This window comes from Pituophis catenifer, unplaced genomic scaffold, assembly GCF_029215685.1.
Source record: "Pituophis catenifer annectens isolate HBS135680 unplaced genomic scaffold, rPitCat1.0.hap2 SCAF_4, whole genome shotgun sequence".
Taxonomy (NCBI): Eukaryota; Metazoa; Chordata; class Lepidosauria; order Squamata; family Colubridae; genus Pituophis; species Pituophis catenifer.
Window position 1 is genome coordinate 78130522 of NW_027256884.1, and position 72089 is coordinate 78202610.

At 38.7% G+C, this 72089-nt stretch overlaps 1 protein-coding gene across 2 annotated transcripts; it reads left to right on the forward strand.

Annotated features, from left to right (window-relative positions):
- Positions 1–7370: 7370 nt before the first annotated feature.
- On the forward strand, positions 7371–39290 carry RCAN1 (regulator of calcineurin 1). 2 transcript variants are annotated; one of them, XM_070943534.1, is made up of 4 exons: positions 7371–7697; positions 29291–29464; positions 31987–32146; positions 38412–39290. In XM_070943534.1, exons 1-4 carry the CDS (start codon positions 7401–7403, stop codon positions 38582–38584), a joined length of 804 nt encoding a protein of 267 aa, XP_070799635.1. In that variant the 5' UTR covers positions 7371–7400; the 3' UTR covers positions 38585–39290. The 2 variants fall into 2 exon arrangements, with proteins under 2 accessions (XP_070799635.1, XP_070799634.1); XM_070943533.1 differs by lacking the exon at positions 7371–7697 and adding an exon at positions 24882–25170.
- The last annotated feature ends 32799 nt before the right edge of the window (positions 39291–72089 follow it).

Consider the following 72089-nt stretch of genomic DNA (forward strand, 5'->3'; position numbering starts at 1 on the left):
ATGTTTTATAGGTTATGTAATATTTTAAAAAATCAAGTCAGACTTGCTCATTAACTTTATATGCATTGAGATATAAACATTATTTAGATATGGAGAAAGCAACACAGAATTTTCATAAATAGATATGTTAGAACTGGTTAGGTTGGCAGTGTATTGTAGCCTGAAATCATGGAGAGTATAATAATCCAATCAAAAGAAAATGGGAGATACCAAAAAGAGAGATATTGAAAATAGAGCCAAAAATGATACCCATGAGATGGAAAAAAGGAAAAAGCTTTAAATGACCTAATGTAGTAATTCAATTTCAAAGAAGCAAAAAGGAAACAAGGAAGCAAGGATTGATAACTAAACAGCAAATCAAACTCATAGTTTAAGACTATCGGGATAAAATGTGAAAAGCTAAACCTCAAAGTAAAATGAGGTTGATGATATATAAAAAACATAACGAGGGATTTGCAGAAATAAATGAATAAATAAGATGGTTTGTTGTGGAGGAAAGGTGGTGATTGTATAAAGAGTAGGAATTTTGTGTCTTTTATTCCTCATAGAAGAGGATAGACCCCATCCTAATACAGTTGTATGGAAATAAACCTCAGGATTGATCAACGTGTAATAAGAACATACAATGCTATCTTAAACAATCCAACTCTCCAGGGCTAGATGTTGAATGAACTAGCACATTATATTAAATGCAGGAAATTCCAGTATTTATTTGAATAAAAACTCTGAGAACTAATAAAAGTATTGAATGATTATAGAAGAGAAAACATAAATTCACAATTCAAAAATGGAAACTGCAGTCTGATTTGCTTAATGTCTATGATAAACAAGTGAATACAGGTAATCCTCGATTTACGACCACAATGGAGCCCAAAATTTCTATTGTTAAGTGAGACATTTGTTAAGTGAGTTTTGCCCCATTTTACGACCTTTCTTGTCACAGCTGTTAAGTGAATTACTGCAGTTGATAAGTTAGTAACCTGGTTGTTAAGTGAATCTGGTTTCTCCATTGACTTTGCTTGTCAGAAGGTCACAAAAGATGATCACATGACCTTGGGACACAACAAAGGTCATAAATATGAACCAGTTGCCAAGCATCTGAATTTTGATCACATGATTATGGGGATGCTGCAAAGTTCTTCACTGTGAAAAACAGTCATAAGTCACTTTTTTCATCTAAGTATAATTAACTAAAAGATAAGTCAATTTTAGGTTTAAAAATGGAAAACAAATTTGTGGCAGTTTAACCTTTAATATATTAAAGCTGATTTAATCCAGTTTATTCTCTCTCTCTCTCCTTTTCTTTTCATGAGAAATAGAGAATGTAAACAATGGGATAGAAGACTAAGAAATAAGAAGTGCAACCCTGATGTTTCTACGTGAAGCTAAAATATACACAAGATAAGCATGAAACTTTACACAATTTACAATAGCAGTACCTACTGATAGTGCTACCTTTTCATTTTCCTCGGTTACACAAAAATGCTTCTGATTGTTCTCAAATAAATATAGTCAGAACTACTGATAAATTCTAATTGATGTATTATAACGTTGAAATATTGAGGTTTTTACCCTTAAAATGTTTTTCCTAGTTGAACAAGAGAGTATTTTAGAAGATTAGGGTTTTTTCCCCCATGGCCTCTGAACATTGTCTGACATTTATTCCTTTGAATGGAATTCTTTTAATTTATGTAGACAACAGTATTAAATGTTCAACTTAGTCTGGCAAAACTAGCATAAAAATGTAATATGCAAATAATCAGAGTGCTTATCTTATATACAGTTTAATGTTATACTGTATAGTAATTATCAGATACTACAATTCCACCATTTTAAGTCTTGATGATTGACTGATTGATTACATGCCATAAAATTGTTCTTGACTCTTGGTGACCAAAAATATTTTCTCCATGGTGATTTGTCCCTAACCTGATGCTTCAGCTCTTTCAGTGGTGCACTGATGGTTACTACAATTGAATATAGAGTAGGGCTGTCAAACTCCCGGCCCATGGGCTGGATGCATCTGTGCTGGCCACGCCCATGCCCAGTTTAGCAAAGGGGAAAAAAGTCCCAATACATCACATGACGTCGTGATGTGAGTTTGACATCCCTGATCTAGAGCAAGGACCTTTCCAACAGGAGGCAGGATCACAGAGTACCTTATCCACTTTTTCTAGATTCACAGGCTCAAATACAGTATCTCCCTGATAATATTACAGGACACCAGCATGTCAATTGCTTGGATTTTAACCATCAACTTTCCAGCTTTTAGCAAATATGAGCAACTTTATCTATGAAATGTCTGACCAGTGGTTCACATTTCTTCCAACCATTCATCTGCGCTACAAAAAAACCCCAATGCTGATGGCCTTATGCAATGATGTTATAGAAGTATCTTCACTATCTTTAATCACCATTTCATAGGCTCATAATTGTATGTGATTATCATCAGTAATAGTAGAGCAAATGTGGAAAAAAGAAGTGAAAAAGTAAGAGGAAAAAGAATAGTGGTTCAAACAACAGACAAATAAGTTGAAAATTGGAATAGGTAGCTTGATAACATGTGTATATATGATAATTAAATAGATTTTCTCCTTCAGATCGATATTGAACAATTATACCATATTTTTTATATTTCCTCTGCATTTTGGATAACTAGATATTAAGTGGATAAGATTAAACAAAGGTATATTTATCAAACTGTACATTATTATAGTTTGTAAATTTAAATGCATTTTGTAGAACAGCTGTGCCTGGTCATATTTGTATGTAGATTATCAGATTTCTAACACATAGGAAGCAGCAGGTGAAATTAGGTAAAATCATATCAAATACCTGTTCAATTAGCACAGGTGTGTCCCATGTGCTCTCTCCATTACTCTTTTCTCTCTTTCTACCAATGACTGCATATTAGTACATTAAAGTACTGAAGTTTGCAGATTATAATCAAGATGGTGATGAATCTGCATATAGATGGGAGCAGTAGTGGGTTCCACTTACCTTCGCTACTGGTTCGGAACTGTGTGTGCATGCATGCATGCGTGTGTGTGCTTCACTCATGCACAGTGCTGTGCATGCGCAGAACCTTCTGTGCATGCGCAGAGCATCCATGATGATGTCTGGGCGGGTGGGTGGAGCCTCCCACTGCCACCACTACCGGTTCATTCGAACCAGGATGAACCGGTAGAAACCCACCACTGGATGGGAGGTTGAACAACTGGCCCTGTGATGCAGCCAGAACAATCTAGAACTGAACACACTTAAAACTGTAGAGATGACAGTAGATTTTAGGAGGAGCCCTCCCAAACTTGGGCTGCTGCTGGTTCGGATGTGTTCGGTTGCCATCTGCTCCGGCACTATTCCGTCCTATATCACCATGTTTTTGAAGCCGCGTGCATGCACGGAAGACATGCACACGCTCACATTTTCGGTGCTGGGCGAAACGGTTGTTACAACCGGCAGCTCTGAGCTCTCCTATTCTAACATGTCTTACAATATTGGGCAACACAGTATCAACAATAGAGACCTTCAAGTTTCTGGGTTCTATAATCTCCCAGGACTTGAAATGGACACCTAACGTTAGAACCATCATTAAAAGGCACAACAAATAATGTCCTTCCTGTGTCAACTCAGAAAGCACAGACTGCCCAAGGAGCTGCTGAAACAGTTCTACAGAGGAATTATTGATTCTATCCTTTGTACTTCTACAGCTGTCTGGTGTTGTATATAGCAACTAAACAGGACAGGCACAGACTTCAAGGGATAGTTAGGACTGCAGAAAAAACAACTGCAATCAGCCTTCCTTCCTTTGAGGACCTGTATACTGCACAAGATAGAAAGAGAGCTGAGAAAATATCTACAGACCCCTCACATTCTGGACACAAACTGTTTCAACTTCTCCCCTCAGGATGCCACTACAGGGCATTGCATGCCAAAACAATTAGACACAAACACAGTTTTTTCAGTGGTGGGATCCTTCCGGTTTAACAATCGGTTCGGTGATCGTGCGCTATGCATACGCACCAGGTGAGCACCAGACATGCGCTACACGCGCATGCACAGTTCAATGAAAAATCACCTTCTGCGTTAGTGCTAGAGAATTAAAAGTTGAGGTGTGGCAATCTGCTCTGTCACTAATCAGCTGTGAAGATAAAGGTAAGTAAAGCACAGGGGTGGGTAGGCGGGCCCAGCTGATCATCAGAATCACTTCATCCCAGCTGATAGTCGGAGCTACCAGTTTGCCCAAACTGGTCCGAAGTGGTAGAATCCCACTCCTGAGTTTTTTCCCCCATGCCATCACTCTGCTAAATACATAATTCCCACAGCACTATCTATGCCTAAGGATATCTAACCATGAAGCAGGACAGTGTTATTATTATTATCCTTCTCATCCTTCCTATTACCTACTCCTATTGGTATGTTACAATTATCACTTCATTGATTATATCTTATGATTTTAGATTACAGAGTTGGAAGGGACCTTGTAGGTTATCTAGTCCAACCCCCCACTCAAGCAGGAGACCATACACCATTTCTGACAAATGGCAGCCCAATCTGTTCTTGAAAGTCTCCAGTGATGAAGCTCCCACAACTTCTGAAGGCAAGCTGTTCCATTGGTTGATTGTTCTCTCTATCAGAAAATTTCTTATTTCTAGGTTGAATCTCTCCTTGATCAATTTCCATCCATTATTCCTTGTCTGGCCTTCAGATACCTTGAAAAATAGCTTGATTTATGATTGTATCTTATGATTTATGACTTTCTTGTTTGTATTTGTATATACTGAGAGTTTATGTACCAGAGATAAATTCCTCATGTGTCCAATCACACTTGGCCAATGAAAAATATTTTATTCCGTTCCGTTCCATTCCATTCTGTCCCATTCTATACTAGCCCCTCTGGCATAAACAAAATTTCATTTGTTTGTATACTTCACCAACTACCACTAGATGGTAGTATTTGATCATCCATGATATTCTGATAGTCTGAATGTTTATCCAATTTAAGCTTCTCTCACTCCAATTTGTTTTCTCTCTGCACTGAAATCTGCCTGAGTTGCTTCAAAATAAACATATTAAGGTTCATGTTTAAGGTTCGTTACAGGTTTTATTAATAATTTGCAAGATAATTATATTTATATCTACAGCATTCCAGAAGGATCAATATTCCTTTGGCATTAGTATCTAATAATGTAGTACATATTATTCTGAATTAAGAAAAGTCTCAATATTTTCCTCAGATAACATCAGATTTGGTGATCAGACGTCCCACAGATATCTTTGAAGTGCCTCTGTCCAGAATGCTTACTTAAATATTAAGAAATACTAATACAATGATTTATCGGAAGAAAATAGCCAGAATGAGGTATCATATGGAAATAAATGATATTTGATGTCTAGAAAAGAACAAAATATTGAGTTTCTGTTGTTGCTTCATTCTTCAGTTTTCATTCTGTATCATCTAAGCATGCTTATCTTGAACGTTGCATTCCCTTGATTTCTTTTTTTAAAAATTTAGAAGTGTATCTGTATAATTGATGACTGGAGGCTAATCATTCTTTCTTATCCCAATCCAGTTCACTCTGCTGTTGTAGGGTTAAAGGGAAAGGAGCTCTTTTGAGAAAAAGTAGATAGAAATCTCAGTAAAGAAACAAATTTAGTTGCTTCTATTTGTAAGCTTCATATACCCTGCCTTAAAGAAACGAACAAAAAAAAGTATCCCTATTTAACAGAGGCAGACTTTGATAAAACACATTTGCTGCCTCTGGTAGATTTTTATGCAATAAATGCCTGAATGTGGAATCTTGAGTTGGGACACATTTATGTCAGCATATAGACCTCAATATAATTCACAGATGCCTTCTTCCATTATATGTACATAAAAACTGATGGGCATTTGGTTTCCAGAGTAGTCAGGCTCTCATCAGAGCTCCACGCTTGTTCCCTGGCAACTGCTAAGGCTTACTGCCTCAGATACCTAGACTTCATGATTTGTAGCCATGGATTTAACTACATGTACCTTATTTTTATTCCATCCAATTAAAAAAAACACCTATGTCTTAAAACTATTCAAACTGATTGCCATTATTCCCTTCTCCCTACCCTTCCTATAATCATAGAAACTATGTCCCAAAGGTGCTTTTCCAAAAGGCAACTGGACTTTCTTGGTCTTTACGACTTGAGCTGATGAACTGAGGAAACTTCTTGGATGAAAAGCAAAACATTTTCAAGGGAAAAACAACAAAAAGAAAGCCAAGTTGCCTTTTGGAAAAGTACCTTTGGGACAACCATGACCTAGATAATTGAGGATCTCCATAGACACAGGGACTATGATGCAGTCTTTATGGATTATGACCAGGGACACCCAGGATCAACCCTATGCCAAGGAAACTCACTTGCCAAGTGACTTGGCTCTTAGCTCTAACCTACCTCACATAGTTATTGTTGTGGGAATACAAGAAAAGGGGATGCAAAATAAGGTAAGATACAAAAATGTCAGCCACAATTTGGAGGAAATACTACTATTCTCTCTGTGCTATGCCAAAGATTTTCAATCTATGGTCCGCGGACCTCTGGGGGGGGGCGCAATGTCATCACAGGGGGTCCGCAAAGACTTGAAGAAATGTTAGTTAAGTCTTGGGAGTCCATGGGCATGGTCTGTGGCCACAAAAGGAATTTAAAGGGGGTCCCTAGTTGAAGAAAACGTTGAGAACCACTGTGCTATGCAGTTGCTCCCAAATGAGTGAGGGTAAGGACTGCAATCTAATCATTGTAACTGAGCGTCTTTACAAAGAGCTGTTGTAGTGAACACTATATAGCACCCCAAGAAGGATGTTTATCTTTGTAAGTGTATTTTCAGGCAATGACCAACGTTTGAATACAGCCTTACAGTATATGGAAAATGTTTGAACGGTTGTCTCGATCACGTTAGGTTAAGAACTAGACAAATAACTTAAATGCAGCCTTAAGCCTCAATAATATGGCCTACACAGGCTACAAAACGCCTTTCCCATTCATCTAAAAAAAGCCTTCAGGATTCTAATTACTGCGTCTATGCAACGAAAGCGAAGGAGATTCTCGCTGCAGGACGCAGGAGACCAACGCTACGCTCTTCGCAAAGCAGGGGACCGAGAAAGGGGCGGAGAAGCAAAGTGGGCAGTGCCCTCACCTAAAATGGTTGTTGTGGAGCCGAGACGCTTCACGATAGGTAACCTGTTGAAGTAGAGTCCAGGAGTTTGATTGGCTCGGGACAGGCCTTGACGTGACGCCCATTCGACCTCAGGGGCCGAGGGGGTTAATTTTGGGAGGGCGGCGACGACGCTAATCCGTGTTTCTTCCTACCTCAGCAGGGCCCAACCCGAGCGACTGTGTTGCCACCCACTGACTCCTCCCCTCCCCTCGGCATGGAGGATCGGGGGGGCGACTGGGAAGAGCAGCAGGAGCCGTACGAGGAAGAAGGCGGCCAAGGCGAGAAGTCGGCTGCGGCAACCGCAGAAGACGCAAAGGCAGCAGGTCCCGTTGGCGAAACGCAGCCAGAAAGCAACGAAAAGGCGGCGGAGCGGGAGGTGAAAACGACGGTGAAGCTTGATTCAGACTGGATCTTCGTCGACATGGAGACGGTCTCGCTGCACGATCTGCCCCATGCGCTGATCGCCTGTAACCTGCCGCTGGCCGTCTTCTTCGCCGATGGCCCCTGCAGGGTGGGTGAACCGACGGGAAAGGCGAGCGGGTGGGGAAAGGAGGGGTGGAGAAGCTGCCTCGCTTTCCGAGCGCGGCGGTGGGCGAGTGGTCGGTCGTGTGTAGTAGGCGCGTGCTTAGGGTTGTCTGCCCGCGAGAGAACCGACAGCTCAGGCCGAGAGGAGGATCGTGGCCTCGAGAGAGCGGCCGAAGGGCCGGCCTGACCGCTGTCCAGGAAAGCCAGCCGCGGTTGTAGATGGCCCCACAGGAGGTGAACATCTGGAAGGCGGTAGAGCTGCTGCCGTGGACCAGGAACGCAGCACTTGTGAAATAAGGGGTTAGCGGCCGAAAGGGTCTTTTCCGTGGTTGTGTGAATATTCTCTGCGGGAGCGTTTATGCCCTTCGGAAAAAGAAGTGTGCCAAGGACGCCTGAAATCCTCCCTTGAACATTCTTAAGGCAACAGTTTGGTTGGTTTAGATGTCAGCTGCTCATTCTGCGTGGATGGTGTTCACCCAGGAACATCTTAACGATTTGAGTTGGATAAGAATCTTTTGACTCCTCACATAGTTAGGAAGGGAAAAACAGCTGGGCAAAATAGGATGCCCAGAATGCTATGGCTGCATCACCAAGAAATCTTTGAGTTTTCTAATCTTGGCATTCCTTCTTGGATGAAATGAATGTAATATCATCTTTTCTATGCTTATTTTTTAATTTTTCCAGCTAGATTAGATTCTAGTAGGTGCATCGATAATTTGTTACCTTGCATTGGAAAGATATAGATTGGTTCTCACCTCATTAAGAATTGGAAATTAATGTGCTGACCACTTCTGGATATCCTACATTGCTACTTCAGTGGAGGGAGAATACAGTGGAGCAGTTATTTGCCAAATAAATATGTTTATGTTATTCAGTGTAAAAAAAAAAAAAGATTTTTTTTTTAATTTGATTTATATGCCGCCCTTCTCCAGAGACTCGGGGCGGCTTACAATGTGCTCAGCAATAGCCTTCATCCTTTTGTATATTTATACAAAGTCAGCTTATTGCCCCCACAAACTGGGTCCTCAATTTACCTACCTTAGAAAGGATGGAAGGCTGAGTCAACCTTGAGCCTTGGCGAGATTCGAACCTGCAGTAATTGCAGGCAGCTGGTTTTAATAACCAGCTTAATAACAGGGTGCTTAGACCACTGTACTACCAAGGCTCTTAATTGAAGTTAATCTTCAATTAACTTTTTGGATACTGTTGCCATTGTAAATGATATGACCCTTCCACTTGCTAAGTTATTAATTATCAATCCAAAACTATTCATGATCATACGCCCTCATGATATACCATTACAATGTGTAAAAAAAAAGAGAGTCTACTTTAGTGTTGCTTTACCATTTAATCAACTTTTGTCAATTCATGTTCTCTGGATTTTGCTGAAGAAGTACACACTAGCTTCTATACACCTTTTTTTGCCCTGTAACACTGCTGTCTATCCTGCTTCCAGATTAATATCTGAGAAATTTTCCATCTAATTTTGCAAGCCACTTTTATTGTACAGTGGCTCATGAATATTTTAAGAAATTACCTTTCATGCTTGTATCCTTTTGGTAGAATAGAAAATAATACACACTACCTTTTCTCCCCAGGAAAATATGCTCAGGAGTTTAGCTGAACAGAATGGCTCTAGCCCTCAGATACATTATTTAAGGAAATTAGAATAGGACGGTTATCATCTCCCCTCCCATCAGAATTAAAAGACCCATTGCTGTCAATATTTTGGTGGTTGCAAAACCCTAAAAATAACGCCTAGGCAGCAAATTAGAGGTGGCCTTAAATCCATATGAATCAAAGACCTTTTTGTTCACCTTAAAAACCTTGTGACCATACACTTAGATTGCAAAGATCAGTAGGGAGAAAAAAGTGGAGGAGTGAGGCATCAATTTCATACAAATTCCTGGCTTCTAGCATACCACTTCATGCTTCTTACCAGTGAGTGTTCTGAAGAGATTTTTCTAAATCAATATTTTGGTTTCCATATAATTACTTTAAAACAGCTCACTCTACTGCTTAGAAGACTAAGGTTCTAAGAAATTACCTAAAATGTACTCTGAGCCAGTAAACATTTTTATATTCTTTAATTAGAATGTAAAAGACTATTTTAAAAACCTTGGAAACCTTAAATAAGCCACAGTACAGAAATGCTGTATTGTTAACAATACCATGCTGTTCAAGACTTAAAAATGAAATCATGCCTGGGTCGACCACAAGAGGGTGAAATAACACCACTTGGTTGGTAAATTGTCTTCCAAAGAAATTGATTTAAAAACCCAGTTTTTATAAAACCTGGAAGTTTAGTAGAATATTTACTTTCTTTGAAAATTATTCTGCAGAAATTTCTATTATTACATATCCATATCCATCCGTGTGTGTGTGTGTGTGTGTGTGTGTGTGTGTGTGTGTGTGTGTATGTTTATATATATATATATATATATATATATATATATATATATATATATATATATATATATACATACACACACACACACACACACACATATATACAGGCACACATATTTATATATACACACACACAAACAACTACATATATACATATACATACCAGAGGTGGTATTCAGCAGGTTCTGACCAGTTCTGGAGAACCGGTAGTGGAAATTTTGAGTAGTTCAGAGAACCGGTAAATACCACCTCTGACTGGCCCCACCCCCATCTATTCTCTGCGTCCCAAGTCCCAGCTGATCGGGAGGAAATGGGAATTTTGCAGTAACCTTCCCCTGGAGTGGGGAGGGAATGGAGATTTTACAGGCCCACCATGCCATGCCACACCCACCAAGCCGCACCCACAGGACTGGTAGTAAAAAAAATTGAATCCCACCGCTGATAGGTGTATATATATATATATATGTGTGTGTGTGTATCATTTATTTGTTCCAAAGAAGAAAGCTTTCAGAACTGTTTAATTTAATTTTTATGTATTTAAAGTTTAAAACTCTCAATAGCAGAGGCTCTCAGTCAAACTGGAAAAATATTTAGCCATAAAATGGTTGTTTATAGCACTGTAATCCAGAGGTTTTTTTGTTCTAGAAGCAACAATTGAAAAGAATCTAAGAGAAGTGAAAATGAAAGTAGTATGGGTAGTTTTTAAAGCTTTGGTGTGATCAGCAGAGGAACTGTAAAAAACATGAAAAGAAGTAGTGACGGAATACGGCATGTGTGTCAAACTCGCAGCGTCATTTTGCTGTCACGTGACGTTTCATGATGTTTTTCCCTTCCCAGAGCTGGGGTGGGTGTGGCCTGCGCATAACACATCCGGTCCATGGGTTGCCAGTTTGACACCCGTGGAATACAGCATGAGAATGAAGGGAGAGATGGTGGGGCTTCAGGATGCTTGTGAGCAGAGCCTCTGGCAATGTTATGTTATATAAAACAGGTATGTTTTATAGTGATGTTTTCATGGGCATGGGGGATCCAGCATCATGTTTGATAGAGTACCTTGTGTTGTGGCTAATGCCATGTTTAGACAGACTGCCACCACTTGGAACTATGAGCTACCATCAAATCCAAGCCTCAACAATGAAAATGAGCAGCCATTTGATTGTATTATAAATGTTGAGAGGAATCATGTTCCGCTTATTTATCACGGAATGACAGAGATGGATTTGGATCAGCCCAAGTCTGAGAATTTTGTGGGTTATTTGTTGGAAAGCAGGTTAGACTGCCACAGTCAAATCTCAAAAGAGATTTTAAAGAAGGATTGGAAGAGAAATTGGAACAGTCTTTCATTAGGTGAGGGAACAGGAATGACTATATGTTTTCTGCTAGAGTGAGATTACATGTTCCCTTTAAACTCAGGGAAAACAAAGTTAAGAGTTAGGGAGAAGAAATATGAAGGTGGATATATCCGGTGAGACTGATTGGTTACTAATGCAGTGGATGATGACTGACTGTTGGAAGTAGTCACCAAAAGATTGTACTAAGGTCTATGTAAACCTAGAGGGTACAGAACTGCACTGCTTGAAGAGAGTGGGATGGAGAGAAATAGAATTGAGATGGTGGAGTGGGGTGGAGAGAAATAAATAATATGGTGGGAGCTGAGGAAGCAACCTTGATGGTTTGACTCTTCTGAACTGTCACATACAAGATGCCTATTTGGAATCTTGGGCTGTGGCTAGAGCTACTTAATGCAAGATCTACCTAAAATAAATCTATAGTACCTTTATCCATAACAGATGACAGGACACACCTGGCCCATGGTACCCAAACTGGAGTAATAGGGATAATAGTTCTCTTTGCAAAACCAGGTAAGCTCTCACTGTTTGGACATTCAGAGATTGTCTTGATTTAATGAGATGAAGTGATAGAAGGAAGACCTGTTGCTGATCATAAACCCAAAGTATATATCTGGACATAATTAGGAGCTTTACACCTCCAGAGAAATAGTAAGAGTGGCAGAATACCAATATGTTTCTGTAGCAATTTCATCCATACATTGTTTAGAATTAATTGTAATTTTGGCTAATAGTTGGCTGGTCAAAATATGTTGACACTGACGTTTTTGTAGAGTCATCTGATTTTGATTCAAACTTATTGATAGAGAAAATAGGTTTTAGTTCTGCCCCCATGGACTAAATCTCTTCCTATCCACTTTGTCAAAATTGTCAGGGAAATAACACAGGTTGAAGCTGTAGTGAATTTTTCTTTGGTAATGAGGGCGATTCCGCCTTTCTGCAAGAGGCAGTGAAAACCAGCTGTTATCCAGAGAAATTCTGGTGTGTTTCTTTTGGGGTAAAGGTGGTGGGACAGAACTGTATAGGGGTCTTGATGAAGCAAATTATATGAACCTTTGCTAGTTGGGATTCAGTCCAGTGTATGCCTCTGAGACTGCAGTGGTTGCTCTTGTTGTAATGGATCTTGAATGAGGTGAATAACTATGATGACATTGATGGAGATAATGGAAGCTCTGCAAAATTGAATTTATGTCCTTATACATTGCAATCCGAGGCTATCAATGAGTTTGGGCCCAGGTCGGACTGCTCACTTGCGTTCTTGTAATCTGGTGGTTAGCTGTCTCCCCATCTGTCCTACATAGCCATAGGACTAATCTATGCAGGGGCTCTGGTAGATTACATTGGAATATCTCCCACCTTCAAGCAATCTTAAAGATCATTTGGAGGTGGGAGATACTTCTAATGTAATCTATTGGATCCCCTACATGGATTGCCCCTGTGACTATGTAGGAGAGATGGGGAGGAACTAACCATCAGATTGCAACAACACAAGTGAGCGGTCAGACGAGGAGACTCAAACTCGTTGGTAGCCTCACACTGCAATGAACAAGGACATACATTCAATTTTGCAGCTACTAAGATTGTTGGACAAGCAGGCACAAAAACAGCCAGGGAAGTGATTGAAGCCTGGGAAACGGGTCCCTTGTCAGTCAATATGCTGATTTACCACCAGTTTATCAAGTACTTAAGAAGTGAGGGCTTGGCAGCACAAGGAAACAATAGCCAACAACTTAATAGCCAACCATCAACACCCCAGTCAACATCAAAAAAGCCACATACAACAGGCATCATATAAATACCATACACAGAATAGCCCAAAGCACACACTCTGCTAGAGAGAAGTTCCTGAAGATGGGCTCTAGCATGAGTCCAAAAGCTCAGAAAACTAAACCTCTGGTCCCAAAAACCAACCTGATTGGATCCTGCATATGATACCTCTTTTGTGGGAGCACCATTATTTACTGATTGGCTTCTAGGTTCAATTAAAGATGCTAGCCCAATTCAAGTGAATTCTGTTGATTCAATAACACATCTTATAGGTACTGCCCCAGGGAAAGTTGGCCAGAGGGAGCCTTGGAAATAAGCCTTCTTGGTGAAGGCTCAAGCCTTATTCTGGTATCGTTTATCCTCAGAGACAAATATGGTCTCATCCCTATTGACATTTCAGAGGGAAATAGTTAAGATCTAGCTCTTCTGTGGAATAATGGGTGTTTCAGCTGTGGAGGAGAATGAGTCTGCCCATTGTTGGCATTTATTTTATTTATTTTAAATGTTTAAAAATAGTTTTTGACAAGTATTTTGGGGAATATTTTCAAATTATAATGAAAATAATAATATGGGAATATTACAGAGAAATGATGAATGGAAAGTGGAAATATGTTCACTTTTAAGTCGCTTGCTTTATGTTTAAAATCTTTCCTTCCTTTGTAACTTTTTCTTTCAAACTAATCTGTCCTCATCTCTTTTATTTTTGTTTACCTCAATTTTATTGTCTAGAGATTAAAGGGATAATTGAGGAAGTCTGAAGAAATTCTCCCAAGTATCATTAACATACTTTGGATTCTTGCTTTTGCTTAAGAAAACAAGTTATTTATAGCTTTGCATTTTTTATGGTTCTAAGTTTCCATTTGAAGTTATAAGAAGATTGTTCCACTTATTTCTTTGTACCAGCTAGTCTCCATTCTTTGAGGTATCATATAACATAATAAAAGATCAATGCATAGATAGTGGGTACAGTGAAGTTCTGTTCTCTAGGGAGACATTCCTTTAATGGCACTTAATAGAATAAATGCCATAGAATAACACTTTATTATTTTAATGGCAGTGCTATACATAAAATAATGAGATTATAAGTACTTTTTTTCTGAAATGGCAAATAAGAAAAAATTATAAAAAATAAAAGTATCTAAGATCAATACTGAAGGTTTTGAGACTAATGATAAGCAAAAAAGTTAATGCATATCAAACTATTTTAATAACATTTTATACTAAATTGTATCTAGAACTAATTTAACTCTAGCTAGAAGGGGGTGTGTGAGTGTGTGTGTAAATGTTGCCATCACACTTGCTTCAAGTCGCTTTTCAAAGTCTTGACTTGTGTAATAATTTGGACAGTAGCTTTTAGCAAAATCTGGAAATGAAACAGACAACCTGGGTTGTGTCATGGCAGTCAAAGTTCCACATATGCACCTAGTGAGAAATTTCAGAGTTCCTTGCTTTTTATATTATACCAAGGTTCTCTGGATCAATAGTATGCTCCAGAAAAATAATTGCTACCAGGGTTTTAAAATTTACACAGTGTGGCAGCAGAGATCCAGAAGATTTATATATAAAGCAAAGCAGAATTTAACTCTGTATACATGAACAAAAAATGCATTGCAGCATGGAAAGTTCAAACTCTGTTCCGTGTGCAATTGCTCTTCCTGTTTCCGGCGCTCCCCTGCACGTGTGTGCGAGTGCGCTCCCGTTTCGGCACTTGGTGCCGAAAAGGTTCGTCAACACTGCTATAGAGCTAAACAAATAAACCAGAATTAGTTTTCCTTTAGCAGGTTTCAAACTTTGTGTTAAAATATTTTCTTAAAAGACCCAGAAGAAACAATTGGCTGTGAAATATAGGTAAAGGTGAAGGTTCCCCTCATACATATGTGCTAGTCGTTTCCAACTCTAGGGGGAGGTGCTCATCTCCATTTCAAAGCCAAAGAGCCCAGCACTGTCTGAAGACGTCTCCGTGGTCATGCGGCCAGCATGACCAAATGCCAAAGGTGCACAGAACGCTGTTACCTTCCCACCAAAGGTGGTCCCTATTTTTCTACTTGCATTTTTTACGTGCTTTCGAACTGCTAGGTTGGCAGAAGTGAAATATATTTATTTAATAATTGAATTATTCATTTCAAACAATTCTTCATTTGCATATGAGAAATTAGGAATCAGCTAAAGCAAAACAATTCAAATTACATATTTTCCCAGTCCCAGAAGAAGAGGAAAGAGAACATGCAATCTCATCAATCCAGAAACTCATGCAAAGTTCATTCCTACTTATATGCACAATATTACATTACAATGATTAAAAAACAATTAAATGCAGACATTTATCGGTAGAAGACAGAATTCCACAAGAACCAATTGTCTGACAGCAATGCACTGCTTTTTTTTTGTTGTTTGTATTGCAGTTGCACATCTACTTTAGAAGTAAATAGAAATCAACTGGAAACATAAGATTTGTAGGTATGATAGTATGAGAAGAAAGCTTTACAGCCTAGGAGTGGATACAGGATCACTTGAAGCACTTATGACATAACTGGCACTGACTGGTAGCAATGATGCAAGCTTGAAAATTTGATCTGTGTTATAATTAAGAACCTATTTATAGATTGGGTGTTTGTTTTAAATAGCTGCATTTCCATTTCTATGGGAAAATATAGGGCAGAGTTTGAAAAAAATAGTAAACTACATAAAAGTAATTCTTCAAAATTAAAATTAGACAAGGATTTAAGCATTTAAAATTAATTTAGTAAATATACACCTCAGTTCTAGATAATGATTCTGTGCATCATGACGCTATCTTCTGAAAATCTAATTTTAAGGCATTGCAGTATGTTTGGAGTATAAATATTTTGTTATTGGAAGTTCTAGTACATTGGTATTATTGTTAGTTATTTGTGACTATCATTTGGAAATTTAAAAGAATAAACTATAATTTTTGTAGAGAAATTATCTTTGTCTAAATTCATTTCTGCCTAGTTAGAAAAATGGCAGCAAACTCTTTTATTTCTAGCTTCTTAACATTTGTAATTAAAGGGACCTAAAATAAAATGTATGTTAAAAGTGGTCCTAGTGATTATATTTTGTATTTTCTATTAAAGAAGGAAAAATATGAATGGATACTTTAAACAAGATATATACATCTGGATAAAGAACCAAAGCAAAAAAAAAAAAAAGTAAGAATGTAACTTATTTGATGAATAATTGTTCTTCCATTGAAAATGGGAAAGAATTACTAAAACAACTGAGAGTAAGACTCTGAATTCCTTTATGCTACTGAAACCATTTGCTAAACTTGCAGTGAAGACAATAGTTATCCAGCCCACAGTAATAATGCTGCATTGAACCTATAGACATACTAATATGTCACCAATATTACCAATACCAACTATCAGTCACTTTCTCTCAGCCTAACTCATCTTACAAGGTTGTTTTTGTGGGGAAAATAGGAGGAGGAAGGTGTATTAACTATTTTCATCTCCTTGAGTTACTTGTTAAATAAAGGCAGGACAAAAAGAAATTATAATAACAATAATTAACATCATCAAAGAACAACATCTGCCTGTCCCAGATCTTTGGAAAGGAGTTGATAGGTGGACAAAAATGCCAAATCCAGTCTAAACATCTGCTTGTGCAACCAACCTAAATAGAAATAACAGGTTTCTGTACTACAAGCTTATGTTAGTGCTGACATAAAAACCTTTTATGTTAACAATAATTGAACTTGTGGAAGCAATATAAAAATATACACAAAATTGTGTCACAAGTGTTGTTCATGCGGCTTTTGAAAATTTTATTTAAAAGACAATATTTTTGCTAATACTGGTTAAGGCCAATGCAAATATTTGTATAATAACAAGAGGTGCTATCTTCTCAGGGATAGTAGCCCTTGAAATCTATTGCCTATTACATTAACTGTTCATTGTATGCTATAAACTGAATCACTATTTTAATATGTATTTATTATTTTGGGGTATTATAAAAATGTGAGATATAATAAAAATGAATAAATTTAAAAGGTAAAGCTCCTGTAAAACTTACTTCAGGAGCTGGATATATCCATGTATTTTTCTTGGCAACAGTGCAAAGGTGAGCTCCCCTCTTCTTTCTCCTCCAACCCCCCCTCCCTCTTTTATTGAGAATCCATGTGCACACACACATATTCCTCTCCTAATCAGGATTGCCTCATTATCTTTGATTCAAGTGCTACCCTGGTACAATCCTGTTTTTTAAATAATTTGAGTTTGGCTAGGTGTCAAGATGCTACTATCTGTTGAAATAATGAGTGATGTGAATAAATGTTTAGTTATTTTTTCCTGTTGTTATTTATAAGGTTAGTCTATTTAAACAAATATTGGTATACAAAAGGTCTGTTTTATTTTATTTATGCTGGTCCCCTTGTAACGGGCATACAAGTGTAAGCTAGATGCTCTTTTACAGTCTAATGTTTTAAAACTGTTACAAAGGATTATGGAAGCCAAATAAATTAATGCATAGCATTTTTATATCAAGAGTGTAAAAACATGATTATATTCTCTGTAGCTAGCTAAAAACTGCAGGTGGGAAGGAAAAGAAAGCTATAACTAACAGCTTAGTACGTGAAGAAAGTTACAAGAGAAAATTTATTCATATATTTGTTAGATTTATATTACATTTTTGCTCAGACGTTTGGGAATACAACAAACCTTTGAGGTACATTGGGTTAAGAGATAATGACTGGCTCAAAGTTAGTCAGCCAGCTTCCATGTTGCATGTAGCTTGAACCTGGGTCTTCCTGGTGCCAGTCCAGTACCCAAACCACTGTACCATGTTGGCCTTCCTTTTATTTTTCAGGCAAAAAACGACGATAGCTACACACATCTTCTCATTTGGAACCAATTCTTAGAGCTATTATGTGCCACCTGGAGAGCTGTTAGTCTTTCACAGCTAGCCCAGAGTGAAACTAAATACAGAGGCAGGCAACCTGTAATCCAGTAACACCCGATTGCATTGTGTCACAGAAATCTGGCAACTCAATTTATGTGTTTCTTCAGTACAACTTCTAACTTTTTGTTATTGTTTATATTTTTTGTTAGGAGAGGTGAGTTTAAGATTGAGGAAGGAAGTGGTTTTCTCATGAAAGCCTCCCATTCCATTCCATCCTGGAAAAAAATGGGGTGAAGAATGATATCAAAGCATCAGTATATGATCTCCTCTGGCCTTCTGGAAGACTAGGAAGCCAAGTTGGAATTCCCAGCCCTTCATATATTACTCAACCTTTATAAATGAAAACAGAGGAGAAAATGTCCAAGCCAGGCTGATTCTCATTTTCAAGCCAGAAAGGTGCAATTTGTTCTCCAATTATGGTTGGACTTCTGTGCCAATCATTCCTCATCCTCAAACTGATGAATTAACAAGATTAAGAGCCAAGGTGGCGCAGTGATTAAAGTGCAGTACTGCAGCTATTTCAGCTGACTGCAGTACTGCAGCTATTTCAGCAGATCAGCGAATCAAATCTCACCGGCTCAAGGTTGACTCAGCCTTCCATCCTTCCGAGGTGGGTAAAATGAGGACCCAGATTGTTGGGGGCAATATGCTATTTAGTATACTGTCTTTGGTGTAAGCCGCCCAGAGTCCTCGGAGAGTGGGCGGTATAGAAATATGAATAATAAAATAAATAAATAAATAAATAAAGATCTGAAGGAGCTCAGGCTGCCCATCTCTGAATTTAAACAATAGATTTACATTACATTCAAATGCAGCTGTGGTGTTAGTGAACCAATGGAGTCTAAGTGATCCTTTTATCTAAAAACAATATGCCAGAGGTGTGTTTACTGTTTTAAAAAATTGTGTTTATAACTGCTAGCCACATGAACATGAAGTAGACATTTGCTTTTTTGCATAGTCCCAATTGTTTGCATCAATTGGGACTATGGGATTGAGAGGCATTACTGATAGTTACTCATGCCCTAGTCATCTTCTGTTTGGATTACTCTAATGGGCTCTGCGTAGGGTTACCAACGGCCCTTTGCAAATTACAAAGTATTGATCCAGGAAATGAGGATTGTGTTCCAATATCCCCAGCAATGATTGTGCATCTTTAGGAATTGAATTGGCTGCCAGTCAGATGCTAGTTGCAATTCAGGGTGCTAATTGTAAATAACAAATATAAAAGGCAAAAACATACATTACCACAAAAATTCACAATGAATAATGGAAAGAGTAGCTATTATGATGGGAATAATGCAGTCTCTGGTTAATACTTTGGAGAATTTGTAATTAGAACTACAACTCATGTTTAACGGTCTTCAAGGAAATACTTCATGGTTTTTCTATAGAAAGCAGTTTGTATGAGAAGATTTCCAAGATGTGTGGAAACTGGAATATATTGTAAAGCACATACGGAAAGTGATTTCCATTCTATTGGTATCAGGAAACAGACTTTCCATAGTATTATACCATTCAGGTGACTCATTTAAAAAGACTCTTCACAAGTTATTGGCCAACTTTCCAATTTATTATAATTTTCCAGCAATCCATTCTTGGGTACAGCTTGCCATGCTTAAGTTTTTCCTCAAACAGGAAACTTTCATGAGTGTAAAGGAAAGCACAAACAGGGTTTGGTTATTAATTAACCTAGGAAAATTATGTGGAGCTATTTTTGAGAGATTAAAAGCTTCTGGGGCTGTTCTTTAAATATCTGAAGTTATGGTTCTACTACTACACTTCTAGCGCTCAAATTTAGTGTAGTGGTTAAGGCACCAAACTAGTAATTGGGCAGTCATGAGTTCTAGTTCAGTCTTGGGCATGAAGCTAGCTGGATGACTTTGGCTCAATCATATTGTCTCAGTCCTAGGAAGAAAACAATGGCAAACCACTTCCAAAAATCTTGCAAAAAACTCTGCATGGATTTGTTCACTTAGCCACCAGAATCAAGACTGACTCAAAGACACATATACACAATCCTCCTCTAATTGACTTTATTCATTTTCATGAAACATATACATTCAGGTATATCCTGCCAAACAGTTCTGGGTTTACCAAACTCCAGAATACTTCAGTTGTTCCAAATTTCATATGAAGCAAAATGAAAATGGGATAGGTAGACCATGGTTGGTGTATATGAACACTTTCTCTTCTCCTCCCCCAAACAAATCCCTAATTAGGTGTCCTTGAGTCAAGCTCAGCTTCTGGTGACAGCATGCTTGCCATCTTAGTGCCATTACTTCTGCAGTTTAATATCTATATCAAAATTGGCCCCATAGTTGAATCTGAACTTTATTTTGTAAGATCAAATTGACCAATTGTAAGGTATGTTGGGAGAATGGTCAAGCAGCAACTGAAGCATCTACCAACCTATTTTTTTGAAAATATGGATCTTTTATTTAAAAGAATATTTCTATATGGTGAAATCTTGTTTCGATGAATGTAAGTGGACCAAAGCCATAATGAATTCCCAGTGATAATTCTGATGAAAAACATCAGTCCTTGATTTGAACTAAGTATATTATGTTAAAGAAGGTTACTTCAAAACATATTTTGTTTTGAACTGTTGTGGTTCAGAGAATGTTTGCTACTTCAGTTGTCTTCTGATAAGATTAAATTCTGTGAATACTGCTTGTTCTAATGCAAAATTCTGAAAATTCTGGTTGGAGTCAAATCTTTTTTTAATCTTAGATTCATTCATTTTGGACTTTTCTATTATGATTCATGTAACAATAGGTTCCTAGCTTTTTATTTCTCCTTGGAATTGCGTAATTCAGGTGGAAGGGCTGGTATAGAACACAATTCAGGCTGTTCTGTGCTAGTTAAACTAGTTATCTATTTCTTCCAGGCCATGTCCTCAGTGCTGTTTTAATCTTCAAAGCTTCTCTTTATTTTTTATCTCAAGGACCATCTATGACCATCTTATTATTAATTAATTTTGTAGACTGTTTTCCTAATGCCATCTTTTGGCAAGTACAGACAGCAATAGTCTAGATGAAGGATTTTAATAATAACCATTGTGAAATTTTAGAAGCCACCAGTACAACTGGCAGCTCACTTTTTCCAGGAACTAAAAGATTTGTTTATTTAAGTAACCTTTTTGGGGAGAATGGTATTTGGTTATTTAATTTGATATACTGGATTTTTAAAAACTGTATTTGTTACGGTGGCTTCCAAATCAATTTCAAAATGTAGATAGCAATAATAAAAACTTAACTATCAATCTACAACTGAGAATTAAAGAAATGCCAGAGCACAGTGTAATGCCATATAAAGCTAATCAGTTTAGATTTGATAAGTAATCACACGGGAAACCACTTCAAAATCCTAGTTTTGAATCCCAGAGTTTCATGATAGAAGAAATATTAAAAGTTGTATTTTAGGTTTCAGTGGCAAAGTTGATAAGATGCTGTTAAGCTTTGTATTATTTACATAAAGTAAATTTCCAGCAGTTTTATTTTTAAAAGATTTCAAAGGTAACAGATTGTGAAAGATTGATTTAATGTTGATTGTGATTTCTCATAATCTCAAAGCTGGTATAATTTTGTAATGATTGAAATAATTTTGTGTGCTTCATGGAGCTTTATGGAGCAGCTGGGAGAATAAATGGAATTTGTGATGAATTATTTGCAATGTTTTTCCATGAAATTTACAGCTATTGCTTTTTAAATCTTCCTCCCCCCAAACAAAATCTAGAAAAATTCACTTTCTTTCAATATATAAACCTTCACAATACAATTTTTGCTATTCTTGTTATTGAAACAGCATGCTAAATTAACAGAACAGTAAAAATTTAAAGCTTATAAAACCTGAAATAATAAATAATAAAGGATATGTGCCTGGTTTTGAAGATATATTAAGGTAGGCACAAGGTTAGGTTCTTGGGAAAGCAGAGGACAGCTGATGAGCCAAAGCTAAGAAAACTATCACTTTCACCTGCACTATTATGTTTGAGAGGATTCAGAGAAGAGGCCTTTAATTCAGGGTTTGAAAAAATAAATATGGAAAAATTAAACCTAAAAACTGTAAAGATTATCATAATTTTCTTTTCTGATTTAAAATATAAATGTAATCAATAAAATGAAATGGCACTTGTGTATTTAGGGTTAGGGTTGATTATTAGCTCGTGTTTTCAAAGGGCAGTAGCCCTGATTTTAATTAATTTTAATTCTAACTACTAACTACAAACTGTTGGACAGGAAACAGGAAAGAACTGTAATTCAACCAAACTGCTCCTTTAAAAGAATACCCAAATTAGATTTATTGCCCTCCATCATGTATAAATACATAAAAAGTAAAATGTACAGTCCACAAAAATGTTTAAACCTTTGTTTGAAAGATAGATTATTTATGATTTTGTTAACTAACCACTGCAAAACCTTTGTTAAGGTCAAATATAAATCCAAAATGGGAAAAAATGTATTCTATAAAGTAATATGTAGAAAAGGGAAGGAAAATGCAGAAACATAGATTTGGATCCAAAGGAGCTATTCTGCTTTTGAGTCCAGTGGCACTTCCATAAACTGTACTGTTTATATATATTGGGATGAGTATAGAGAGGGAGAATAAATATTATTTTCTTCGCTCTCTAGGTAATTTCTAGCCATTTGTGGGGAAGCTTAATTTTGTCATCAAATTAAATTAATGTTTGCAATAAAGCTCAAAGTGTACAATATGAAGATAATGCTAATTAAAAGTAATTTATCTTTCATTTTAAAAATTATGGTTTTAGGTTAATTCTGAAAATAGCATGTTATCACTATCTAATGAAACACAATTTCAAGTAATAGCTAGATTCTGTATTGCATGATTCCACTAATAACAACTGCCTTCTCCAAAGCCAAAATTTGATATTCTCCACAGTAGATCAAAGGACTTGTCAGCAAAAAATTGCAAGGATAGTGAAATAAAATTGCAACTAGCTAATGGATCACATATATATGTGTGTGTGTACACTTAGGCTTCATATAATAAAAATAGGCAAGAGGTTTTGGGTGAGAGTATCTATTTCAGTTTTGAAATGTTTCTAGAGAAGGCTTAGGTAGATTTTATAATATTTAATATTATTTGTAAGTGATTTTTTTCCTTTTAATAAGGCTCACTTTTGTAATTCGTCTACTTGATCAAGTACACCTTAAAATTGTGATTGTTTTTTCCTAAGTAAACTCGAGTAACAAGAATAAGGATGGAAAATGTTCTCAGAGAAACATGAATTAACGTGCCATGAATGTTTGGGTTTCAAGTGCAATGTATAAGTTAAGTATCAGAAATGTAGGAGGACAAAAAAAATGTGTTACTGATGTTTTCTAAGGCATTAAGTAAAAGCTGTTATTTTTTTCTTAATCTTCATATATGCTAAGATTTGTTTATCTAAATATGTCTCTAGAATTAACAGACCTGAAATTTAAACAGGTAAGTTTGTTTCTTCAATAAGGTAATATCTATCCTTCAATCAATCTGTTATGCAGAGGAATTAAAAGAAGTCTGCTGGGCTTGCGGACTGTAAACCTAAGCTAGATGAAAGATTTAGATGAAATACACTAAAGACATAATTGACAACTTGCCAAAATTCATTTGTGACCAACTGAAGAGGATCTCCTCCCAAATCCCTTTGCCTTACTTTTAAATGGGCAAGCATCTTAAATTTGTCTACCTATTTCACAACAATAACCTAAATCCTATATTGAAAGCTGTAACATGATCTTAATTAAAGCTGATGGAATGCAAGTATTTCCTGTACCTTCAACTTACTTTTCTTGCATACAATGGAAAGTATTTGAATGCTTCAACAGCGTCTTTACCTTATAATAATTGTACAGAAGTATATGATGTGATTTAAAAGCAAGTGAAACATTCCTCTGTTTTTCACAACAGTGAAACAGTGAAGGGGTATGGAATAGTAATTGTAGTGTTAAAGTGTTGGAATGGCAGATGTACATATGAGTTGCCACTTGACCAGCATCCCCCAACCTTTTGGACACCAGGGACCAGTTCCACGGAGAGAGCTTTTCTGCGGATCGGAGGGGGCATTGTTTCATGTGCTGCCTGCATCCTGCGGATGGGGGTTCACTTGATTGTGCGGTCCGATTTCTGGTATGCCACGGACAGGTGCCCAGGGGTTGGGGACCCCTGCATTTGACCACAGGCTTCATTGGATGGCATTGGGCCAGTAACTTAAAAGAAAAATGAGGCTCTTAGCCAGCATACACTTCAACTGATTTTTTTTCCTAGAATTCATTTTAAAACTAGCTCAGTCATGGAAAATACAAGTTTAGGAGTGCTATATTTGTTTCATTAAGACCCGTGGGACTGAATTCTGAGTAAACATATATAGGCTTTGACTGCATAGTGACTAAGATTTGTTCTTAGTTTTCCAAAGTCTTGAAATATTTCCTGCCAGCTAATTACTGTTTATTGCAGCTAACCTTAGTCCTCAAATAGTAATTTTTTCCATCTTAAAATGGGTTGTCCTATTCAAGTGAAGAGTATGTTGCCAGAGTGCTAAATGGAGTTACTAGCAATGGAAACTATGCTGCAAGAGGAGTTGATAAAGCAGCTGGCTATGAAAACCTCAGCTGTTTTTTCCATACTCCAGAGCAAAGTTAATTAGCATAGAGAAACTGACTAACATGCTTACGTCACCTCTTTCCAGCTGAAGCTTACATTTTGTCCCTGACAGCCTGAAACTATGTGGCAGAACTTTGCTCAGGAATTTGCTGTCACGTATAGGATGCTCTAAAACTTGGGGTGTTGGGTTTTTTTGTGCTTGCCGAGGGGTTGGACTTAGTCTCTTTTATAAGCTGTCTTTCCAGTACTGATCTGCTTCTTCAAAAAGAGTTTTTCTTGGTCTTGTGCTGAGCTCCTGGCAATCTTTACAAGAAAGCAAAAATGCATTTCAGGAACTTTGATTACATTTTTGGTTCCTTGATTGCTTGTGTTGCGGACCACAAGATTTTCAGTCAACCTGAAATTAGGGTAAGACTTTTGGACGTAAAAACTGCTTTAAGGAAAGGTTTATATTGCATGCAGGGAAATGTGAGTGTGTTGAGAATATTGAATTGGTTAGAAAGTGAAGCAAAATAACAGATGCATTGTTAACATTTTAAGGTAGAGAAACTGATGTTTCTTTGATGTTTTTATGTGATTTAGAAATTTCTCATGTTATCAGATTGCAAGATGGTAAAGACTCTTAAAATATTTTGTTAATCATTTGCAAGTTCTCAAGTATTTCTGGGCAGAAGATAAAATCTTTAATGCTTCCATTGGTTATGCGCACAATGCTTCTGAGTGTGCTGGGAATGCAACAATATTAGTTGGCACTGTACAAACAACTGGAATATAAGAACTAAAGATTAACAGTCTTTCTGTCTAAGAATGCCATGGGATATATTCTCATTATTAAAAATTCTTCAACTTCCCAAATTCCAGCAGAAATGTACATTTATCTAGGGACATAAAAGTAAATGATGCTTTCCAATTATAACTGGAATTTTTTAGCATATACAAGAACAGTATTTTTGGAATTTAACATTATTTTCATTAGGTTAGCATTGTAATCTTTTTAGCTGCTAATTTTTCCATATTTTATGTTATATTTTGTCTCATTTCCAATATTTTACTCTATGTTTTATTTGTCTTTCATTCCTTTCATCTATTTCTACATTCCTTGGACCTCAGATAGCTGTAGTTGTAAAGAACAGCCTTGCATTTTCCTGAATGTTTAATTTTTTAAGGATGTTCCAATTTTCATATATTTTTTCAGGTTAGCTAAAATGAAATAATTATTTTTTACTCCTGCTGGTAAATAAAAAGTAAGATATAAAAACACTGTCTCCTTCTAAATTCCACTCCTAGTTCTTTCACTATAAATTTTAAAAGATAGCATCTATTTTTATTAATATTGGAAACATAAATGTGGGTTGAATATGTACTTAATATTTCTATTGGCTATTTCAAATAGCAGTGCCTCAGTAAGAAAGGCAGTTGTTGGCACATTTACATACATGAAGGCAGACTAGTAAAAGTTATATTTTTGAGGGCCAGCAACCATTGTATTTGATGAAGCTCTTTTTAAATGCAGACTTCACTTCAGACACTGAAGCACCCAGTATCCTCATTAAACTATGTCAAGTTTTACCCTGCATCATCTTCACCCCACTAGTTTTGCATATTTCTTATATTGGCACATATGATTGGGATGTGCTATATAGTTTCTCTAGAATTGCTCATACAACCAAAACAGCATTACCATCTTCTTGCAAGACCCATCCTATAGCTGCACAGGAAGCAAGAAGAGGGTAAACAAAATAGCATATAATTTTCATCCAAGGGATGAATAGGAAAGAGAAAGAGCGAGTTAGATGTTCTGATTTTGTAAGAAGCAACTAGCTACCTCTGTAGTTGATCCTGATTTTTCTGGAACAAGAATGATGGTGACAGAAATATATCTGTTAAACATTTGTCATAGATCTGTTAAAGTCTATGTCAGTAACACATTCAGTATAGCTTAAATTTTCTTTTATATATTATAATGCTACCCTGTTTCCCCAAAATAAGACATCCCCTGATAATAAGCCGAATTGGGCTTTTGAGCGCATGGCAATAAGGCCAAGCACATATTTCAGAGTTCTAAAAAATATAAGACAGGGTCTTATTTTTGGGGAAACATGGTAATGGCTACTTATATGGCTAACAATGTAGCTTATAGCTAAATTTTACATTTTAGTTAATGTTTTTGAAATAACTGTCCTTCGAATTGGATGATATAAGTAAAATTTGCAGCACTGCCAAACAGATAATCTTCCAAAGGACATTGAGCAATAGTATTGATAGTAGTGGTTTTTAATAACACCAGTATATATGTTGCCTTAGTGTCCCATTTTTCTGGCCACACCAAGATTAAAAATTAAAATATTTCAATTCAATTCAATATCTTGTTGGGGGATTTTTGATGATGTTGCTAAGTCATGGAATAACCATATAGCCTTTGTCTATTCTGATACTGTAAAAGCCATGGTGACACAAAGGTTAGAATGCAGTACTGCAGGCTAACTCACTGCTCACTCTTAGAATTCGATTCTCAGCAGCTCAGACTTCCATCCTTCCGAAGTCGGTAAAATGAGGGCCCAGCTTGTTGGGGACAATATGCTGACTCTGTAAACCGCTTAGAGAGGGCTGTAAAAGCACTGTGAAGCAGTATATAAGTCTTAAATGCTATTGCTACTGCTATTGCTACTATGGATAACATAATTGGAGGATTCCTCCCAGTGATTCTGAATTTGATCTGTTCCTTATCCTGCAACTGTAACAGTTTAAAAACAAACAAACAAAGCAGTGGTGAAATCTAAAATTTGTTACTACCAGTTCTGTGGGCGTGGCTTGGTGGGGGTAATGTGACTGGGTGGGCGTGGCCAATTTTTTTTCTTTTGAAACCATTTTTTCTACAACCTCTTTGGTGAAGAGGTTGTAAAAAAAAATGCTTTCAAAAGGCTCTGACGATCCCAGCTGAGTTGCCTGATCTGCAGAGGCTTTTTTTCTTTTAAAAGCCTCTGACGATCAGGCAACTCAGCTTGGATCGTCAGAGGCATTTAAAAGAAAAAAAGCCTTTGCTGATTAGGCAACTCAGCTTGGATTGTCAGAGGCTTTTAAAAGAAAAAAAAACCTCTGCCGATCAGGCAACTCAGCTGGGATCATCAGCTGACAATCCCTTTGACGATCCCAGCTGAGCTGCGCGATCATCAGAGGCTTTTTTTTTTAATTTTTAAAAGCATTTTTTCGACCGAAGAGGTTGTAGAAAAAATGTTTTTATAAATTAAAAGAAAAAGTCTCCGATAATTTTGCGGCTCAGCTGGGCATGTGGGGAGGAGGGATTTTTTGCTACCGGTTCTCCGAACCACCCGCCTCCATCGCTACCGGATCGGGTGATCCGGTCCAAACCAAGAGCATTTCACCCCTGAAACAAAGATATGTTATGCATGAGTTGTAGAGTGACTGGTTTACAAGGAAAGGAATGTCTTTAAGCCATTTTCAGTCTTTTCTCTGCATTCTGGTTAAGTTTGTATGTAGTAGCCCGTACCTTGTCGATGTTCATATATAATTAGAATGGAAACCTGCCACTGGGGGTGCCTATATTTCCTTTACTTGGTTAAAAACAAATAAAGGTGTGTGCAGTTTAGTACTGATCACAAATGTTCTTAAGAGAAAATAAAGTAGGGAAATCATGCAGAACATGGCTTCTTGGATTCTTTCTAGTCCTTCTTCTTCTATACACCATTCTATTATGTTATATCCATATGTGTTTCTGCTTTCCTGTTTTGTTGTGCCTGCTGTTTTTGCCTATGTGTGCACTGAAAACCACAGGACAGGGAGCATATGCTCTGAGTCATGCGACCAGAAGAACTTAGAACGGGGCAGTCACAGAATTTTGAGCTGCCTGCTCCTCAGTTGCCCCTCCCAGAGGATTGTTGTGTAACTTTTTCTTTGTCTTTGCCACTTCAAACTGAATTTATCTTGAGAACATGGTTCTTCTTTGCACTAATATACATAGCAAGGGGAATTTGGGGTGGGGTTGGAGGCTAATGCTACCAGATCTATAGGCAGGTGGGGGAGGGGGGAATTAACCTTCCTGGGAGCACTTGAAAACTGACACATAAGCATTTGGGAAACAAAGTATAGAGGAAGATAGAGGAAGGGGTTTTCTTTTAGGTTCTGCAAGAGATGTTGACAGTGAGAGAGACATCTGGAGCATTAAATTCGTTTTTATCTGGATTTATATTTAATTAACGTACAATGCAGTTGAATAAATGTAGTTATTAACCATTTTCTCTTACAATTACATTAAAAATTATAATTCAGTAACAACAATTGGGCAAGGTCTTGTTAGCTGTACTCAAAACTTTAGAGGCGTAAGAGCCCAAGTATGCAGAAAATATGCTTGTGTTTTCGTTTGTAGATGCATTATTTATGAATTGTACTTAATTCAGAAAGTGAAACTGTCTTGAAATACTTCTACCTTTGTTTATAGATCAATAAATGATAGGCAGGAATGCTGTATTCTTGTTAACTGTTTATTTATGTTCACATGTTTATTTTTCAGGGCAGATTTGAAGCTCTGTTTAGAACATATGACAAAGATGTCACCTTTCATTATTTCAAAAGTTTTAAAAGAATAAGGTTGAACTTCAGCAATCCTTTATCAGCAGCTGAGGTTAAAATTCGGTTACACAAGACAGAATTTCTTGGAAAGGAAATTAAACTATATTTTGCTCAGGTAAGACAAGGTAACCCAACCAGTTATACTTTAATAGCTTTTTAAACAGTTCTTATATTTTTATTTTTTGTTTAGTTTCCCATTCCTCTACTGCAGTATACATCTTGCCAACGCAATATACAGTATGAGCTAGAAATCAGTGAAATTTACATTATTTATAACTAAGTTTCATTTATTTCTATCTACTTTGCATGCATCTATTCGTCTATCATATGTACGGTTTATTTGATTAGCTGATATTTTAAAACATTCAGACATACTTCAGAAAAAAGGCACATGTTGCATGGTCTGTTTTTCCAAAAAACTTTTCCACTTACCTATTGATTCTCTAGTGATATTAACAGAGACTTTTGTAAGTAGAGCTTCCAGACAACCAGTTGGGAACTAAGCTCTATGTAGATTTGGTGTTTGGCCTCCTACTTCAGGAATTGAAATAAAAGCTGGACATTAAAAATTACTTCATAAATTATGGATTCCGGGATATGTGGAATTATCATAGTTCATTCCTACGTGTATGTCTTAAAAAATAGAAAAATTGAGCTTGATGTGATCAGGGTATTATTTTCTTCTCTCCATGTCAGGATTTAAATTAGGACATAAGTATATCTGAATGTTTTAGTTTTTATATAGGCTACTTAACAACACACATTCTTTAGGTAACACAAGCAATAAAGTAATAAAATCAATATTAAAATACAAGAACAAAGGCAATAAATAAAAATAAATTGTACATGGTCAAAAGCTCAAATAAATGGGAAAATAACAAAAAACCTACCACAAGACAATTTGTACATTTGCAAAAATATTCACTACAGATAATATTGTTTAGACTCCATTTAAAAATAATGGGAAACAAAGGTCACCTATATTATGAAGTGAGAAGGTCAGAGTACTGCATGAATTGCTAAGGGATCATGCAATCTAGAATGCTTTTTAAAATAGAAATGTGCTATAACGAAAATGAGTTATCAAATTGATATGTTTCTGTCTGTTGGTACTTGTGATCAATTTCAAAATGCTTTATTAGAAGCAATCACTATTTTGCTCTTGGAATGGTTTTTCTAGCTTGAATTGTCCTCTAAATAAGTACACATAAGATACTGATCTGTAATTTCCATTATTAACTGCTAATAGTAAGATCAACTGGGTTTCCATGCTTGCTATGGGAGAGGACAAGTGTCTTCTACAAATAACATAATCAGCAATCTTAGCATGCAGGCCGGTTGTGGAGCTGAATCAGTCTTTGCCATCTTGACCGCTTTGTGGATTGTGAACTCAGGTCACAGTGTACCATTTGTACCCATAAGGTCATGTTTCGAGGATAATATTGCTCTAGCATTTGTCTTCTCTGGTTGTAGGATTCATTTGTTTTTGAACGGCTCTTGCCTAGTTCTTACAACAAAATTATTAAATATGGAAGGTAATGTTGGATGATTATATTACAACCACAAGACAATTAACCTGTAAATTTCTGTGTGGTCACATTTTATTCTTAATAATATTTATTATCTGTATGAAATAGTTGGCCAAGATCTTTTTTTTTTTTTTTTTTTTTTTGGAGATTTGGCATGAGTTATCATGAGGATGCCCAGCTCTGTTTCTCTTGTTTATGTAAACAAGAGTTTACATATTATAGTCATTTGATCAGCATCTGGATGCAGTGGTAGGTTGAGTGAGAGCCAGTAAGCTGATGCTGAATGAAAACAAGATGAAGGTACTATGAAATTAGAGAGATTGCCCATTCTTGACAGGGTTGCATTCCTTCTGAGTCTGTGGTTGTTCTTGGAGTAATCGTTATCCATGAAGGGACAAGTGGAAAAGAGTAACTTTCTGAGAACAACACCAAGATTTAGTTTTAGACTTGGCCAGATTGATCTGTGAGCTGTTAACCTGAAGATGAGATTATTACAGTGAGCTTTACATGAAGTGGCCTATAAAGTTGGACAAGATGCCAAAGACTGAAGGAGAGGAAGTTGCTTGAACATATATATCTGTTTAAAGGAAGTGAACTAACTGCTGGTCTTGTTACCAAGCCAAATTCAAAGTATTTGTTTGCATAAAACCTACATAGCCTTTTCTCATTAACTATGATTTTGTGTGAATGCTCAAACCTTTTATATTTTTAAGTTTTATTTAATTAGTCAGGTTTTTAACTGAAGTCTTGATCTTAATATTGTGAAGATTCTGTTCTTTTATGTCTTGAGTATTTATTGTGTTATGCTTACTCAATCCATGAGTAGTCCAGCAGCATTATACCGGTATGAGCCTGATCTTTTCTAGTTTTTCACACAAAGAGATAGTTGCCACTGCTGTAAGAGTTACTTTAATGAGTAGATTCCTTAAAGCAGTGGCATCGCTCTTTCAAGCTTGTACAAAAGCCTAAAAAATGATCTGGCTCTTTTTATAAATAGAAGTGAAGTGATGTGCAAAACCTCCCAACTATATGTATGACATCTTTTTCATTTCATTTCATATAATGATCATAGTAAACAGGAATGCATATTTTTTTGATAACTTTATAGAGATTGTATATTGGAAATACACACTTAGCACCACCTGATCCAGAGAAACAGTTCCTGATTTCTCCTCCATCTTCTCCTCCTGTTGGTTGGGAACAAGCAGATGATGCCACACCTGCTATTAATTATGATCTTTTATATGCAATTTCCAAATTAGGACCAGGTAAGACATTTTAAATCTGAATTCTTAATAACAAATTCATGTTATTTTTCCTATTTAATTTATTTAATCATGTGTGTGTGTGTATAAGTGTAAAGTGTCTGGAACTTTATTCTAGACTTCCATGTGAGTCTGGAAAAAATGCTGCTCCAAGAAGTTGCTCTATTATCCATTAAAATACATGCTTAAAGAAGTTGCATACAAGTAGTCCTCGATTTACAACTGTAATTGAGCCCGCAATTATGGTTGTAAGTAGTGTTCACATGACCACGTCTGACTTTACAACCTTTTTTGTAGAGCTGATAAAGCAAATGCTGTTGTTATTAAGTGAACCCGTTGTTCGTAATGGGTGTGTTTCACTGGAAACTGAATGTAGACACTGGTTTCTGGCAAACCTGTAGATTGTGGTTACATACTGTGGGACACTGTAAATTGTCAAAAATGCAGACTAGTTGCCAAGTTCTCAAAATGTGGTCTCATGACCATGGGGAGGGACAGCCATCAAAATTTCCAATATGGGTCATGAGTACCTTTTAGAGCAGTGATGGCTAACCTTTTCCAGATCAAGTGGCCAAAGCATGCGTGCATATGCATGCATGCGTGCCCAAATCCCCAAAATGCAATTCGTTTGTGGGCCCTGTGCATGTGTCCCACCCCATGCATGCATGCATGCCGTCCGTGCATGTATGCGCACCCCTACGCACGCGCCCCTCTGCATGCACAACAGAAACCTGATGACCAGCTGGCCAGTGGGAGGTGTGCACACATGCATGGCGGAGCTGAACTGGGGCAATGGTTCGTGTGCCCACAGAGAGGGCGCTGCGTGCCACCTCTGGCACACATTCCATAGGTTCGCCATCACGGTTTTAGAGGGTCTTTTATAATTTCAAATAGTCACTAAGTGACCAATCATAAGTAGAAGATACTTGTATTTTCTTCAGACTCATGCAGAACATGGTAACATGCAGAACATGGTAACATGCTGGGCTTTAGGAGAAATTTACTTGGTCCAAAATACTTTTAATTCATTTTCAAGGTATCATTCATTTTTGTTTTAGATACAAGCAATAACCTTAAATGGAATTGGAATTGATTGAATATCCCTCCCCAGACTTTGGACTATCTTGATTACCCTCAGGCCATGGACTTCCCCCAGATTGATTAATTAATTAACTGATTGATTAGATGTATTCGCCAACAGAACTTCTTATTCTGCGAGACTCCCCCCTCTCGCAGGTGTGGCCCTCCACTTTATCAAGGGCCTACCTTTATGACGGGCTTTGGCACCCCGAGAGGTGGCATGCTGCAAAAAGGGGATTGAGGGGTTTTTTAGGGAAACTTTTTGATAGATTTTTAAGGGATTTTAAGGGGCGGGAGGGTTGTGTGGGTTTGGGGGTTAACCCACGGGGGGAGGGGTCCGGCCCAGCTGTTAGTGGGGCCACGGAGGGTGCGGATTCCGGGGGTAAGGGGGACATCAGAGTCCATTCTGTCGAGGGCTTTTCTATCAATGTATTGAGTGGGGGGGCAGATATGGCGGGAGCAGGGGGCCGCATCATGTGGTGGGGGCGCGCACTCGCTATCTTTGAGCGGTGGCACGCCCCGGTCCCCATAGCCCTTCTCATACCCCAGGCTGTTCAGACTCTCAGGGCCCGAGCCTTCGGCTGCTGTCGTGCAATGCCAGGTCCGTGGTAAATAAAGCCCCCCTCATTTGCGATCTTATTCAGGAGGGGAGAGCAGACCTGGCAGGTATTACGGAGACCTGGTTGGGCCATGAGGGGGGGGTTCCCCTCGTGGATATGTGCCCACCAGGTTTCCGAGCATTCCATCAGCCGAGAGCTCAGGGCAGGGGCGGGGGGGGTGGCGGTTATTATAAAGGAAAGTCTTGATCCGAGGGAGACCACTATTCCACAGATAGCCGGATGTGAGTCCCTTTTTGTGAAGTGGGGTCGTGGAGTACAGATGGGCTTGTTGATCACGTACCTGGCTCCCTGCCGCGTAGCAACAGCCCTGCTCGAGCTGCTCAACGTCATAGCTGAGGTGGCGGTTGGTACCCCCCAGACTTCTAGTCATGGGGGATTTCAACCTGCCATCTGTCGGCGAAACGTCTGAGGTGGCTCGAGAGTTCATGGCTTCCATGATGGCCATGGACCTTACTCAGTTAATTCATGACCCCACTCACACGGGTGGACACACTCTGGACTTAGTTTTTGTCTCTGGTCTGTGGTTGAGTGGCCTTGATACAGGGGATATAGTCATCGAACCCTTGTCATGGTCTGACCACTCGCTCCTTCGACTGGACTTTCTAACCGCTGCACCCCGCTGCAGGGAGGTGGGACCGACCAGGTGGTTCCGCCCCAGGCGCCTGATGGACCCTGATAGGTTCCAGATGGAGCTTGGACCATTTCCTGAGGACCTGGTGGCCGCCTGGGATAGTGCGGCTGCCGGGGCCTTGGACCGTGTCGTGCCTTTGCGGCCTCTGACCCGGCACCGAACTCACCTAGCTCCTTGGTTCTCCGAGGAGCTCAGGGAGATGAAGCGCCGGAAAAGACACCTGGAGAGTAGTTGGAGGACCAGCCGCTCCGAATCTGACCGAACACTGGTGAGGTCTCATATTAAGACCTACCTAGTGGCGATAAAAGCGGCGAAATCTAGCTATTTTGCCACTCTTATCGCGTCATCAGATAATCGCCCGGCCGCCCTGTTTAGGGTGACCCGCTCCCTCCTCCATCTGGGAGCGCGGGATGACCCCTTGCAGGGCCGAGCTGAGGACTTTGTGCAATATCTGTATGACAAAATCGCTCAGATTCGGGAAGGGCTAGCCTCTGACTGGGTATGTCCGGATGGGATGACTGAGGCAGGTCTTGAGAGTGTTATCTGGGGGGAGTTTGATCCTGTGGCTCCCGAGGACATGGACAGGGTCCTGGGACGGCTGAACGCGACCACATGTTTATTGGACCCGTGTCCCTCCTGGTTGGTACTGGCTTCCCGGGAGGTGACACGAGGCTGGCTCCAGAAGATTGTTAACGCTTCTTTGAGTGAGGGGGTCCTGCCGGCTGCTTTGAAAGAAGCGGTTATGAGGCCCCTCCTCAAGAAGCCCTCTCTGGATCTGGCTGTTTTGGCTAACTATCGTCCAGTCTCCAACCTTCGCTTCGTTGCGAAGGTTGTTGAGAGTGTGGTAGCACAACAGCTTCCCCGGTACCTGGATAAAGCTGTCTATCTAGACCCGTTCCAGTCCGGCTTCCGGCCTGGGTACAGCACGGAAACGGCATTGGTCGCGTTGGTGGATGATCTCTGGAGGGCTCGGGATAGGGGTTGCTCCTCTATCCTGGTCCTGTTAGACCTCTCAGCGGCTTTTGATACCATCGACCATGGTATCATGTTGCACCGGTTGGCGGGGTTGGGGGTGGGGGGCACCGTTCTGCGGTGGTTCTCCTCCTACCTCTCTGACCGGTCGCAATCTGTGTTGACGGGGGGGTAGCGGTCGACCCCGAGGCACCTTGCTTGTGGGGTGCCACAAGGGTCGGTCCTCTCGCCCCTTCTGTTCAACATTTATGTAAAGCCGCTGGGTGAGATCATCCGTGGCTTCGGGGTGGAGTTCCATCAGTACGCTGATGACACCCAGCTGTACATCTCCACCCCAGGCCACCCCAACGATGCCCTTGAAGTGATGTCCCAGTGCCTGGAGGCCGTGCGGGCCTGGATGGGGAGAAACAGGCTCCGACTCAACCCCTCCAAGACCGAGTGGCTGTGGCTTCCAGCGTCCCGATATAGCCAGCTGACGCCATCGCTGGCTATTGGGGGCGAATCACTCGCCCCCACGGAGAGGGCTCGCAACTTGGGCGTCCTCCTGGACGCACGGCTGTCTTTAGAAGATCATTTGACGGCCGTGGCCAGGGGGCTTTTTATCAGGTTCGCCTGATACGCCAGTTGCGTCCCTTTCTAGATCGGGAGTCTCTACGCACAGTCACTCAGGCACTAGTCACTTCCCGCCTGGACTACTGCAACGCTCTCTACATGGGGCTCCCCCTGGGGTGCACCCGGAGGCTCCAGCTGGTCCAGAACGCGGCTGCGCGGGGGATTATGGGGGCGACGAGGCGCTCCCATGTGACACCTCTCCTGCGCGAGCTGCACTGGCTCCCGGTGGTCTTCCGGGTGCGCTTCAAGGTGTTGGTGACCACCTTTAAAGCGCTCCATGGCTTAGGGCCGGGGGTACTTACGAGACCGCCTTCTGCCACCAATAGCCTCCCACCGGCCAGTACGCTCGCACAGAGTGGGCCTCCTCAGGGTGCCGTCCACCAGACAATGTCAGCTGGCGACCCCCAGGGGGAGAGCCTTCTCTGTGGCGGCACCCACCCTCTGGAACAACCTCCCCCCAGAGTTACGTACAATAACAGACCTCCGGATTTTTCGTCGGGCCCTGAAAACCTATTTATTTCAACTAGCTGGGCTGGCTTGAGTTAAATTTTAAATTGATTTTAAATTGGGTTGTTTTAATTTACGGCCAAAATATTTAATTATTTTAATACTGTTTTTAAATTTTGTATGCTCTGTTTTTACCTTGGCTGTGCACCGCCCTGAGTCCTATTTGGAGAAGGGCGGTATAGAAATTTAATAAATAAATAAATAAATAAATAAATAAATAAATAAATAAATAAATAAATAAATAAATAATAATAAATATTCAATTTATAGTACACATATTTAGAGAGGGGAAACAAACAGATGGGAAAAGGAGAATGCATCAGTAAAAAGTTTTTCCATAATGTTTTTAGCTTCCTATGTAACTTCCTTTAAACATTGTTAAAAGCTTAAGGTAAATAAATAAATCCTCCTTTAAAATTTAATCATTTTCAAGGTATGTATGACCCTAGAAGCAGGGGTGAAATCTAAAAATTTTCCCTACCGGTTCTGTGGGCGTGGCTTGGTGGGGGAGTGTCCTGTGACTGAGTGGGCGTGGCCAACTCGATGTCATTCACAGTCACACCTACTCAGTCACAAGACCCCCTCCCACCAGGCCACACCCACAGAACCTGGTAGGAAAACGTTTAAAATTTCTATTCTGCCACCCATTCAACACCCGCTCTCTCTTCGTTTTGGGTCGGGGGCCAGGGCCCAGGGATGCACCATTCCCTGGGGCCCTGGAGCCGCCGCCTGCCTCAACCAGGTCAGGGAATGCACCATTCCCCGATACCAGCCTTGCCCCAGAGCCACTGCCCCCTCTCTCATCGCCAAGTGGCATGTCCTTACCTTTCTCCCGCAGCTGGCTGTCAGGGAAGGCAAGTGCCCAAAAGTTACCGCAATCGCTCACTCTCATTGAATGAGCCATCACCATCGCCGCCCTGGTCCATGTGCGCACACCCAACCTGCCGCTGATGAGTGAATTAAATAAACGGTGTGCGCTTGCACAGCCAGCGCATGGACCAGAGTGGTGATGGTGGCGGCTCATTCAAGAAAAAGAGTGAGCAACTCCAGTAACTTTCAGGCGCTTGCCTTCCCTGACAGCTAGCCGCGGGAGAAAGGTGAACGGTAGGATACACCTCATGGCAAAGGGCAAGCAGGCAGTGGCTCCACGGCAAGGCCGGAGTCGGGGAATGGTGCATTCCCCGACTCCGGGGAATGGGACGGCTGGGCGGTAGCTGCCATTGCTACCAGTTCTCTGAACTATTGGCCATCATCGCTACCGGATCAGCTGATCCAGTCCGATCCGGTAGCATTTCACCCCTGCCTAGAAGTCATATTATATTTATGTTTGGAATAATGTAAAAGGATTAATTAAGAACAGGACTAAGGAATGAAACAATCAGGAACTAGCAATGGAATCCTTAACTTTTGGGGGGGGGCTATTTTTTATTTTTTTATTAGTGAAGTAAAACAAATAAAAGGGAAAATAATGCATCAGTTATAATGTAGTAAGAAACTACATAGGTTACTTTGATTAAAATAAAATAAACATAAAGGGGGGAGAAAAATGAGATTCATATGATAAATAAAATTAATTCAGTCAGTTCTGGTGCAATTCTTAACTCAGAAATAATAAAAGAAAATATTTTGTTCTATCAAAATTGGGAAGATGTTAGATATTTCCAAATTCTCTGTTGGAAATCTGGGAGCAGCATTCTGGATTCAGAAAGCCAAGCAGCTATATATTATACACCTCATCATGTTGTGACTGTTTTAATCAATGGCAATATGCAATAAATTCAGTTAGGAAATTGTATGTGTTATTAAGTGTACTATTGTCACTTACTGTTTTTTAAATACATTTTAGGGGCTCAGTATGAACTTCATGCTGCAACTGAAACTACTCCTAGTGTGGTGGTCCATGTGTGTGAAAGCAATGAGGAACTTGAGTCAGAAGAAACAATGGATGTAATCAAGAAACCAAAACCAAAAATTATTAAAACTAGGCGGCCAGACTATTCTCCAACTAATCAAAGCTGAACTATATAAAGTTCTCAGTTCCAAACTGACATGTTCAAGGAAACTTTGAAGAGATAGCAGGCCACACTTTGATGACGCTAGAGGTGGAAGCAGAAATTGTTATGTAAAGATCCTTTTCAGAAAGGGAAGTTATCATTTGCTAGTTGAATGGCTCATGAGACAGATTCCTGTATGAACTTTCTGAATGGTTGTCTTGGAGAATAATCAAACTGGGGCATTGGGAGCAGAAATATATACTTTGTATTTAGGGAATTACTCAGATACTCCAGATATCTGAAATTAGCACGATGCCTTCCCTGTTAATGTATTCATTCTGTGATAAATTCCTCTAATTCATGAGACAATTATATTTCTAAAATACAGTCACTAGTGAACACATTGGAATCAATGAGTCATATAAATAAGTGTATTAGGAATTTCAGCTGGGATAAAGCATCTGGAAATACAGCAAAACATTTTAAACATGAAGTAACAAATCGTTAGTCATTTTCCATATTGGATTTTTGTGCATGCATATAGACCTAAAAAAGTAAACTTGTTCAATTTGATCTGTACTTTTAATTTATGTTAAAAATTATCTCAAATATTCCGCTTTCTTTCTGAATTGTTTGGGTTTTTTAGTAGGGACAGACTTTTAGTATAACACCCTTAAGCTTAATGAAATAATGTTTCTTAATGTTAATTGCCAAATGTATGGTTTTGTATAAAATGTCTGTGCATATTTTCAGTGGATGAATTGCTTTAAATTATTCTAAAAACAATTATTTATATTGGTTTAAGTTACCTTGACTTCTTTATTGACTAGAAGTAAAAGGAATTGCAAATACTGTTACAGTTTTCTCAACAGTTGAGAGGATATAAGCTTGTATTGTCCTAGTCACAAATGTATACATTTATAACTGTTGCTGTTAAGTGTTGTTAAAGTTGTTTGAGTATATTTACCTTGTTAAGAAACATGAATTCTGGCATTTGAGAAGATCTAGTGCCTTTTTCCTCCTCATGAATTTCAAAAGAGATTGTTGCAACATTGAATGCTTATTTCATTCCCACCCCCACCCCAGTGGCAGTAACTGTTTGATAGAACTATATTCTGCTTAAATATCATCAACTAAACCAGAGATTTTCAAACTTTCTTGACTCACAGGGCCATTAGCATTTATTTATTTATTTATTTAGTAATTTTTTCATAGCAGCTCTAGACCAAAGGAAATGTTTTAACAATTTCATTTATTAAATAGTTAGGTTCAAACAGTAAGATTTTATGTCCTAACAACTTAATAGTCATTTGAAAAAGAAATACTCATAAATTCCAAGGATTTTAAAAATTATTCTTAAATAACAACAATTAATTAGTAAAGCAATCTATGTATGTTTGGGCACACAACTTCTCAAATCTTGGAATCAGATTGGACACCTCATTTCATGTTCTACCTTGATTTTCACACAATAACTGCTTTTTTCATAGCAACTGCCAAAAAAATCAGCTTCACAAAGATTGGACGTTGCAAACCCCAACTTTGCAAATTAATGGAGCAAAAATTTAAAATATTGCATGATGCCCCTATAAGTTTGCTAACCGCACACAGCTTGGGAACTGTTGAACTAAACTATAATTCCAACTATATTCAAAGTCACAGTGCTTTTCCTTAATACAGTACATTTTGGTAGATCCTTGTTTACTTACTTACTTACTTACCTACCTACCTACCTACCTACCTACCTACTTACTTACTGCCTGACTAGGTGGCTCGGTGGCTAAGACACTGAGCTTGTTGATCAGAAAGCTCGGCAGTTCAGTGGTTTGAATCCCTAGTATAGGTCTCCTACATGACCAGGGGGTTGGACTAGATGACCTCCAAGGTCCCTTCCAAGTCTGTTACTGTTACTTACCATTCTTTACTAGGGCTGTGCAAATTACAGAAATGATTAAAACCTTATGCCATTATAGTATCTTTCTGCTGGGTTTTTTTTAAGTAAATCAGCTTATTTAATTCTTGCATGTGAGCTTAAAAAGCAATATGGCTGCTTTAAGAATCACATTATTGTTGATGAATCAATCCTTTAAAAGAGCCATTTTGTTGCAGGTCTCTACAGAAGCCTGAAAAAAATACTGTTTTTCTGAATAGTAGATGCAGAGTTTGTACTAAATCTGAAATATTTATTCCAAATTATTATTGAAGGATGCACTTTAGACCAATTAGCTATCACTGAAAGACAAACTGTTTTTGTACCATATTGTCAAAAAACCCTCAACTGCCAAGTGGCATCACATTGTAAACATTTCTAGGTACCGTATTCCTTTGAGAATCAGTTCTCAAGTGGATTTAAAAAACTTTAAACAAAATACATTTTACAATCTCCTGATTATGAAAAAGTGTTTTTTCAGTCTTTTTAGCTGCTCACACTTTTTGAAAAAATTCTGGGTTAGATTTTGTTGGTTTTGTTTTGTTTACGGATGTCAATAGGAGACATGTTGAAAAGAAGTTATTCTTTAGTTACAAAAAATTTTCACTGTAAGTTTTTATATTCAGAAATAGCCAATCTCGAATAAATAGCTTTATAAAGTCAGCAGTACAGAATGGCTTGTATTTTAATAATCTAGTTTTGCCCTATATACTTGATAAATCTTTCTTAAATGTATGCTGAAAGCTCTGAGGACTAGAAGATACCAACTGTTCATATTTCACAAAAAAATGTTAAACGTGCTGAGTGTACTGTATATATTGATCAGAATGTGGAACTTCACATCTCTGTGCCTGAATTTACCCATTCAAAGTTAGGCATCTGTAATGCTGCAGGATGTGGAACTCTTGAACAGGTATACTCAAGTGCTTTGCTTCTGTTTTGTGTAACTTAATTGATTAAAAAATTATGGAGAGTCCTTTGTTCTTGCCAAATATTACACTCAAGAAAATATACTTTTTGAATTTAGGGTCTTTATTGTTTTCATTACATTTGGAACTAAGATTCCTCACAAAAATAACTAGTAAAAGAGAAACATGTCTTCCTTAGTTGTCACTAATATTTATACAAAGAATCTTGCATAAATTAGAATATAAAATTAAATTTATAAGCAGTTGTTAAAAATATATCAAGCATTTAAGTTTTCAGAATTTTATTTAATATGTCCCATGCTTATTATTTGCATGGCAGGTAATACGAATTATTTGGAATACCTCTCTTGTCCTGCAGGGAGTGCTAAATACCCAATAATATAGCATTAATTGCTACAATAAGATGGAGAAACTAACCTGCTAAGAATCTTAATTGAAAATAAACTACTTGTGCAAAGGCAATTTGCATAAGCTTTTGAGATTGCTTAGAACATTCCATTTGACCTAGAAAACTCAGAACAAATGCATGATAAATTCCATTATGATGCATATTAAAATGTATTTTATCATCCCTGTCTTATTCCAAGGAAGTGGATAGCCATGTACATTATGCATGCACTATGCCATGCACTATTCATATTACACATGCCACTGAATTATTAAACTTAATATTTAATAATATTTTGATAGAATGCATAAAACATCATAGTGTTTTAAAACAAAATAGTGTTCTATATTTGCTCAGATGAGAAAGATAAACTCGTTTTATCTGTTTACTGTGACTCAATCCTGGAAAAATAAAATAATTATTTTTGCTGACTTTTATTGAGTCCAAGCAGTACCAGGGCTCTAATACATTGATAGATCTTCATCATTAACCCATCCTGCCTGGGGAATTCTGGAAACTGAAGTCCATGTATCTTAAAGTTGCCAAGGTTGAGAAACCCTGCTCCAAATAGTAGTTCATACAGTATATAAAGTATAGGTTGGATAAAATAATAGCAACAGCAATAGCATTTATATACTGCTTTACAGTGCTTTACAGCCCTCTCTAGGTGGTTTACAGAGTCAGCATATTGCCCCCAACAATCTGGGTCCGCATTTTACCGACCTCAGAAAGATGGAAGGCTGAGTCAACCTTGAGCCTGGTAAAATGAACTGCCAAATTCTGGCAGCAGGCAGTTGGAGAAGTAGCCTGCAGTACTGCATTCTAACCACTGCGTCAACATGGTTCCAAACAAACTTTATACCGTATTTTTCAGAATATAAGATGCATCTTTTTCCCCCAAAAAAGTGGGTGAAAATCTGGGTGCTTCTTATACTCCGAATGTAGCCCCGCCCAGCTTCTCAAACGGAGGTTTCAGAGGCTGAAAAAAGCATAAACGAAGCTTCAGAAAAAAAGCCCCCAAACAGAGCTTCACAACCAAAGAACCTGTTGCTAAAATTCACCTCTGGGAACAGCTGATTGGGGGTATTCCGATCCACCTGCCAATCAGCTTTTTTCTTATTTTCCTCCCCAAAAACTAAGGGGCGCCTTATATTCTGGTGCGTCTTATACTCCGAAAAATATGGTATGTGATATCTTTTTGCTAGTCATCTATTACTCAGTCGCACCATGTCGAAGTTTAGGTGCCCTGATAGATTCATCCTGATGGTACGTCAGTTCCATGACAGTATGATGGCTCGTGTTCTGGATGACGGATAAGCTTCAGAGGCCTTGCCTGTTACAAATGGAGTCAAGCAAGGGTGCGTGTTGGCACCGACCTTGTTCAGCATAATGTTTTCAGCCATGCTGTCAGACGTCTTCCAGAACAGTTTCTTAGGAGTTAGCTTGAGATACAGGACCAATGGGAAACTGTTCAACCTGTGAAGACTCCAGGCTGTCACCAAGATAAAGAAGACTGTGTCACGTGACCTCTTCTTCACTGACGACTGTGCCCTGAATGCTGGATCAGAGCAGGAAATGCAAGCCAGTGTGGGCAAATTTGCAGCAGCATGTGCCAACTTCGGCCTCCTCATCAACCTAAAAAAGACCAAAGTGATGCATCAGCCAACTCCGAAAGCTCAACACCAAGAGCCCACCATCACAATGAAGGGACAAAAGCTGCAAGCAGTGGACCAATTTACATACCTTGGCAGCACCCTCTCCCGTGCAGTGAAAATTGACATTGAGGTCAACTGCAGAACCGTCAAGGCAAGCTCTGCATTTGGGAGACTACTGACTAACATGTGGGACTGCTGTGGAATAAGCCTTGCTATAAAGCTCAAAGGTTTTCTATTATTGCGTTCATGAGCCAGGCAGGACAGACTTGACAACACTGCTTTGTTTTGATGCAGTTCCTATTTCCTAATAACTAGCAGAATTGTAGAAATTTCAACCATTAACTAATGTAGATTTGGTTAAGGAAGCTTGACTACTTCATGGTTATTTGCACTCTTTATTTTATGAATGCAAGTTAATAACAGATTAACAGAGTTGGAAGGGACCTTGCAGATCATCTAGTCCAACCCCCTGCCCAAGCAGGAGACCCTACATCTGGCCTCTACCTAGGATCAAACTCTCAACCTCCTGATTGTGAGGCAAGAGCTCCACCTCTAGGTCACAGCAGCTCCATTTTCCACCAATCTTTTTTCTCAAGAAATGCTAGGGGCAATATGTTATGTATATATTCTTTTTCTCCCCCCCAACAAAGGGAAAATGCTATATGCATGCATGAAATTGCCATTAATTGCCAAAACAGATTATCCGGAGTTAGCAAAGTCCCTGATAGCATTCAAAATGGCAAATTTAAAACTGGGCTTATTATGGCAATCTTGAATTTTTAACTAGTTTGAGTGTGTGAACTGAAAAACTAATTGAGCTTTTAGTCACATTCGCAGCAAACCATCATGATGTAAAATGATGACAAGTGAAGGAGGGAATATTATCCTTTTAATGCACCCTGTATATATATTTGGATCCCAACATTTCACACAACTGTGTAAGTTACTGCATTTGCATGAGGTCATCAGCTTGCCTTACATATTCAGGCATTTGCCCCCTTGCAAACCCCCATGCATGCACTAGCTATGCCTGGTGAATTGTACACCAATTCAGTTCTGTGAGGAACTGACTGAGTGTTTGCACACCTTGTTAGTTCAAGGCAGGATTAATAGAAAGAAATCTCTCGATTATATTCCTTGTTTGTTTCAGTATTGACTTTGGTTTTTGCAAACAAATCCCACCTCAAAAGTAAAGGGGTTGCTTTTGATAAATTAAATAATTTTTATTGGCTCCATATCAAAAACTATAAATGGTATGTATATTTGTATAAACCTTTAAAAATAAAAATCCCTTCTGTAAGAAAGATCTTTTGATTTTGAAAAGCTGATTTTTTTTTAGCATCAGAAGACTTTTCTATTGCTCATGCTTCAATTATGCGTTTATTTCAATTTGGACTTTTCCCCTTTGAACTCTGCTTTTTTAAAAACTATGATGTTTACTAAATGTATAGAAAGGGTATCCATTTTCTTTTCTTCTTTTCCTTTTAAAGCACATTAATTGCTTCATTGCAGAATACAAATAATATATTGTAGAACACAAATAATATCTACTGTAATCCAGTGTCTATATACAAGTAGCCATCGATTTATGACCACAATTGAGCCCAAAATTTCCACTGCTAAGTGAATCTGTGCAGTTGTTAAGTTAGTAATACAGTTGTAAAGTGAATCTGGTTTCCCCATTGACTTTGCTTGTCATAAGGACACAAAATGTGATCACATGACCCTAGGACAGAGGTTGTCAAACTTGGCAGCTTTAAGTCTTGTGGACTTCAACTCCCAGAATTCTCCAGCCAGCTGCTGGAGAATTCTGGGAGTTGAAGTCCACAAGTCTTAAAGCTGCCAAATTTGAAGATCTCTGCTCTAGGATATTGCAACCATTATAAATATAAATCAGTTGTCCAGCATCCGAATTTTGATCACATGACCATGAAAATGCTGCAATAGCTGTAAGTGTGAAAAATAATCATAAGTCACTTTTTTCAGTGTTATTGTAACTTTGAATGGTCACTAAAAGGTTGTAAATCAAGGACTATCTAATAAAAATTAAAGTGTGACGATTAAAAAATTAAAATATAAATTTCCAAATACAAAATGTGAATCAATGCTAAATATAATTTCTAAAATATACACGAACATAGAGTTGCTTAAATTTTAGTTGATGCTTCGTATGATATTGATAAGAAGTTGCAAAGTCATGAATTACTTTATAACTTGAAAATAATTTATTTTTTTAATTCTAAAACCTTGCTGCTGATTATTTATTTATTTATTTATTTATTTATTTATTTATTTATTTATTTATATATTTATATATATATTTATATATTTATTTATTTATTTTAAATTTGAATTTGAAATTTGTATACCGCCCTTCTCCCTGAGGACTCAGGGCAGTGAACAGCCAAGTAAAAACATAAACTACAAACATTAAAATTTGGCCCCATGATTAAAAACAATATCAGACAATTAAAAACATTTTAAAAAGTGTTAGGCCAGCCCGGCTTGCTGGAAAAAAAGGTTTTAAGGGCACAGCAGAAGGCACCGAGGTCTTGGATTCTCCTTATCTCTGGGGGCAGCTGATTCCAGAGGGTAGGTGCCCCCACAGAGAAGGCCCTCCCCCTGGGGGTCACCAGCCTACATTGTTTGGCTGATGGCACCCCGAGGAGGCCCTCTCTGTGGGAGCGCACAGGTCGATGGGAGGCCGTCGGTAGCAGCAGGCGGTCTCGAAGATAACTAGGTCCTATGCCATGGAGCGCTTTAAAGGTGATAACCAATACCTTGAAGCGCACCCGGAAGACCACTGGGAGCCAGTGTAGCTCACGCAGGAGAGGTGTTATATGGGAGCGCCATGCGGCTCCCGTACTACCCGTGCGGCCGCATTCTGGACCAGTTGGAGCCTCCGGGTGCCCCTCAAGGGGAGCCCCATGTAGAGAGCGTTGCAGTAGTCAAGGCGAGAGGTGACGAGGGCATTAGTGACTGTGCACAGGGAATCCCGATAAAGAAAGGGCCGCAACTGGCGAATCAGGCGAACCTGACAGAAGGTCCCCCTGGCTACAGCCGTCAGATGTTCCTCCACGGACAGCTGCATATCCAGGAGGACTCCCAGATTGTGCGCCCTCTCCACGGGGGCCAAAGACTCGCCCCCGATAGTCAGTGATGGAGTCAACTGACTATATCGGGATGCCGAGAACCACAGCCACTCAGTCTTGGAAGGGTTGAGCTTGAGCCTGTTCCTCCCCATCCAGATCCGCACAGCCTCCAGGCACTGGGACATCACTTCAAGGGCATCGTTGGGGTGGCCTGGGGTGGAGATGTACAGCTGGGTGTCATCAGCGTACTGATGGTACTTCACCCCAAAGCCACAGATGATCTCGCCCAGCGGCTTCACATAAATGTTGAACAGAAGGGGCGAGAGGACCGACCCCTGAGGCACTCCACATATAAGAGGCCTCGAGGTCGACCTTTGCCCCCCTGCCAACACGAACTGCGACTGGTCTGAGAGAAAGGAGGAGAGCCACCATGGTGCCCCCCATCCCCAACTCTTCCAACCGGTGCAGCATGATACCATGGTCGATGGTATCAAAAGCCGCTGAGAGGTCTAACAGGGCTTGCAGTTTTAATTTGTTCTGCCTCTACATCATAGCTAAGAGTTTACATATATGCCCTATAAATAATGTTGGTTTTAGATATGCATTTTGAATTCTGTCATATTTTTTAGTGTCCCTTCGTCTTATTTAAGATCAGATTTTATCCTTGTAAATCAGCCCAGGTATGGACCAGCCTTCATTAAGTAACTCTTGCTGTATATTTAGTCTTGGACTCAGAATGGACCATATTTGCACATGCTATTTCTGACCCCCCAAAAAAGTTCTATCCAAATTTCATTTCCTCTACAGCATATTTCTAATATTGAATTAACCAACTGTTGTGATTGTCTAACATGCTTTAGGTACCAACACTTGCTGTAATTCTCATTGTCTCAAAGACCCACTTTGAGACAATGAGTTTTTGAAAAGCATGGAAAACTTTCCAAAAACTATTTATATTATATAACCCAATCATTTTAATGTTAAATTGAAGCTATAGAACATTTACCAGTCTTTGAAATTAATGTAACAGCACAAATCAAACAAAATTGCATAAACCACATTCTTTAGGTAGAAAGGATGAGTTTGAGGATGTTAATTCTGGGTGTCATTATTATTATGATTAATCTTCAATTCGATTCACAGTCTGGGACTGGTAAAAACGTAACAGTGCAAGGCATCACCTGATATTGCAATATCAGTGAACCAGATTTATTATTACTATTAGTAGTAGCAGTAAGAGTAGTAGTAGTAGTAGTAGTAGTAGAACAATGTGAAATCACATTAGTCAGCTCTTTGGCTACTGTTGACTTTCATTCACATCAAGTTCTTTTCAAGAACCCAAGAAATGTTGTAGTAGTGTATTGGTGTAGTATATGTGCAGATCCAAGGAGTGTGGCCTTTTGTGGTTGACAGACAGAAATTTTATCAATGCACAGATTTTCTATATGCCATCCAGGTATGGTTTATGCCATAATTGTTCAATTTCAATTTTTAGATCTTGATACCTTGTAATCGTCTCCACTTTTTTCTCTTTTCTATTCTACCATCCTGTGGCATTACCACATCAATTATTTATATTTTCTCCTTTTCAGCCACAGTTAAATCTGGTATGTTAAGACTTTATCAGTCTATATTTGGAATTCCCATAATATTTTAACCTGCTCATTTTCAACTACTTTTTCCACTATATGTTCTCTGTTTTTCATCACTGATATTTGATAAATTTTAAGGACATTCCAGTGAATTATTTTGGTGAGTGTGTTTTTATAATCAGTTTGTGCAATCTTCTTGCACAAACTATATATGATCTACTCTTGCTTCTTTGCACTTTGAATCATTTGATGATTTTTCAATTCTGGCTTTGATTGCTTAGTTCTAATAGCTTGCTCTTGAGCAGCCAAAATCAAGTCTTCAGTTTTTTGGGTTTTTTTAATGTTCTAGTTAAGCCATTACCAGCTTTTAGCTTTATTCATATTCCCTTCAAACCTTTTTAGAAATTGACCAGGTCAATAATATAACAGAATTATATTAAGTAATTTAATTATATGCCAATTTCTGAAGTTCAAATCTATCATTCTTTGTATATCAGGGTTCTTCAATTGTCAAGACAAATAATAGATCTGTTATGGAATGCTTTTGGTTTCTTTTATTAAATGTGCATTTACACAAGCAAAAATTGTGGTAGCCATTTTTACTCTCCCCACCAAATGAGCAACAAAAAAAAGCTCAAAACATTTTTTTTATTTTTCTTTGTTTTACACTTTCCCATTTCCCCTTCCCCCTTTCTTCTTTTTCTCTTTGCACTTTTCACTTTAATTTTTCTTTTTCATATTTTTCTTAATTTGTATTAGTTGTTTTTACCTTTGTACTTTAAAACTTTAATAAAAATTATTATAAAACTTCAAAATAGTGAAAAAATACACTTTTTTTCCTCAGTGTTGCTCTCTAGAAAAGACTCCCCACAAAAATACTTGTGGCAGTTTAAGCACACATCAGTGGTGCAAGATGAATGGAAACCACTGGAACTCTAAAAAGTAAAACAACATTTTGCATGCTGAATTTCCTGGGTTTACTTCATCACTTCTTGAGTAATTCAGAAGATTCCAATCTGAAACTCTAAGCTAGGAATGTTTTGTATATGGAAATTTTAATGCAACTTTAATTATACATTGCAATAGAATAATACAGCTTCAATATATAGGTCAGAAGATTTCTTCCTTCATATTTCTGTGGTCCTCTGTTGCTACAGTCACCTATGCAGAAAGCCTGATACATTTGCTTGCTTAAATTTGTACAGTTCTTAAATATTAGATAGAAAGAAGTCTTATATTAATATTATTATCCTAATGTAAAGTAATGAATTATAAAATGTCCAGAAGCAATTCAACTCAAAAGCCACTTAGAGAGCACTAAAGAAGACTTTTAAAGATATTAGTTCCTTGGTAAATCATCTGACATCAAACTGCTCTACTGCTATTTAGCCTAATTTTATGTTGTATTTTATGATGGCCAATCTTCTCAAAGGAGTTTCTTCTGTCTGGCTCATTCTAGACTTTCACAATCCAGAATGAAGTAATGTGGTAATCTATGGCCTCAGGTTGCACCTCTAAGAAGGTGAGGGAAGGTGTGCCTTTTTCAATTTTTTGAAAGCTGCTTACTTACTCAAGTGATCTCAGCATCATTCAGAACCTCCGTAGGTATGGTGGTGGCTGTCACAGTGTGACAGATTTCCTTTTTGAACTGGAGTTGTATTGTTGTGCAAGGGTGGCAATTGACACAGAAAAATAAGACAGTGGAGACTGTTATGCTTTTTTAAAATTATATAGAATGACAATATTTACAATAGGTATTTGCAGTGGTGTGTGCAACTCAATACTACTATTCATCTGATGTCAAGCTTTCTCCTAAATCTCCTCCCAGAGACTATTCTCTAGCTCTCCTGCTTTCTTTTCATCCCCCCCCCAACTCCCTTCCCCTTTCTGGAGGGAGAGTAAAAAGAAAGGAACAGATTGGAATTTATTGCTGTGTGCTCACCACGGCTTGACTTCCTCCTGGATCTGCTCAGCCAAACACCTTACTGTTTCTGTCTCGGGAAAGAACCTCTTTCAGGGTCTTCTGCCCAGTCCTTCCCCAGAAACCAGGGCTTCTCACCCTGGTGAAACTGCTGTCTGCATCCAACCAGAGCCCTCCTTTCCATTCTTGTGGAGTCTTCCCTTCCCTTCTTCCAGATATGCCATCCATGGACCTTTTTTCCTTCTTCTCAAGCAAGAACCTTCCCAACCAAGAACATTCAATTCTTCTCTTCCACTTTTCTCTCCTATTTTGTACAAATTTTTATCTCCTCTCCCCTCCTTCTCCGTCCCTCCCTCCTTCTCTCCCTCCCTCCCTCCCTCCTTCTCTCTCTCTCTCTCTTTCTCCTCCCCCCTCCAGTTTTCAGTTTAAACCAGAGCAACTAACTCAGCAACACTAATGCCAGCAGAATAGCAGCCAAGCCAGGCCACTAAAACCCATATGCCACAGTGGGAATGTTTACCAAGGAAGCAGAGTCATCCAAGTTGTGGCATAATACTCTGTGATTATTATGCAAATATAATCATCCTGTAGCAAGTGCACACGTGCTTCCCAAACATGCCAGCTCATGGAGTCTATTGTCTAAAGAAGGAAACTAAAATCAGTTCCATTTGCACGAGTCACAGAATTACAGAGCAGGAAAAGACTCCAAAGACAACCTAGGGCAATTGCTCGCCCTGAGGCAATGGCTACTTTAGCTGCTTCCAGAATATCATCGATCTGATCTTGGTAATTTCATGAAAAATATTTGCACTTGGCACTTCAATAAACAGGAAACAGCTTTTTGATTAACTCGGACCAGCTCTTCCAGAAAAAAAATGTGGCTTAGCTGTTTGCATGTTTATCAAAGAGCAGATTATTTGGGGATTATACGATTAAGACAATCCAAGATATCAGACTATATCAAAGAATGAAGACTCCTTGGAAAGCAAAGAGAAACACCCTATACAATAACATGTATACTTTGAGTTACTATGGATAACTCTGCCACAATCTTGTGCATGTTTATTGGGGCATCTATAATCAGAAGAAACAATTTTCTATACAGGTACTCCTCGACTTATAATCATTCAGTGTTAGTGTTACAACAGTAGTGAAAAAAGTGACATGACAATTTTTCATATTTAGGACCATTGCAGCAGCTCCATGGTCATGTGATTAAAATTCAGATGTTTGGCAACTGACATGTATATATGAGGGTTTGCTGTATCCTGGGGTCATGAGATCACTTTTTGCGACCATCTGACAAGCAAAGTTAATGGGGAAGCCAGATTCACTTAACAATGGTGATACTAATTTAATAACTGCAGTGATTCATTTAACAATTGTGGCAGGAAATGCCGTAAAATGAGGCAAAAATGACTTAACATCTGTCTTGCTTAGCAATGGAAATTTGGGGCTCAATTACTGTCGTAAAGTCGAGGACTACCTGTACAAACTTTTACTGTATATTCAATACACAGTCTCTGAGGTTCTTCCTCCCCTGGATTTTGATTGTGTGTGTGCCTCCTTCAATAGTTTTAGAAAAAAGTGCTTTTAAGCTAAATTTCAGAGAACATAATTTGGAATTCTAGTATGATAGTTGTTCCATTACCCCTATATTATCTTTTCCTTAGTAAATTCCTTTTTATATCTATACATTTAACTTTATTAGTTTTACAAGGGAATAAGTTTACCATGTGCAGTGGTATCTAGACCAAATGATTCCAAAATGACACATTTGCAAATGCAGAACTACATGCTTATATCTCAACTTCTGAGATAAGTATAAAAGCTATACATCACACATGTTATAATTTCATACCCACACTTACACCCAGTTCCTTATATAGATGCCCTTGCCTGTATGCAAGGCTGTATGGTTACAAGGCAATCCTTGTGTTTCCAGATTGGCCCAAAGTATGCTAATGAAAGCAACTTTCTATTTTCTACAGATTGGCTGAAGGGGGAAAGTCCCAGATAGAAGACTTCAGAACCCTCCCCCCCCGCCCCTGCCCCCACACAAATTGGGCAGATCAGGGAATATTAGAAGTTAAAATCTGACCAATGGCAGCCTATCATAATTACATTTTACTTGGGAATCCTGGGAAGAATGTTTTTAAATTATCCATCCTCTTAGCATAATACAAGTAGACAGATATCTCTGAACAACAATTTGATTCCCACCACTGAACTTCTCATAATATTTGCAGCCACAGACTTCTGTTGATGTTTTTCTAAACTGCACAGTAATGTTAGAAAAACATTATGAAGTTCAACATGGTTAGTTAAAGACTGAGACAAGACTAATCACAGACAAAAACTACTGGACAGTAAAATAAAGTAAGCACAGAAAGAAAGAACAAAAACTACCTGTTCTGGTGCCCAGGTTCCTGGATGGTGCCAAGATAAACCGGTCAGGAATTCACCCAAATGGAAATACAATTCCCACTGTGCAGTGGTGAATAATCAATGAGAACATTTCTGAAATGGTTGCAAGTGTACAAGAATTTTGTGATGTTCAACACTGGCCACACTTAAGGAACATTTGGTATTCTCAAAATCACAAAGTTCTGAAAAGTAATTAATTTATTCCAGAACTGAAACAAGTTTTTAAAAAAACCACACATGAGGAATTAGAATGACACATGAAACCATGAATCAACTATAAAATATAATAAACATAAACCAGCAATATCCAACAGCAATGAAGTTTCAATTTCTGAACTGGAATAAGTGTGAGTCTCTCTTTCATTTCACCAAAACAGTTAGTAAATCAAAAAATAAAACTAAGAGGATCCATCCAGATTTTGGAAATTGTTGATAGGGGTATCCATCGAAGAGAGAGATGAAAGACAAAGAAAGAAAAAAGGAAAACCACTTCTTCCTGGGCTGAAGAGAGAAGAACAAAAAGTCTTCTCAGAATACAAGGCTGATTGCAAATTAATAAACTGTAATGAGAGACAGATTTTTACCAATGGTGTTTTAGGAATAAACAAATATGGCTGCATCAGGAAGCCTTGGTATATTTAAACTGATCAGGGGTGGGCTTCAAAAATTTTAGCAAGGGGTTCTCAGCCCGGTTGCTGGGTGGGCATGGCCATGGTGGGCGTGGCCTAGTCGGCCTCCTGCACTACAGTGGGGGGCGTTTTTGCCTTCCCTGGGCTCCGGAGGCTTTTCTTGAGCCTCCAGGAGGGCAAAAATGGAGCCTATGGAGGCCCTCTGGAGGCTGGAAATGGACCCCTTCCGGCCTTCCCAAACTTCCGGTAGGCCTGTTTTGCGCCCTCCCGAGCCTCCGCATGTACCCTGCACTTACCTGCATCCAAGGTATGGGCCTTGGGGCTGCCTGAGGATTCCTGGGAGGGGGAGTCAGGAGTGGGATTTGGGGGTTCTCTGAACTGCAGAGAATCTTAGCTAGAGGTTCTCCTGAACCTCTGCGAACCCCCAGCAGCCAACTCCTGAAACTGATAGATTATTCAACTATTTAAAGATTTTTGAAGTACAGAAGTTGTGACTGTGTACTAAGTTACTTATAAAACCAACTTTACAGCCCTTTGGTTTAAATAAGAAGTTTCAAGTCAACATAGAGTACTTAGTGACTACTTTTATGACTTTTGCTTTCAGCAATGTAAAATATTAAAAGTAGAGCTCACAAAAGGAGCTTACAGAAACCCCAGGCTATGCTTTTGCTAATGGAGGAGCTTCTCTTGTGCCTTTGCTGAAGTGAAATTGGGCCTTTTCTTTCAATTGCCACTATTTTTTAACAAAATGCGTGGGAGTTTCCCAATGGACAGGTTTAGTACATCAAATGAAAACAATACTGATTTTTAAAAGACATAACAGAAGGAAAAATGGGTGGGAAAAATGAGGATGGAGAGAAAAAAGTGATTCTTTAAGTGCTAATATTTTATAATGAAAAGGATACACTCCAGGGACAAAAGAAAGCTGATGAAAATGGTCTTTCAGCAGAGTTGATAGATTGGCTAATGTCAATATCATTTTCCTCTGAGCTGATGAAATAGTTGCCGCCTACTGACAGTGGAAGTTTGTTGTACATTTCTCCCCATAACATTGCAAGTTGAAATTCAAAGCAGGGCCAAGGTAAAGCTGTTCCACAACTGGAAACTAGATCTGTCAGTCATAAAATGATAATCCTCTTCTCTCCTCCTACCCAACCTAGCCTTTTTTTTTATACAGGAAGCTGGGGCGAAGGGAAACCTCACTATTTATGGTCACCTATTTTCACTCACTGATTCCCTCCCATGCTTATTGCAAGACCCTTATTGTAAGGTATTTTAAACTGTCTTCTGAAGTGAGCAGTACATACAAGTTTGCATCACTGAATGAATTTAAAAAATCCTGAATCTGCTTGAATCAGCATAATTCAATTTAGAATTAATTTTTAATTGAAATCCTGCATACCTTTAGTTCAGTAATTTGTCATCCACAATTTAATCCAACTGCATGAATTCCAAACGTCTGTTTTTAAGCAATGTTATACACCTAGAACAATAGTTTAGCTGGGGTTTCACTTAATGCTTCTTCATAATAATAAAACTGACATTACTTATGAAATTATAACTAAGTTGATCTGGATTTCTCCAAGCAGTTGCTTAGACTTTGCAGTTTACAATACCACAAAGGCACTAAACAAGATTGCTCTTCATGCTTCCCATTCATATGGGAAAAAATAAAAATACAGTTCTTCATATTTTTCTCTCAATCCTACATCTTTCACAATGTAAATGATCAGATGCAGCTGCTCCCCAGTTAATGAACTGCTGATAATTTCTACATTTTTTATTAAAGTAGGAAATGAGTTGCTAAATTTTAACATCATTATGATGCTTTGATTGTTCAAAAAAGTCCATGACATTTTGGAAAGTCATATATACACTTTGAAACTATATAAGCACGCAAATCAATATTTGGTCAATATTTGTGTTACTTTGGCAATTCTCTTACAATCCACCCACCCCCAAAGCCTTCTATCAGCAGCATTACCAAATGTTTCATAGCCATAATTCCACCCAATTTACATAATTCAACTAAGGAATGTAACTTGATGTACATGTTGATATCATGAGCAAATAATGAATTATGTGGGAAAAAAGTGCCAACAATTTCTTGTTCTTATGTGATCTTTCTATTTACCTCCTACATCATTGTGCAAAATGAAATTTTGGACTTGCTGACTTCTTCTTTCAAAGACTTGTTTCTTTATCTTTATCTTTATCTTTATTCAAATTTCTATACTGCCCTTCTCCTTTCGGACTCAGGGCGGTGAACAGCCAAAAAATAAAACATTTTATATACAAAAGTTAAAATAAATTTAAAATAATTAAATAAATTTGGCCCATTAATTTAAAACATTCCAATTAAAACCATATCAAAATTATTTAAAACCAATCATAAAATCAGGACAGCCCGGCTAACTGAAAAAAATAGGTTTTGAGAGCCCGACGAAAAGTCCGGAGGTCTGGGATCACTCGTATCTCTGGGGGTAGATTGTTCCAGAGGGTGGGTGCTACCACAGAGAAGGCTCTCCCCCTGGGGGTCGCCAGCCGACATTGCCTGGCCGACGGCACCCTGAGGAGGCCCTATCTGTGGGAGCGAACTGGCCGTTGGGAGGCAATTGGTGGCAGGAGGCGGTCCCGTAGATACCCCGGCCCTAAGCCATGGAGCGCTTTAAAAGTGATCATCAACACCTTGAAGCGCACCCGGAAGTCCACCGGGAGCCAATGTAGCTCGCGCAGGAGAGGAGTCACATGGGAGCGCCCCGTCGCTCCCATAATCCCCCCCGCGGCCGCATTCTGCACCAGTTGGAGCCTCCGGGTGCACCCCAAGGGGAGCCCCATGTAGAGAGCGTTACAATAGTCCAGACGAGAGGTGACGAGTGCCTGAGTGACCGTGCGTAGGGAGTCTCGATCCAGAAAGGGGCATAACTGGCGTATCAGGCGGACCTGATAGAAGGCCCCCCTGGCCACGGCTGTCATATGCCCTTCTAAAGACAGCCGTGCGTCCAGGAGGACACCCAAGTTGCGAGCCCTTTCCGTGGGGGCCAATGATTCGCCCCCAATAACCAGCGATGGGCCAGCTGGCTATACCAGGACGCCGGCAGCCACAGCCACTCGGTCTTGGAAGGGTTGAGTCGGAGCCTGTTTCTCCCCATCCAGACCCGCACGGCTTCCAAACACTGGGACATCACTTCCAAGGCATCGTTGGGATTGTCTGGGGTGGAGATATAAAGCTGAGTATCATCAGCGTACTGATGGAACTCCACCCCAAAACCACGGATGATCTCACCCAGCAGCTTCACATAAATGTTGAACAGGAGGGGCGAGAGGATCGACCCTTGTGGCACCCCACAAACAAGGCGCCTCGGGGTCGACCACTGCCCCCCTGTCAACACAGATTGCGACCGGTCGGAGAGATAGGAGAACCACCGCAAAATGGTGCCCCCCACTCCCAGTCCCTCCAGCCAGCGCAACATGATACCATGGTCGATGGTATCAAAAGCCGCTGAGAGATCTAACAGGACCAGGATAGAAGAATAACCCCTATCCCGAGCCCTCCAGAGATCATCCACCAACACGACCAATGCCGTTTCCATGCTGTACCCAGGCCTGAAACTGGACTGGAGTGGATCCAAATAGACAGCTTCATCCAGGTACTGGGGAAGCTGTCGCGCCACCACACTCTCAACAACCTTCACAATAAAACGAAGGTTGGAGACTGGACGATAGTTAGCCAAAACAGCAGGATCCAGGGAGGGCTTCTTGAGGAGGGGCCTCACAACCGCCTCTTTCAAAGCGGCCGGCAGGACACCCTCACTCAAAGAAGCGTTAATAATCCCCTGGAGCCAGCCTCGTGTAACCTCCCGGGAAGCCAGCACCAACCAGGAGGGACACGGGTCCAATAAACATGTGGTCGCGTTTAGCCGTCCCAAGATCCTGTCCACGTCCTCGGGAGCCACAGGTTCGAACTCCTCCCAGATAACACTCTCAAGGCCTGCCTCAGTCATCTCGTCTGGACTAACCCAGTCAGCGGCCAAGTCTTCCCGAATCTGAGTTATTTTATCATACAGATACTGTACAAAATCCTCAGCTCGGCCCTGCAAGGGATCATCCCGCGCTCCCAGATGGAGGAGGGAGCGGGTCACCCTAAACAGGGTGGCTGGGCGATTATCTGATGACGCGATAAGAGCGGCAAAATAATTAGATTTTGCCGCTTTTATCGCCACTAGGTAGGTCTTAATATGAGACCTTACCAGTGTCAAGTCAGATTCGGATCGGCTGGCCCTCCAACAGCTCTCTAGGCGTCTTTTCCAGCGCTTCATCTCCCTCAGCTCCTTGGAGAACCCAGGAGCTAAGTGAGTTCGGTGCCGGGTCAGAGGCCGGGTCAGAGGCCGTTTCTTAATTTTCAAATGATACTGCTTTATCTTTGGCTTTCAGTATTTTGTTCTAAAGCAAATGAGTCATTTCTATCAACAAATGTAATTTATTTTCCCTTGTGATCATTAATAAGAACAAGAAAATTATATTGTTGGTAAAATCTAGTCTCTATCACTTCAGAATATCAGCCACAAGTCTGCATATTTTCCCAAATTCTAAAGTTCTTTCCCTGAAGAAAAAACTGCCATTGTGATTTAGTGGCATCATTGGCATTGGCATCCTTCAGTCTCAAGAGACTATGGTATCATGCTCTGGAAAGAGGTCCTAAAACAGCATCTAGTGTGACTAAAAAGGCCAATTTGAGAGTGGCAATCCCTTCCACACTGAGGGCAGATACATTCTGTCCCCTGCCCAGCCCCCAGATTTCGCTGGTTCCGGGACTGTCTCTTTGTCTCAGCCTGCCAAACAAGTGTCTCTTCGAATTGGAGAAGGGCATGCTGCATCTTTAGCCTCCAAGCTGAACGATCGGAGGTCAAGGTTTCCCAGTTATTAATGTCCATTCCCAGGGCCTTTAGGGCCATCTTGCAGATATCCTTATATCGCAGCTGTGGTCTCCCTCTGAGGCACTTTCCCTGCACTAATTCTCCATACAGGAGATCTTTCGGAATCCGACCATCAGCCATTCTCATGACATGCCCCAGCCAGCGTAGGTGTCACTGTTTTAATAGTATATACATGCTAGAAATTCCAGCACGTTCCAAGACTGCGCTATTTGGAACTTTGTCCTGCCAGGTGATGCCAAGAATTTGTCGGAGACAGCACATATGAAAGGTGTTCAACTTTCTCTCCTGCCGTCCATAGAGGGTCCAAGACTCAGTGCAGTACAAGAGTGTGGCAGCCAGCCAAATTATAGCAATGAATCATTTATTTTTTCTTTCCAAAGCCAACATCATTTCAGATTTAATTAAAATGATAACTTCGTTATTTTTCCCAAAGTGGATCTATTAAGATGATGGGAAATTTTGGCCATCTGAAATATTCAGATGTGTTGAGATAGTTTTCTGAGTTATAATAATCAAGTCAGGAAGGAATGATCTGGCGCCAGACAGATAATAAGGTTCTTCCACAGGAAAATTCCATTCAAGTTTCAAAGCAGCTTTCCACCTCTATATTCCTATAGCATTGGAAAGCTGAACTCAATTATTTCCATCTTAGATAGTGTGGTTGAAACTACTGGAAATCTAAGGTTGGTTGATTGATTTTTAGATACTATGGCTATTCCCCAGTCGAATAAATTCTTACATTGCTCCTTACACTGGCTTCCAGAGCCATTAGATCTTAGGCAACAAGAGTCCAGCTTTTTCACACAGGGATGTCTTTCTATGATGGTCAGATCTCTGTGTCTGTTTGGAGAATAGAATTAACTAAAATAGCAACTGACCAGAAGTGATGGTAAGGCTACATTGTGAAGTGGAAAAGAGAGTTAATCTCTTGCTGCCAATTATAGAGCAACACTGCTTCATGCCTTTCAACTGCTATTGAGACTGCTTCGGAACTCAGGTTTAGTGCTCTTCTGGAAGCTTGATAAGCCCAAGTTTAACAGCATCTGGCAGCTAAGGTGGCAGAGAGAACACTAGCAGGTGCAACCTCTACCACCACTTCTCTTAGCTATTTTTCATGCTATTTGGAATGCTGCTCTTTCAGAAGGGCAATAAACTCAAGTAAGAAAAATCTATAGGTTTAGCATTTCTGAGAAGTTTTATTTTGAGTTTAGATAGTTCCAAACCAGAGGTGGGTTTCAGCAGGTTCTAACCAGTTCTGGAGAACCAGTAGCGGAAATTTTGATTAGTTCGGAGAACCGGTAGTAAAAATTCTGACTGGCCCTGCCCCCATCTATTCTCTGCCTCCCAAGTCCCAGCTGATTGGGAGGAAATGGGGATTTTGCAGTATCCTTCCCCTGGAGTGGGGAGGGAATGGAGATTTTGCAGTATCCTTCCCCTGTCACGCCCACCAAGCCACACCCACCAAGCCACGCCCACAGAACCGGTAGTAAAAAATTTTGAAGCCCACCACTGTTCCAAACAGCAGCTGACTTAGTGAGGATTGTAGCACAATGAAGTAGAAAAGACAGAACTAGTTAAATGTACACACACACATACACACACAGTCACACACACACCCAAACACAGACACCATCTGTTTTTGTTCAAGCTGCTAACCATATAGGCTGATGATCCAAATAACTCAGTTTGGAGACTTAGCAAGTAAACACCTTCTTCTGTTACCATCTCTCCTATCCTACTGTTCCTCAGCCTAGGAAATGTGGTGACTAAAAAGGAGGCTAGTTCTGACAGATGGTTAAACGGAGGATCTAGCTGTCTCTTAAAACTCTTTCCAGTTACAACAGTGCTATCATTGTTGAAGAGCCTGTTTGGCATACATAGTGATATCCATTGCTAGAAACCAAGAGACAGTGAGTTCTAGTTCCACCATAGGCATAAAACCTACCTTGGGCCAGTCGCTCTCTTTCAGCCTTTGAAAAAAAAGCAATAGCAAACCATTTCTGAAATTTTACCCAAAAAAACCTGCAAGAGCATTTCCAGGCAATTACCAGGAGTTAATCCTCATTCAAAGGCACCGAAAGAAAAAAGAAAAATCACTGTTTGATCATTTTACTGCTGCTTGGTGACATTGAGAAGATGTTTCAGTTGGCTATGGGATCATCAAAGTCTGTGCCAGTTTGTTTTTCTGCAAACTCACAGATGGAAAGCAATTTAACTGAGGCATGGAGAGTGGCTCTGGAAGAGATCAATACGTGTGGGAGATTGCCTTTCAGTTTTTGCTAACCCGCTTATTCAAATGTATGACAAATATATTTTCTATTATGCTAGCCTAGACAGGACATTTCTTCAGTATTATGATTTAACCTTGATGGGGTTCACTCTGTGCTCTCTTCTGAATAGGGAAGTCTTTAATTAGCCAATGCCAGCACAGGAGGATATCTACAACTATTCTTCAGTACTTTTAATATTATAACACAGTGTTCCCCAACCCAGTACTCTTCAAATCTTTAGACTTGAAATCTCATCATTCTCAACTAGCATAGCCAAAGGAATGAGGATGAGGAAATTTGGTACAACATATGAGGAGAACAGCAAATTGAGAAGGACAATAGAACACTATAATGTATCATGCAGAGATTTGAATCAGCATTCCATATTTCAACCTTGATTTAATGAGATGGTATCACCTATTCAATGTAGATGCCTGCCAACTTATTTCATGTGACTGTCAATTTCACTGCAATTGTTGCTGTAAGTCATCTTAACCTTGGCTGCCATATTATTTAGTTTTTAGTTAGGATATAGTATTCGTTTGTTTGCTGTGTCGCTACAGTACTAACCACTATTGTTCTATTGGAAAAAAATAGAGATGTTCTGGGCAAACATCTCAAATAATCTAAATAATTTTGAATGGTTGTTCACCCCACTCTATGTGGTAAATAATAAAACAAATAATGTTGCTTCCCAGCATTTACAGTATATTTCAGATTTTATTTTTCCATAATCAATGAACTGGAAAACTTTTGCTGTTTCTCTTTTTTGGAGAGGGTTGCTATTTTGAAGGGTGAGTTATAGTACAATCTTTGACCTGTAAATTGGAATAATGGGAATATAATTTCAACATATCTGAAGGCAACAGATTGAAGGATAACAGTTCCATCTTCTAAAATTAGCATGTGGTTGCAAACACTCATCCTCCTCCAGCCAATCCCATTTCATGAAATGTCAGCATTTTGTTTAGCACAAGAATTTACCGAAGCATTGAGACTTAAAAATATTTGTTCCTATGACAAAACAACACTCTTATGACATACAAGACTTGCTTATTCCAGCATAAGTACAGGCATTGTGTTTTGTCCATTGTTCTACAGAGTTGCTGATCTACCATTGTATATTGTCAGACTGGGTCTTATTACTCTTCTCAATGCAAGATAACAGATTTGAATTGCAGCCATAATTACAGATGTAATTAGAAAGATTAGATTCCATTCTCATAGCTCCTTTCTTGCTGAATGAACTACAAGATTCAATTCTTTAATTTTTGTATATGGTGAGGCCACACTAAAAGGAATATGCTAGATCTCTGACGGTCAGATTCTCCTCAGAGTTGTATCTAACTGCCTCTCCAGTTAGCCTTCCAAATGCATTGAACTTCCCATCCTGTAATCTCCAGCACACATGCCCAATGGTTAGAAGCACAAGATTGGTTGTTGTTGTTTATTTTGTTTTCTGCAGGAATCTGCAAATTTAAATAATGGAAGTAACATAAGAGCCTTCTCTGTGGGGGCACCCGCCCTCTGGAATGAGCTTCCCCCAGGAATACGACTGATCCCGGACCTCCGGACCTTTCGCCGGGCTCTGAAGACATTTTTATTTCAGCAAACCGGGCTGGCTTAAAATTTTAAATTGGTTAATTTTATGGGTAAGGGGTTTTAAATTGGGGGAAGCCAATATAGATTTAATTATGTTTTCAAGTATTTTAATGTTTACATTGTATGTTTTTTAATCCTGGCTGTTCACCGTCCTGAGTCCTTCGAGAGAGGGGCGGTATAAAAATGTAATAAATGAATGAAGGAATGAAGGAATGACATGTTAACTCTTTCCCAGGGACTTGATCACAATCCATTTTATTCTCTATTTACCAAACACTTGCTTTTATATCTTTAAAAAGTATTAAATATTCAGTCACAGATCTCTATGTCAGTTGCAATGACAACTTTCAGCCATTCCTTATTATCCCCAGGTAACTAATACAATGACATTTTTGTTCCAGTCTATTTTTCAAGAATATTTTCTAATACATTTAAATATATATATATATTTATTTTACCATCGAGTTATTTGAATGAATGAATCATTAATGACAATTATTCTTAAAGAAAGTTAGAGTTCCCAAAAAAGAGCAAATAGTTTTAAAATAATTAGGCGTTTCATAGTTCCATGTTAATTATAACAACTGCATTTTGCAATAAAGAGTTAATCTGCATATTTTTGCACTATCCATGAAGCCAATAGGAATGGGCTCAGTTGAAAGATTTTTACTTTTTATTTTTTGTATATGTTTTTCTTTAAAGGCACACACATATATTTGTTTATCTCACTGAAAGACTTCCTGATGTCTTTCAAACCCTTGCTTTGTGTTCCTATTAGGATTAGAATAAGGGCAAAATCTACTTCAGTTTGCCAAATGTGCCAATCCAACATGTTTTTTACAGAGGACACCCCTCCACTGTCAGTGCTTCAAGGAACTCAGACGAGAAAGCCAAACTTTTGTTGTAAAGTTATCATTAACACAATCTTCCAGGTCTAAAGCTTTTTTACTCTCCCTTGATTTTACTTTCCAAAAAACTAGGGAGCGTCTCTTCTGAGATGTTTTCTCCCCCCCCCCATACTTTCTGGGGTTGAGGTATCTCTTGTCAGATGATTGCTAGGCTGTGGCTCTTCCTCCTGTTTCCCAAAGTTATTCTCACAGCCCATTGCACCCATGTACTCATCAGGAAAGCTAGCTATCAACCAGTGTTTCATAGTGTTGGCAATTTCAGAGAGCTGCTTTCTCAGATCTTTGCTGAGGACCAAAGGAAACAGCCAACCATGGATCTGCAGACTCCAGATTTCACAGAACTCAGTTATGTTTCCCTTCCCTGGATTGCACTGAATGCATATGAGAGATAGAGATAATAAATGATATGGATGTATTTGAGAAAGAGAGAATGTGAATCAAGGTGTTTGTTTGAGGGAGGGAGATCAAAATTATTTGGCAATGCTGATCTCTCACTAAGAAACCACCTGGTCCTTGTAAAGACAATTTAAAATGAGGGGAAGGGTAAAATTTTAGGGCGCCCCCTCACTTCTGCAGGCATTTGCAGGCATACCATTTTTATTTGCTTCCCCATAATTAATGTGGCCTTGAAGTAAAAAGAAAAAATATTTTTCATTCCTGGTTTAGGGGATCTGGATTTCTTGTATTTGTGTCAATATTATTTAGCACTGGCTTAGTTTAAACAATCATTGGGAGTGTCTTAAATATTTCTGGTCAATGTATTAGGTGTGATTTATCTGTGTTTATTCTAAGATTATCACATATTTTGGTAGATATTTGTTTTCTTTCTGCAAAGACTGATCTCTATGCGTATCTGTGCATGTGTGTGTGTGGTCATTCATAGCTTCATTTGAAACACAGGCGTACTTTGCTGAAACATGACATTGCTGAAACAATGTCATGTCTCTTAACCAAGAACTTGTATTCATATTATGTTTTACATACATAATGAAAGAAGTTTGCAGATATTGTTCCATAAGTTCAGTAACCTGTGAAATAAACCTGAGAAACTTGTCTAAGAGCACTCAATAAATTCATGGCTGATGTGAGATTTGAAATGGAGCTTCAAGAATGCATTCTTTCCATGTGACTTATATATATGGAGACAACTAGGCAGTATTTCTTGTACTTAAAACAAACAAACAAATACTTCTATCAGGAAGATGCCTAAATGATTAACCGATCAAAGAGATGTTTGAAGAGTCAGAAGGTGTCATGGTTTTAAAATGTCTTCACACAAAGTATATTTGCAATGGCTATAATCCAGGACAAAGTGACCCAGCTTCCAACTGATCACAGTAATTCTGAGAAACCATTTACAGATATTTCCTTGTGCATAACTGTGGCTGATTGGGTAGTATTGTTCGTGAAATAATTATGAGAGAGAGACAGTCATTTCCACCATAAACATGAGCATGGATGTCTCATATAAACAGTTCCCCACAACAACTGCTAAAGGCAACATCTTTTCAACAGAGGTACGATCATTCATAAACATTTCCCAAAGTGTTACTATTTTTAGAGGTATACCTTTGACTTAGTTTGTCTGTTTATATAGGTATACCTTTGGCTTAGTTTGTCTCTGATGGCATAATTTAATTATTTAATCCATAATCTCCAACTTGAAACTGACTTTGAACTACAGACTTCCTGAACGAACCCACTGTCCTAATTTTTGGACTGGTTTACCTTTGCCCATCCCAGTTTTTATAACCTCTTTTTTGGTTAAGCATTTGAAGAACTCAAAAACTTATATAGAGTTTGTGAGATTGTAGATAGTGCTCTATGGATTTTGGATGCTTCTTTCATAGAGCAACTCTTCTTCTTATCAATATAACAGAATGAAGCAGATGTCATTGTATAACTCCCAGATATAGAGCATAGGCTATACTATTCTGTATGGCTGAAAAGCTTGGAAAATAACTGGGGTAAAATAGATAAAAGGTTTTCACACATGCAGAAACTCTCTCACCCTGAAGGAAGTTAAAATAGGCTAAGGAGCTGGTAGCAGAGTTGAAGAGATGGAGAAATTGGCTGGTAAACTAAGTGGGATTTAGCTAGTTTGGGCTGCTGCAATTCTGGGGTAAACTTTGCATGCATCTAAGTGAATAAAGTCAGAAAGATGGCGGAGGATCAGGTTTCGAAGGATTATCTGGAGGAGAAGTGGACCTAAAGAAAAGATTAGTATTCTGCTAACCATGTGAATTGTCAGCTAAATTTATCTGAAGTCCTTGATTAACTCCAAAGGCACCCTGGTTATAAGTACACAAGTCACCATAATATCAACACAATGAAATCAGAAGAAGTATTATTTTGCAGGAAAGTATGAATGGCAAAGCAGTTACAATTATTTCCTGCTTTTACTATCTTCCAACCAAGTCAGCAATGGAATCCAAAGTTATTTATTTGTTTTGGCTGTATGATACTTACAGAGCTATCTAAATGCAAATGTCAAACTCCTGGAGAAACAATTTTTTAAATCTTACATTGTTACAAACAAACAAACAAACTAACAAACAAACAAACAAACAAACAAATAAATAAATAAATAAAATTTGTCCTTAAGATGATGTGATTTCATCTGTGGGATCTTGAGAAAGATGCATTGTATCAAACTCAATCAGATGCTGAACATGTTATATATAACCAGTCTTCCCCATTCTGATGCCTTCAGATATGTAAGAATTTTAACTTCATGCAGCATAGAATCCAGTGGTGGGTTGCTCCCAGTTTGGTCCGGTTCTTGCAAACCGGTAATAACGGTAATAAGGAGGCTCCACCCACCTGCCCAGATGTCATCATGAACACTCTGTTATGCGCAGAAGCTTCTGTGCATGCGCGCGTGCAATCCTGTTGCAAACCAGTAACAGAGGTAAATAGAACCCACCCCTGATAGAATCCTATATATTTAGAAGTGCCAGGTTGTAGGAGGTTAATTTGATCTTCTCTCATTTACCCTTGCCCATGGCCAGTGAAGAGTTTACACATTAAACAGTTGTGCAAATCTGGTTTTTGAAAAAAATATGTAGAGACTAAAAGTAAAATGAGAGGTTTAATTCTATTCCAGCTCATCAAATTTTTGTTAGATACAAATTCATATACATATGAAAAAACAGTGTGGATATTTAAGCCTATGAAACATAAGATTTAGGATACTGGTAAGTGAATATTAATCATACATTTATTAGTGCTACAACAACATCTTAGCATTTACATTGGTCTTCTAGTTTTTTCTATTCAATGCTGCTAGTTATTTGTAATTTCCTCCTGGTCCTGAGAATATATGTCTAATAACAGTACCTAGGAAATCTTTAGCTTTGAAGATCCAGGTTCACGTTCAACTTCAACCATGAAAGTATGCTGGGTAATTTTGGATTAGTCAGTCTCTCTCAGCTCAAACTACCCCATAGGGTTGTTTTTAAAAATATGGAGGTGGGAGTTTATGTATACCTCCTTGAGCTCCTGGAGGAAAGGCAGGATATAAATTTAATAAATAATTAAATGCAATTATTCAGTTGACTAATCACAGGCGTATTGAAGTTTTATTTGTGAAAACAGGCAGGGATTGTTCAACCTAGGGATCGAGTTTTTGAAAGTCTTTTCAAAAGTAGCATGAGAGTGAAATTTTCTTGTGATAGAAGGGGAAAAAAGAATCATGCCTATTGGGAACAATTGTATAAATTGCATCTAAATAATTTGATTTCATTTTAGTTCAAATTTAGATTTGACCCTGGCAACATCCACTTGTCTGTATTGGCTTAACCTCTAAAATCACATAAACTGATAAATGCATTCATTTAAGTTACTTGCTTGAGGCAAATGTACAAATTTGTTTCTGCTTGCTTGTTTGGATAAACCAGTTCTATACATGTTTGTGTTTTTTCCTTCATCCTCTATACCTCAAGCTACACAGGTGCTGACTCATTCATTTCAGAATTAATATAGATATGTTTATAGTCCATATGATTTCAGTGCCCTGAAATCTACACCAGTGTGTTCATCATGCCATGAATCATTAAGTCGCTATGTCCCAACAAGACAATCCTCCGGTGCCAATGATCCTATAATGGCCAAAGAATGAGCATACCTCAGCTGTGGATGGCCAACATTTTTATGGTCATGAATGGAAGTTGATAGTTCTAGCATCTACTCCTCTTTGGTTGTTCAAGCTGTTTTTGAAGCTGAGTCTCTTTCCTTTGCTAGAAGGTCACCAAATACCGACAAAACTCTTGGTTGTAAAAGAGAGATAAAGCACTCTTTATTTCTCGCTGGCTGCCCAAGATACTGCCAAATAACTGAAGAGCTAAGGCACAGATCCAGAAAGCAAAAGACATAAAATATGCACAAGCAAACATCTAAGTATTGTTTCAAATTTACAATGTTTGAATTCATTTAGTTTTCACCTAAATGAATAAAAAGATTGCCTCTGAGTTTGCAGAAAACACTTTTTTTTTGTTCTTAAGCATTTACAACCATATCTTGCTTCCAAAGATGGCAGAACTTTCATACAGATGATGTCTCAGCATTCCACTGTTACCGATTAAGCACTGACTCATTTTTTTTCAAATAAACTATATTTACAATACACAAAAATAAGGATCCCCTAGACATAACACTCTCACCTTGGCTTTCCTTCTTTCTGCAATGCTTCATAAATTCTTTCTCTGCTCTCTATTTTTAACTTAAGTTGTGCCATGATTTCTTTGTGAACCCTTTCAGAAATAACTATATAATATAAATGTAAGTATCTAGAAAGTATCACTGAGTACCAGCAAAGCATTTTTGCCCTTGCCACATACAGTACTGGATACAGCTGCCTTTTCTTCCTTACCCACAAATATCAATCACTAATACCCGCAATTTGTTTTGATGATAAAATCAAAGGGATACAAAAGAACATACAAAATTTAGTATGCAAAATTAGACGCAAACTGCTGCCAGCTGGACATATAGAATGGGGTGAGCAAACCAATTGCACACAATGCTTTCAGCTGAAGATTTACTTAAAAATTATAGAAGATAGTGTGTCTCGTGGGATGCTGGTACTTTTTTTTTCCTTTTAAACTTTTAAAAAAGTTCCTGTTTTTAAAAATGTAAAAATTTTCTAAAAAAGTTCTGAGAGTCATTGCTTTCTGAAGGCCCAATTCTGAAGCATTCTGGAAGAAGCAAGACCCATTGTGTTGCTAAAATGATTTTATGGCGCTTCTGTAGAAGAAACATTGCAGTTAAAGAGAGTAAATTCAGATGCCATGCAAAATATCATTATTTCATGTGACTCTCTTTGCCCCATGATAAACAACATTTTGCTCTACATAAAAATACATCTGGAGAAGGACTCACTGGAGAAGAGCCTAATGCTGGGAAAGATTGAGGGGAAAAGAAGAAGGGAATGACAGAGAATGAAGTGGCTGGATGGAGTCACTGAAGCAGTAGGTGTGAGTTTAAATAGACTCCAGAGGATGGTAGAGGACAGGAAGGCCTGGACGAACGTTGTCCATGGGGTTGCGATGGGTCGGACACAACTTCACAACTAACAACAACAAATATACAGTACATCTCTATCCATTCCTTTCAATATATAACTTCATGATAAAATTTCTTTCTCTCAAGGAATACTAGGGAAGAACTAGTAATTCAGTCAACACAGATTAGCTGATCATTTTCCAGACTGGGAGGGTTCACATGAAATATTTATCCGAGGCAAGTTAGGTTCAATTCATTTAATAAATTCAATGTTCAGAATTTGCACAGCACCCTGAACCACAAGCTAATTATTGGATTGGATAGATACTCAGAATATTCTAGGGTAAAATGTGGTAGGCCTGTGTGCTTTAATATGGTGTTATCTAGTTTCCTGCCATTAGCAGCAAGAATCCAATGATCCAAGCTGATCAGGATAACTGTAGATGGGGTAGTTGTTTTATATTTTTCACAAGACAGAAAATTAAATGAGAGACAAATAAGATGGGAGAGTTGTTTTATAAAGTCATAAGGAAAAAATTCATCCCAGCTCAGAACTGATATGTGAATGCTAGGTGGGAATTCTGGGAACTAAACTCTAATAGATCAGGAGCATATCAAATGACGTAAAACTGCAAACTCTTTGCCAAATTTGTCTCTTCTCCTGAAAAAGAACTTTAATGCTACTTTTGTGCAAGTTTACAACTGCAGGCAGAGTGATGAGGCTTTGCCTAAACTTTCTAATACAAAGTGCTTGGTCTATCTTGGATCTCATCACTACAACGTGATGGTTAAAGCACCAGGCTAAAACTGGGAGACCTAAGTTTTAGTCCTGCCTTAAACATGAAAGATGGCTGGGTGATTTGGAGCCAGTCATTCTCTCTTTTTTAAAAAAAGTAGCTCCACAGAACTAAACCAGTGGCTTTTCAAATTGCCTCTGCCTATTTGTTCGGTAATACAAGTCAGAATTATTTTGACCCTTGTGTTAACAGATGATTGACTGATAGATTTATATAGTGATTGAAGTGATTTATATAGTCCCTCCAAATTGCAATTCTGGAGATCTATTTTTTAATGATTTTTTAATGAAATTTTTACAAAGAACATAAAAAGTAACACAAACTAATAAAGAGTAAAAGCATTAAAGGAAAAAAGAAGGGAGTCGGAAGAAAAAAAGTAAAAGCGCAGAAAGAAAGAATAAAAGGAAATGCAGTACAAAGAGGAAACTTCCAATTTCCTTTGCAGCACATATCAATACAACTACAAAATTATCTCGTAATTTATGAGTATGAGCAAATCTCAACAACCATTGTAGGATTAAAGCTAAAGTAAAATTAAACAATCAAAAGCATGAAGAAAACCAGCCCAAGGAACTGACTGATGATGCCACATGAACAGCAGGCTCTTCTCTGCACATGGCCCATTTCCTTACTTGTTTGTGTTCCTGAGCATTCCTTTTCTGCCTGGAAGTCTGTGTCACCTTCCTCTACCTCGTGTTGCTGTTCTGCCAGCTGGTTATAGGCTGCCTTCTCCTCCTGTGCCTCAGAGCATGAGGCTGTGTGCTCAGTCACTAGGTCCCTCCCAGGAGGCACAGCCGTCCAAGCTGGGTGGATTCCCAACAGCCAAACTTCAAGCTTCTTTCTAGCCATTCTCAGAGTGTGAGCCTGACTCACAGTATCCAGGTTGCAGGCTCCCTCCTTCGCACAACTTGGTGAGTTTGCATGTTTTCCCAGTTTGCTTCTGCCCTCGCTTCTTGCTAATCAGAAATGTAAATCTTGTTTTCTGTTGGGGCACCTGAGGCAGTGTCTGGCATCTCCTGTGCTTCTTTTCATTTGCTTGATTATTTTTATTCCTTGATTGATTTTGTCCTGAAGTCATTTTATACTGTAAAATATATTTTCTGCTGAAGAGAGAAGCACGGGAAGAATTTTTGCTTTGAAACATCACAACACTTGAAATTATAGGTGAACTATAGGATTTAACTTTTACATCCATTGTTATATTGGTTAATATGCAATGTTGACATCATGCCTGAAACTTCACAATTCAGATATGTTCATGTGTAGAATCACTATGAAGAATTTTGTAAATACACATTATACATGCAAATCAGAATGTGGCAAACAATTCTAACTGTTCACACCAGTAGAGTAATTCTTTACAATATTAAATCCACTTGTTTGGAATTAAATAATATTTTTAAAAAGAGAGGATTACATTATATGTAGACATTGAAGCCTTATATTAGAAAGACTATACAGCATTCATTTTTCTGTTTTCTTTTCTTAATCCTCGTAGGTAGATAGCCTATCCTTTTAAATACCATTTGATGTAAAGATCCGCAGCTGCTCTTAATGAGCATGCTGCATATTATTTGGGGAAAGGGGGGCAGAAATAAGGTTTTGTGACATGCCTCCTGCTCAGTGGAAAGCTGATCACTTTTTCCAAAAAGTTAATATGTCCAATAAGTCAATATCCAAGGAGGATGGAGTAATTTGACACTAATCAGTTGTAATTATATACAGCCAAGAATGATTGTATGGGCAATCTGCAATGGATACAGTTACATGTGATCAGTGCATAGATATTAGGTGCTTCTAACTTCCTCAAGGTCTTGTTCTCCAGTTGTGTTTACCATTCTCCCCATCCATCCCCCAAGTTTTCGCAGGCAAAGACCATACTAAATCAAACATTCAAGGAACTATAATCCCAATACATTTGGAACATGCTAAATTGAGGAAGGCTATTCTAAGCTGAGATATCTTGTTATTCTCCTGCAACTTCACACAAAAAGCTTCCTCAGAAAAATACCCCCAACCTAATCAATTTAACACATATTAAATGCACATATTTGTGCATATAAGCCTACACACACACACACACACGGAGAAAGAGAGAGAGAGAGAGAGAGAGAGAGAGAGAGAGAGAGAGGGAGAGAGAGAGGGGGGGGGGGAGAGAGTACAAAAAATAATCAAGAACTACAAAAGCAGTCCGGTGTACATATGGCAAGCATATTGCAGACCTGATCAATTTTTTTTTAGAAACTGAAACCAATGACAGAATTAGTTACAGAATTGAATCCAACCCAATTATTTACACTAACAAAAGCACATTTTTCAACAAACAAATATCATCCAGCATATAAATGAGCTACTGTGGCCTTCCAGATTTCACTTTATAGCTCCCAGCATGTTATGGTAATTTTGGCTAGGTCTGCTCTATTACATACAGTCTCTTCAGGCTGCCTTTGGATGGACTGAATAAGAGGAAAATATTTTTTTTTAATATTGGGATAGTTTAGGGTATCTTAAAGCTATGTCAGTCATGGGCTAGGGATGTAATATAGGTAATATCACAAGGTCAATGGCATAAAAAAGATATTGCCCATGCATGTTGGAATAGAATAGAATAGAATAGAATAGAATAGAATAGAATAGAATAGAATAGAATAGAATAGAATAGAATAGAATTTTTTATTGGCCAAGTGTGATTGGACAAACAAGGAATTTGTCTTGGTGCATACGCTCTCAGTGTACATAAAAGAAAAGATACGTTCATCAAGAATCATAAGGTACAACACTTAATGATAATCATAGGGTACAAGTAAGCAATCAGGAAACAATATCAATATAAATCGTAAAGATACAAGCAACAAAGTTACAGTCATACAGTTGTAAGTGGAAGGAGGTGGGTGGTGGGAACGATGTGAAGATTAATAGTAATGCAGACTTAGTAAATAGTTTGACAGTGT

What these genes read in the sequence shown, in the direction of transcription:
- RCAN1 (XM_070943534.1), top strand. Translation starts at nt 7,401, where the DNA reads ATGGAGGATCGGGGGGGCGACTGGGAAGAGCAGCAGGAGCCGTACGAG. An exon ending in TCGCCGATGGCCCCTGCAGG is followed by an intron (nt 7,698 to 29,290) that starts GTGGGTGAACCG and finishes TTTATTTTTCAG; the next exon opens with GGCAGATTTGAAGCTCTGTT. An exon ending in TTAAACTATATTTTGCTCAG is followed by an intron (nt 29,465 to 31,986) that starts GTAAGACAAGGT and finishes ATAACTTTATAG; the next exon opens with AGATTGTATATTGGAAATAC.